At 34.8% G+C, this 52,500-nt stretch overlaps 1 long non-coding RNA gene across 1 annotated transcript; it reads right to left on the reverse strand.

The window, feature by feature from the left end:
• Positions 1–3,279: 3,279 nt before the first annotated feature.
• LOC149129034 (uncharacterized) lies at positions 3,280–29,022 on the reverse strand. The gene is made up of 2 exons (XR_016240542.1): positions 28,410–29,022; positions 3,280–7,614 (listed from the first exon to the last, which is right to left on the reverse strand). It is a non-coding gene; the product is annotated as an uncharacterized LOC149129034 (long non-coding RNA).
• Positions 29,023–52,500: the final 23,478 nt, after the last annotated feature.

Genomic DNA, 52,500 nt, shown 5'->3' on the forward strand with positions numbered 1-52,500 from the left:
CTGGGATCGATCTAATCGACTGGTCCCCTCCTCCAAAATTTCGGGCCTTGTGCCTAGTGTAGAAAGGAATATGCATTTCACTGATGTCTGAGGGATGGGAATATTCTATCTCTGAGCAAAAGGCTGCTATTATGTTTTGCACTGCCTATTATTCTAAGATCAAATTTTACTTGTGGATTGTCTTATAGGATTAAAAAAAACAAAAAAACAATCCATTACTCATAGTGAAATGTTCACTTGAAACTTTCTGTAGTTTGTAATTTGCATGTTTGCGAAATTCCTTACTTTCTGAACAACTATGTACTTCATTACATGTTCAGTGTCCTTACTTTATGTTTTGGGACAACAAACTAATCGCTATTCTCTGGATTTTGTTTTTCCAGTTTATTACTTATCGCTTGCTTATCCATTAATAAGATAAACGTCATTGCTGTTGTTTAACTCCAGTGTAGGTCTGATAGCGTATAGTTGTCATCATCAAAGGCGTTACAATTGTAAACCTCTTATCTTGTTTCTAGTCTCAGAGTCATCTTTTTTAAAGAACAGGATGTCGTTTGTGGATATGATCAAAATACTACAATTAATATGTTCAATAGTGCGCTCTATGATTTGTATCGAACACAAGCTACGAAACTAGATGATTTTGGAGACGTAATGGTTATGATTACAATAAATTCGAATGAAGACCTAGATGAAAATTGGGACCCGTTGGTTACTCATTTCTGATTTCCAATCCTGGACTGCAACTATAAGAAGTTATATAGTCGATCATATCATATAAACCAATCGTTTACTTTTCACTACAAGGTTACTTGTATTCCATACACTTTACATTATCCAAAATAATGTTGTACATTGTATTGTTAATTGAGTAACAAAGGAGTACATGGCATTATTACAGATAATGTTAGAACTGAGCTTAAATCAATTAAAAAAAAATTTATGACTGAAAATCGTTCAGATAATAATCTATGTTACCCACGAATATCTGAATGAGCCTGGGATTTTCTGACTGAAAAAATAAAACATTCACATCAGGACCTCATTAGTTTGTAAACAGTGAAATACTAAATTTCATGCAATTTCCATAGACACGATGATTCTTATGAACTCATTCTCGTAAACGCTTTCAAATGTCAATCCTGGCACAATGATGGTTACTTATATTATTAACAATGAGTTGGAGAAAGATAAATTTCAATACAATCTTAAAATTTGACCTTGTACTACAGCTGGTTGTTGGTGCAATTTGATAATTCTTGCATGCATAAAATCAAATGACCGAATTTGATTATTAATAAATTCAGTATTCCAGTTGTATCATGTATTAGTCAGAATGGAGACCACACAACACGATCTGTGTGCAGAAAATGGAATCCATCTGATTCCATTTTCTAGCCTTCTTAAACTTTCCTTTGAGAAAAATAAATTAATTAGCTAAGTAATTATTTAACATTGTGATGCAAGTTCGACAGAATAATTTAGCCATGTTCGAGATTTTATACATTATAAATAGTTTTAAGCTCATACTCTCTCTCTCCCTCTTTCTTTCTCTCTCTCTCTCTCTCTCTCTCTCTCTCTCTCTCTCTCTCTCTCTCTCTCTTTCTGAAGAAAAGGAAAGAGTACATCTTCTTAAAGACTAGAAACTAATCAAATGGGCTCCGTTTCCTGCACATGAATAGTGTAGTCCTTAGTCGGAATAATATATGATATAACTGGAATACAGGATTTATTAATTGCACTCAGTCATTTGATTAGATACACGCAAGAGTGATAGAATAGCAACAATTAGGCTAATCGTTTAACAAACCAGATACAGTACATATTCAAATTTTACGATTATTTTGGGTTCAAATTTTGTTACAACGCTAGCAATTTCGGGTTAGGGGTTATGTCGATTACATCAACTCCAGTGTTCAACTGGTACTTATTTTATCGACCTTTAAAGGATGAAAAGTATAGTCGACAACCGCAGAATTTGAACTCAGAACGTAAAGACGGACGAAATGCCGCTAAGTAATTTTCCCGGCGTGTCAACGATTCTACCAGCTTGCTGCCTTAAATTTTACATTTATATTAGAATCTATCTCTCTTCTACTTGCTGTTAATAGTATAAGTAACCATCATCATATCAAGGTCGACGTTTAAAATTTTTTTCTAGAATTTTTCATGTTAAAAATGACTGGAAGAAAAATGGTTAATTTTATGAATCTTAGTACTTCATTATTTAGAGTTCAGATAAATGAAACGATATATATGTATCTTATCTCGATAAGATGTTTTCCTTTCTGTCACGTCTCAAAATCCTGGTCTTATAAACCACAAGAAGCTCCAGAATATATTTTCATTTTAACAAGAAATATTATATTATAAAACAGAAGCGGATCTCCGTCTGTCTGTCCGCTACAACATTTATAAGAAGGGAGGCAAAGAAGAGGAGAAATCAAAATATACGTCACAACATATTTTTGGACGAAGAGAAGTAATATATATACACGTCACAACGTATTTTTAGAAGGAGAGAAGAAAAAGGTGATGTTGAAAGAAAAAATACAGTGAGAGAGAGAGAGAGAAAAAAATAAAGAGAGAAAGAGATAGTGAAAGTGTGAAAGCTAGATAGATAGGTATTGTTGTCACCATAATAACTAACAAGTTTTAATTTAAAACATGGGAATTTTGAGTGCAAGTCTGTCAATATGCAGCAACATATTTCAAAATGGCTATATGTATATATAATATATATAGTTTTTTTTGTTTGTATGTGTATTTGTGTGTATTTCAGTATATAGACAATGTAACACAAACTTAAAGATACTTTCACTTTGAATAGAAGAAAGGAAAGAAAACAAGTTGTTGTTCACAGAGAAATACAGTGAGAGAGAGAGAGAGAGAAAAAAAGAGAGCGAGAGAAAAAAAAGAGAGAAAGTGTGTGTGTGTGTATGTGTGTGAAGGATAGATAGTTAAGTAGTGTTGTCACCATAGTAACAAGCAAGTTTTGATTAAAAATGTGGGCATTTTAAGTGCAACTCTATCAACACAACACAAACTTCAAAAATAGCTATGTGTGAATACAACCACCACACACAAACACCTTCTACACGTTTCTTTAGTTGTTTATGTGTATTTGTGTGTGTGTGTGTGTGTGTGTGTGTGTGTGTGTGTGTGTGTGTGTGTGTGTGTATGTGTGTGTGTGTGTGTGTGTTTCAAGACACAGACAACGCAACACAGATTTAAAAAAATACTTTCACTTTCAACAATTTGTGAAGCTACGTGCATGATTAACAAATATTTATACCAGCAGCGTTGCTACAGAAACGACCTAGTAAATTATTGCACGCAGAAATTCCTTTTTGTGATTTAATTTAAACTGTCTTATGTTCAGTTATTGTTCAGGTGGTCGAATGTTTTTTTTCTTTCTGTGGTCAATAAAATAAATACTAATAAAATGTCAACGCAGATAAATCTATAATTCATCATCTTACAAATTCATCTTTGCCTTGAGTATATATGCCACACGAATTAATGACTGGAACATGTTTGTTACACACTCGTTTATCATTCTACAAAGAAACAGTTAATTATATATTGCAAATGTAAACCAAAGAACTTTAGTTTTTCTGTATATAGACGATGGCAACGCTGTGTGTTCAAGATATGCTTTTCGCTCAGTTCAATCATATTGCGAGGCACTTAGGAAAGTGTTATCTATCATAGCTTCGCGTTGATCAGTGCGTTCTGAGTGAATCCGAGATAGAAAACGTGTGGGGAGAGTGTATGTATGTATACTTGCAAAAGGTTTTCGAGTTCAAAATATGTGCTTGTTTTGTCATCTAGATTCCAAGAATCTTCCTTACAGGAAGATATCAAATAATTACAAGTAGAAGAGAACTTACATACATACATACACACATACCCTGTTGTTGATGTTGATGTTTCAATGAAAGAGACTTGGATCTAGGTTAGAAACAGGCTCTTTCTCTATTGGCAAGAAATCTTGAAATAAAACTGAACAATGACATACGTACGTACATACATACATACATACATACATACATACATATATATATATATATATATGTTGATAGACAGGACAACAAAAGAAAGAGAGAGACCTCGATATTATGTAAATAGAGGAATTTATCTGTAAAAATATGTGACACTTATTCGGTAGCCATGATAAAACTCCGAGTTTCGGATGCCGGTGTCAGTTACAACATCCATTGGAAGATCTTAGCCAAGTGTAAACCTTACACCAGCGGCAGCGGAAGGTGCGGTCTATGTGATATAGGAAGATGGCTCATCTGGAAAGGTAGCTTAGACCCCACCACATGTCTAAATTCAAGAACTGAACTTTTCGGATCATGTCCACATGTGGCTAAATATTTGCTACGCTTTTAGTCCTCCTGTGTTTACTGATAGGACTTACTTTTTATATTGTGTCTATGTATAAGCATTTTATCTCTCTTTTATTTTTTTACATATTTATAGAGATAACGATTTGTATATTTTCCACACATATTTTTTCTGTATTCTCCCCTCCACCCTGCTTTTTACCTGTGCGTCTATAGACGTGTACATGGAACCTTATGTGCGCGTTTGTGAATGTGTGCGTGTGTGAGGGTACGTGCGTATATAGATGTATGTGCGTGCATGCGGAAATATGCGCATATAGACGCGTTTTAGCCCTATAGCTTTTTCACACTTTCTTCTGTATTTGGCTTTTAACCCTGTGAATTTTTTTTTGCGTGCATGTGTATGGGTGCGAGGGTGTTGAGCACGTGTGTGTGTGGATGTGTATGCAGGTATATATATGTAAATGTATATATATATATATATATATATATATAGTTTTTGGCGAGTATGTGGGTGAGAATGTGTGTGTTTCAAGCGAGGGGGATTTGAGTATATACATATAGGCGAATGTATGGATTGGTGCGCTTACGCGAATACTATAGACTTTTCTACTCCCTTACCTTTACTCCCTCCCCTTACTCAGCGGTCTATAGCTATTTTATCTTAATAACGGTCAACCACACAGTAATTTCCCTTTGTTTTGGTATGCTGAGTGTTTCACTTCGAGGTCTTCTTTGAGGTATGCTTGTGCGGCTGATTTGGGGTTGTATGAGAGGTCATCAGGCAGAGAGTACTTCCTGAGTGGCTCACTTCCAACATGTAAGATATTGCTTTCTTCACTTTTCAGCACTAAGTTAATGTATTTACTTTTGCTGCTGCTGCTGCTGTTGTTTACAAGTGTTGTCTAAGACAGACTATGCGACATTAGAAAGGCTGTCCGTACTGATCTCAAGCCTTTTCCTCCTTTATTACTTCTTACGTAAAGCTATTGATATCACTATTTTTGTGGATATTTCTAGTTGATGTTAGAATCTTGCGGGTTTTAATGTCTACGGTGTGGATTTCTTCAACAGACCAGTCAAGTATCCCAAATGCTGGAATCAGATCTGGTACTGTAAAGGCATTGCAGGGTATTGTCTTGTTGTAAGAGGAGAGTTCGGACTACCATATGTTTCTTAGTCAGGTTTGATATTCATGGGTCAGTCTATCTTTATTCACAGTACCTTGGTATGATGTATTTCCATCAATGCCAGCATTCTTTGCGTATGTACACACACACACACACAGATATACACACATACTCGCACGCACATACGCACAAATATCTGGGATGTTATAGCCCTCCCTTTATCATTGAAATGATATATACTCTAGACCGTCACACACAAAACCAACGTGGAAAATATATGACGGCATCAACAATAAAAGAGTCCCAATACATGCCATTCTAGCAACCATAGACTCCATTCTTCGCTGTATGCTTAAATAAAAAATGCTCAGCATCTTTTGAAGGAACAACACTAAATGCTGGTCGCCAAATTTATGTTGTAGAAAAGAACAACACTTCCCGAATAGTGTATGATACACATCCGTTCTCTTACCATTTTTTCAAGAAACCTCTCCACTCCTCTGTTTAACATAGACAGCCTTATTGGCAGATAACATTACGATCATATATTTAACTATTATTAGAAACTGCGACGCAAGTACTCCACAATATTCGAATCACATAGAAACTTGGTTCCTCAAAACAGACTTAATGTAGTACCTATCAAATCTATTATTTTCTTTCTTACCAGCAACGCCAGCTTACATCGAATATAATACAACCATCCAGGTATTCGAACATCACACTCACATTTACTCAGAAAACAAAACTATTAAGAGTTACATAGAAGCCATCACGTCTTCAACAACATAGAACACTTATAGAAATCAACACTTATAGAAATCATAATTGCTTCAGATTTTGATACAAGATTCAATAATGTTTTAGGGGGAAGGGGTTAGTCAATTACATCGACTCCATATCCAACTGGTATTTATTTTGTCGACCATGAAAGGATTAAAGGCAAAGTCGACCACAGCGAATTTTGAACTCGAACGTAAAGAGGAATGGAATGTCGTTATGCATTTTTTTCGGCGAGCTAACGATTCTAGCAGCTCACCGCCTTATATAGAAAACAAAATAATGAAAGCAAAATGACTCACAAATTCACGTAACACAATCGACAATGAGGCACAAGCAATATTGTGTCTTCACAATAATCCACAGTAAATATAAAGAACATAAGACAATGCGCTATGCACCGTAAGTTGTTCTCTGACAACATCTACAAACCAATTACAAAACGAAAAGAAACTACAAAAAACGAAGAACTACCTGGACCACAAAAGGCACAATATAGCAGCCCCCCATTACATGAAACTCTAGCTTCAAAAATCCAGGTCGTACATAAATACAATTTTTGAAAAATTAGAACAAACTATATGCCAAAACACCATCTCTTCCATTTAGTTTAGGCACAAAAAAACATTAGACCACATATACACAGGAATAACTACGATGTCACTTGCCTCACTGGCTGCTCATGCAATGCTGAGATACACCTCACCAATAATAGCTGAATAAGATTATTCTGACCGGGTTTACATGGCCCGCCCTCCTTCGTTGTTCCTGTCATCAAAATCTATGGGTATACACATATTGACTTGTCAGCAGAGAGAGTGCAATATAGGAAGATGGTCAGGTCACACACTCTATACAATTATTATTACATATCGAAGTATAGATGGAAACAAGACATAACTGGGAACAGGGATCTGTGAGACGCGCCTCGTCCTTCGGTTGACTATCTGAGTGGAGCTCGATCAGGGCTGATCTCGTATTACACAAATTCACTACCACTGAAACCAACAAATATTTCGAGATAATGACGGAACCTCAGTGTAGTTGCACGATTTATAAGAAATTGTTGCCAAATATCCCTTAAACTACACTCTTCCGTCTTAAAATGTATGGTTTGGTCGTCGGTCGTAGATATGCACTGTCAAAACAAATCTAGGATTTAAAAAACACGACGATATTATTATTGTTGGATATTTTGAAGCTTCATGGCCCCTGTAGTTTTTGAAATACAAGAGTAAGGAAAAATGTAAGTGCATTTGAAATGCAGTTAAAGCTGAAAAATAAAAAAAAAATTACCTTCGGTGACCATCTGCTGGGCAATTGTAAAACAGTGAGCGGGTTGCCTAAAAACCCTGAAAATAAATAAGAATTGTTGGAATTTAGATCGATAGTTCAAATTTGCTGAACACAATAGAATAATCAAGAAAGTGGGTATCACGTCAGACGAGATGATATTTCATATTGTTAGGTAAGGATTTTACTTCAAATTAATCCAATCTCGCTAAACTAAATCTTAGATAACATTGCAGTCTTATAGCTTCTATATGTAAAAAGATATTGAGGGAAATATTCTGTGTCAGTAATATATAAAATATATGAGTATACATTGTACAAAACGAAAGGTTACACAAAAGTAGAATTACATATATTACTTTACTCCCACTTTCTTTCCACTCATCGCAGATCATCATTCAACACCTTCGATGTATTATAGAAATATTTCGAAGCCTGCGCTTTCATATATAGGAAGTATTCTAAAAGCATTTGAAGACTTAATTAGAATTAAACTAGCTAAATACTCTATGAATTAATTGAACATTTAATTTAAGCATGCAGAGATTGGAACATCACGTCCAGTGAATATATCTGTGGTATCCCAGACAAATACTCAAGGCTGTACTGATGAAGATACCAGACTCTCATTTCCTAATCCCTTAACCTCATTGACTGCATTATTAACCTCACTGACTGGTGCAATATTTTGCTATTATTTAATGTAATGTATGATATGTTTGTCTTTATATGATTTCCGTTATGATTGGCTCATAACAGAGTAGACCTAGATGAGAAGCAGTTCGGTTTCGTGTCCGGAAAAAGTATCACGGATGCAATCTTCATTGTGAAACAGTTGCAAGAGATATACTTGGCTTAGGTTAAACCGCTGTTGCTGGCATTCGTTGATTTGGGAAACACATTTGACAAGGTACCACGATTAGATATTTGGTGGTCACTAAAGAAACTAGGTGTAGACAAATGGATAGTGAGAGCTATATAAACCAAGTAGAATGATGCGGTAAGTAATGTGAGAGTCAACAACGATTGAAGTGACGAATTTGACGTGAGGGAAGGAGTCCATAATATTTCAGTCCTCAGTCCTCTCGCGTTCACCAAAGCCCTACAAGCCATCATAGAAGAGTTCAAGACTGGAAGTTCATGGTAACTTCTATATGCTGATGATCTAGTTTTCATGGTTGCTAAGCTAATGTATACATTTTAAGATCTTTCTGTATTCCTTATTGTTACAAAAAATAATTTCTTTATTTTGGTAACTATAAACAAAGGCATACATCTAAAACACACTCACTGCTCCCAGAGCCACATCGTAGCCAGCTGATTTATAACCATATATTTGTTTTGAAAAAGTAGAAAAACCTCTCAACACGCACATGGGAATGTGGTGTGACATACTCCAACCCCAAAAACAGACCACACAAAATTTTCAAGCATTCAACAACGCCGTTCCTACGCTGTACTGGGTTATGGAAGACCTATGTAGACCTTGTTATGGGGTCCCCTACCAGACCAGTTTGCGGGGTGAATATATCCAGCAACTATAATCTATCATGCTTCCTCTCAATGAAACGTCCCTATATGTCTGTGTCAGCACGGAGGACTACCTCAGTAGAATCAATAGTGCAACCACTCCAACGACCTTGCAGGTTGTGTAGTAGGTCGCATGGATATGGTTTCACACTGCCCATCTATAGACACAGATTTTGCTGTGGAAAATCTATTGAGATTATCTGTGAGAGCGAAGTAGATTTCCGCGAAGTCAACACAAAGGAACTGGGCCTCTTAAAACTAACCTATGACCATAACTACCTAGACAACCGTGACCGAAGTAGATTCTATCTTACCAGATTAGAAAAGGAAAGACCAACTACCATCATCTCGGCAGTGGAGAAAAGCATCACAGAGCGCTGAAGTGGCTGGGCCATGCCAACCTAGAACCTTGAAAATGACAATCAGGTGAAAAGAATTATTGTGCACGCTATAGGAGCCAGCGTGAAAAATCACCTTAAAGAACCACATAGTGAAGTTTAACAAGAAAATTTATATGCGGGTCCAAGCTGCAACCATTTGATGTTGGAATGGCTGGGGATGTGGCCGGCCTCTTCATGATCAGGTAGGACAAAAAAGCTTCAAGAATCTCTAACAATATTGCTTTACTGAAGGTATGTAGACGATATTAATACTCTAGTTAAGACAACACCATGTAACTGTACCAAAGAAATCGAGAGGGGCATAAAGGAGAGCATCTAAAATGTAGCTAACTCCATCCACCAAAGCATCAAGGTAACTATAGATTAGCACATTAGGCATCTTAATAATAAATTCCCTGTCTTTGATACTGAACATTGGTTAGAGACTTAACAACAGAGTGCAGCTCCTCCACTCCTACTACATAAAATCCATAGCTTCTAAATATGTTGCTCACAAGAACTCAGCCTTGTCACACAAAATGAAAATTAACATACTAATAACAGACCTAGTTAGGATAATGAACAACGTGTCCCCCACCCCTATGAGAACCCTATGAAACAAGGAAGCATAAACAGAACTTCATTGCATCGCATGCAATTCTCTGGATATGACCAGAAAAATAGGATTCGGGTTCACAGGGGAGCTACAAAAAAATTAGATAAAATCATATGTAATGATGCCAGTGTTACCCGTCCTAGATAGACGAGTAAAAACTGGAATAGTATACACATTTGTGACAAAACAGACAAAGTGAACACACCGTACAGGGCTGACAAATATGAAGGAGTGATGTTTGTAGAGGCCACACCCTATAGGAAATTAGCCTATAGATTTAGGAAGTCTCTGAGAGAGGCCAAACTCAACATTAAGATCATTGAGAAACCAGGGAGCTCCGTCAGATCACAATTATGCAGGACGTACCCCTTCGAGAACACAACATCTATTAATGAGAACTGCGTAGTATGTAAGATTAACCCTGGCATTAACTGTAAGATTAGAAACGTAGTCTACAACATAAGGTGAAGTGCTTGTAAGGACAGAAACATGACATACATTGGTGAGACATCTAGGAGCATAGAGGAGAGGATAAATTGACTTTGATGGTGGTGGTGGGGAATGATCACAATAAACAGTCCTCTATACTCTGTCAAGATACCAAAGACTAACATGGAGGCACACTGGGCCAAACTGACATTCGCATTTTATCCAAGAACCCGATGGACCCGTCACTTCGACAAATACAAGAGTACGTCCTCTTAAATAAAACGTCCCACGTACTAAATAAGAAATACACGTAGAAGGCAGATATACCTAATACCCACAGAGTATACATACATAGATACATTTATAAATAGGTAGGTAATAAGTAGGTGGGTGGGCGAGTGGATAAATAGGTAAGAAGACAGATAGATATATAGGTAGTACGGACAAACACGCACACAACTAGACAGAAACACACGAACATATATATACACACACACTACACGCACGCATACACACAAAGACACATATGGAGATACACATGCATACATAACAGGTGCACGTACATACACAAGCTCATACACATAAACACGCTCAAACATGCACATATAAGGAGGCAGAAGTACACATACACATGCATACACAAACACTCAGGTAGGCACACACAAATTCGCGAATACGCTCAATATACACACACATACATACACAAACATATGCATGCATACATACGTACATATACATATATACATACACAAACACACACGCACGTTGGCGCGCACACACACGCACACAACAAAATCTTGTATCAAAATAAATAAATGAGTGGAAATTGAACCGGTGAGTGTTTTATATTAAGGCACTATGACTCTCTCCAGACACAACAAAAATTATTTCAACACACGAACAAAAACGAAATTGGCTACATTGTATAGTGTGAATGAAAGTTAATACTCTTCATTTTGCATCACTATACAATACACCTCACATTCTGTGATCGTTTTGAATAATCCTAGTTAATGTGTTGCCTGAACATTTTGATTTTAATTTGACGTAATTAGATATTATATAATGATATGAATGCCCTCTTTCACTTCTATGTTTTACGTTTTTTTCCTGTAACCTCCATTTTCTGTCTTTTTCTCCCTATCACTCTCTTTTTCCTTCTCTATTCCTCGCTCGCTCTCCACATACATACACACATTCATACGAAAGAGCTTATGCACAGGCGCACACACCGAGCAGTAATTACAGCTTGAATTCTACGAGGTATGGACGCGTACAAAGTTTGAATTGTGTCCAAAGGAATTTTTGTCCATTCTTCAGCTAAAACAGTCTCCAGTTCTTGTAGTGATGGTGGCGGAGGATATCGACTCCTTACTTGTTTTTCTAAAATGCACCATAAATGTTCAATGATATTGAGATTTGGGAACTGTGGTGGCCAGATAAGATGTTCAACTTCACTAGAATGTTCATCGTGCCATTCAGTAACTACTTTAGCTGTGTGAATTGATGCATTATTATCCTGAAAGATTGCGTTTCCGTCCGGAAACAGTTCCGCAACCATAGGATGAATTTGACCAGATGAAATGCGTAAATAGTCTTGACTATTAATTCTGCCATAAAAGGAAACCCTTGGGGCGGCGGATTTCCAAGATATAGCCCACCCACCCCGATCATCAGAAATCGTCCTCCATATTTAACAGTTGGAAGAAGACAGTCTGGGTCAAATGCTTCTTTTGGCTGTCTCCACACGTATACTCGGCCGGTGGTCAGAAATAAGGTAAAGGATGACTCGTCCGAGAAAATAACATTGTTCCACTGCTCTAGGGACCAATTCTGTAGGTGTTTACTCCACTCTAAACGCTTTGCAACATTTGTTTTTGAAAATAGTGGTTTTCTGATTGCAGCCTTGCAGTGAAATCCGGCTTTGTGCAGCTCCCGGTGAACAGTTTTTATGGAAACTGGATTCTCAAGGTGATCATTATGCTCTGCAGGAATATTGGGAGCTGTACTTTTGTGATCTTTTCTAACAATTCGCGTAAAAGCCCGACAGTCCCTATCTGAAAATTTGGGTTTTCTTCCGGAGTTTTGTTTCGACGAGAAGGTTTTTCCCGCTCTCTCAAGGGCTATCATTATTTTCGAGACAGTACTTGTTGATACACCTAGCATTTCGGGTGTTTTCGTTACGCTAGCGCCTGCCATACGAGGACCAACAATTTGACCTCTTTGAAAGTCCGATAGATCTGTCATTTTAATGAATATTAATTACCTGTCTCTGATGATATCTGAAAAGAACCAGAAATTTTAGGAAAACATATTAAGCAACACTAATAATAAATCCCAAAACGTAAAAATAAACAAGCTTTTAACGGTTTGATGGATATTTCAAAATTATGATGCTAGGTGTTTCTATTATTTTGTCCAAACCCTGTATATATATATATATATATATATATATATATATATATATATATATATATATATATATATATATATATATATATATATATATATATATATATATATATATATATATATACATATACATATATATATACATATACATATATATATATATATATATATATATATATATATATATATATATATATATATATATATATATATATATATATATATATATGTATGTATGTATGTATGTATGTATGTATGTATATAATCAAAATAATACTGCACTGACTTGGTGCTTCAACTTAAATACCTAGTTTAACTGAATTTTAATTACTTCTTAACTCGTCAACCATACTTATATGACACTTCTGGTACTTTAACAGGACGGCAAGAGTAAATATGAAATTTCTTTGAAGGATATCCCCATAAACACTTTAAACCGAATTTAATAGTATTATTCTTCAGATTTTCGTAGATATGTACGTGTTATTGACATTATGTCTAAGTCTAAAAGTTGAGAGGTGGTTATGAAATCATTTTTTTTTTCGTATCTACAGAGCACCCGATATAACTATAATTACTAGTATCCGTCATAACTGTAAATTTGTATTTACATTCCTAGTTAAACATCGGCCTAATAGGGGACAATGAGACCTTTTCCTACAATTGAAATTACCTTTATTATTACTTTCATATTATTTATAATCATAGAACCATTATCGGGGATGCTATTAAAGTTCGTTGGGTTATTATCAAGGATTACGTCGCCACTTCTTTTGTTACTATGATTGGTATTATTAGTTATATTAACTCTCCAGTCATGGTTTTTATCTCTAGCGGTTATACAATCAACGTATATGGGTTGCGTATGGGATAAAGAGGGTACCTCTGGTGGTCTACTGGTGCCATTCACACCAAATATCTGGTCTACACCACTACTGGTTTCGCAGCATATTCATAAGCGTAAGATTCCAGTCTAGTCAAAGATAGGTAATAATCTAGGTTAGCTGATGGGTGCAAGTTCTCGGTTCTCACTACATTATTCACAGTCACGTCTTGTTTACTACTAATATTCAGAATACCCTCATTTCTACGCGTAGACAAATTATTGTTGTTATAATTACAATTTACAAGCAAATCTACAAGCAAATCTACAAGCAAATCATTATCTAAAGGGTTAGAAGGATCTTTAGTACTGTTGATATTTACATCATTAAGATTATTAAAGTTGTTATTAGGGATAAAGTAATATTACTACTATTATTATTAATCTTAGCTGGGTCTAATTGTCTACATGCACTGCAGGTATATTATCTGGCTGGTCTTTATATACCAAGTTTGATATTTGCATAATATTATTGTTGTGTATGTATATTATCCCGAGGTGTATATTATGCCTCAATTTAAGTACCTAATTCAACTGAATCTTACTTATACATACATACATATATACATACATACATACTCTCTCCATACACATATATAAAAATAAACAACAGGACATCCAGAGGTGATGCAGTACGACCGTTTCAAGCGGCTCCATTTAATTGAACAGTGCAATCATTACATCAATTTAAATGCAGGGCTATCCTCAGCTGCATAAATAAATAGAATTTTTTTAATCAGTCGGACACATTAATATAATTTTACTTAAATACTCTAATAGAGTAAGAAGACAGACAAACACCATGCTGCCACCACTCCAGCTTAGAATTTAGTAGACATCAGGAAAAAATTGTTTGGGTCATAGCTTGTAACAGATGTTGGTTCAGTTTTAATTTATTAGTCTTGTTTATCAATTACTAAATCTAAGATTAGAGGATTGTGTTTGTTAGGAAAGGGCAGGGCAGAGTTGACAGAACATAGTGGGTTTGGTCATAAAACTTGTCAAGATTATTTTGAAGTAGAATAAAGTAACTGACTATAAGGAGGTTGGGTAGTGGAAGACCTCAAATCAAGATGTTAATTACCAGTTAAAGGAGCAAGACGCTAATAAAACCAATGATGATAATACAGAGGAAATTTGATCATGGGGTACTATAGGTGATTGATTTTAAACAATATTGTTATGTTGTGTAAAGATAAAATTTAGGATTATCAAGAAAGATATAACCAAAAAAAAAAAATTTTGTTTACATACCAAAATTTTCAACAATACAGAAAATCACATAGAATTAGTTTAATATGCATTCATATACTTAATTATTTACTTATTAGGTGGTATATATAAAGACTGATCCCGGTATCTACAAATGGAATACTGGAGCGATAAAACATGCTAACTATATATCAATTATAAGCTAAGAGGTATAAGTTGTGAAGTTACCGGTGCTATTATATACAAGCTAATATAAATTCTTTGGGGGACATAATTAGGAGTCTACTTATATAAAGGCCATTATAAAAATAATAATATGATTGGTAGGGTAGAACACCATAGAAAGGAATAAATAGTTTAATCACTAAAACCATGATGAAGTATATATACCATATTATCAACAATGGAAAGAGAAGATTACATAGAATTAGTTTAATATTTTATCATATACTTAATTATTTACTTATTGGGTGATATCTATAAAGACTGATGTAAGTATTTACTAATCAAATACTTACTAATGCAATATATATATGCTAAAACCATAATGAAGTTAGACTAACTAGGCAGGAATATTCATAGGATAGTAACTCCATGCAGCACACTAACTTACTATACCATATAGCTTAAATTATATGCAATGTACTTTAATACACCATATAACTCAATATCACATGATTTATTTATATATATATAATACTAGAGGGTAAGTATAATCAGATACAACACTAAAATTTTTAAAAATTAGTTTCCATCAATCCAGTCCAAGCACAGCACCTATAAAACGCTAATTTCGAAAATATTTAAATGTACGGGTGACACTATGTACGCATGATACCCTTAGGTCTAATCTATTGTTAATCTGGTTGCTCTTGTCCTTATGCTTAAAGATCTCATATGTTTCCATAGAGCACAGCTCGCGTCCGTATCTACTATTTCTATAAGGCTGCACTTTCCTTATTATTTCCCATTTAAGGCTAAACTCGATCACACTTTCCTTCAGTTCCCAAATATTACTAGATGATGATGTACAATTAGCCTTATGCTTGAGTCTAAAATAGGAAAAATGGTTATAAATACGTTTTTTCATATTAACAGAACATCCTATATATAAAGTTACCAGTTATAGTTATGATTGTACATTCATAAATTATGTTTTGGGTAAGACATCAGCCTAATAACGGACAATGGAACCTAACTTTACAATTGTAACTAGGAGAATTACTACAATTAATATTATTGATATTCATATATATATATATATATATATATATATATATATATCATAAGGTTTTTAAACTTTTAAATTTTCATATTCAAAAGAGACAGAGACTTCAATTCGATATATCGATTTATTCACCACTCTATGTTAACATAAATATATATATATATATATATCACACAAATGTCACTATAAACAAGTAATTATCTCAATCTTTGGTCGTGGGCTGTATATTCAGCTAAACCGATTAATACCTATTCATCAAAATTCTAAATTACCGTTTAACGCGTCCAAGGTAAAAAAAAAATGATGAAATGATGTGGTTAATTTTATACGTTCGGCATTTGTAAAGTAATTTGCAGATAGAGTTACATGTTTTAGTATTTTCTTTCATTTTATGCATTTGCATCGAACAGCGTCAACAGCTTAACATTTCAGAATTAGTTATAAACTTCAAAGAAAGATTGAAATTTATAATTTCAAGGAAAAAGATATCTATTTTATAGGATATGCTGAAGTGGACTTCTATTGTCCTTAAATGGGAATATTTACTGTCAACGCAGTAAGCTTACAAAGCAAATCGATTTTATCCAATAAGTATTGATTAGATGTGACTACGTAAAGAACAAGACCTATTTTATGCAGGATTTTTGGAGGAAATGTAGTCACAACACCTGTGACAGATTTGAATCTATGACACATAAGTTAAACATATAACGCCCCTCATTAGCTTTTGCAGTGAACTGGTGATATTGATATTGATATGATCAGAAGGAAATTATGTTAGCAACAGCAAGTTGTGATATTTAGGGGTACTCGAGATAAAGATATTGCACAGCCAGTGCAGTGAAATTATATACATAAGATTTCATCCGATTACGGCTGTACAATAAAAACAGCAAAAAGCCTTTTCTGCTATATATATATATATATATATATATATATATATATATATATATATATATATATATTATATATACATATATGGAAAAAAGTCAAGGTAGAAAATGCTAAAATAATTTTATAAAACGCATTTCTGTACCAGTTTCAGTCATTGAGATTTTTTCAACTGTAATTATAGAAAACAATTAAATTTTGGAAAAATTGAAAGAAAAGTTTTTTTAAAGAATATTTGTATAGTGTTCAAATATAAGTGATATTTTCCTTGTTACTGCTTGTTTCTGCCTCTCTTGTTTACTCTTTTGTGTTCGAAGTCGTTGTGAATTCTTGGTAGAGAATAATAATAATAACAATAATAATAATAATAATAATAATAATAATAATAATAATAAGAAGAAGAAGAAGAAGAAGAAGAAGTAGAAGAAGAAGAAGAAGAAGAAGAAGAAGAAGAAGAAGAAGAAGAAGAAGAAGAAGAAGAAGAAGAAGAAGAAGAAGAGAAGGGAGAATAAGAAGGAATGTAGGTGGTATGTTAGTAATAAGGTGTTAAATGGTCTAGTGACCTAAAAGTGGCTCATTATGGATTATAACAGTGATTGGGAATGTGTTTTAATGAATTCTTGGGAATCTTCAAGAGATTCCCAAGAATCCATTAAAAAACAGTCATTTTTAGTATTTGCTTGTGTGCTTGTGTTATTATAAGGCCGCGGTGGATATGTCGTTTGTTGTAGACGCGTTCAAAAGGGGTCTGTTATTTGTAATAAAGAGAATCTCTTTACTAATTCGTTGACTACAGGTTGTATCGTCCCTGAAATGGTAGAAGGGGAAAGTTCTGAAGCTTGGATTTTTGTTATTGGCGCAGATGTCTATGTGTTGGCTGAATGCTATTTTTCTGTTTTGGGGAATTTTGATCTGGGATCTGTGGAGAGCCATTCTTTTATGTAGACTGTTTTTTGTTAAGCCTATGTATTGCTCTTGACACTCAGAGCAGGTTAGTGCCTATATCAGGTTCTCCGAAGCACATGTGAAGTTGCTTTTCACTGCGGAACGTTGTCCCTGTTTGAAGGAGAACTCTGATCTCTCAATTAAATTGACGCATATTCCACTGTTGGGTCTTCCGCATTTTTTTACTGATGGCTTCTGTGTTGTTGTTGAGCGTATTCGGGCTTGTGTTAGGAGACTTTTCATAGATTTGGGTAGTCTCTTGCTTTTTATGATGGTGTGCGTTTGGAGGATTAAGTTCATATTGTGGTCCTTTTTAGTAGGGGAATGTTTTGTAGGATGGTGTCGAAGGATTCATTGTTGAGAGGGTTGTGTGTGATGTATGGTAGGGCTTTTGGTTGTAAATCCTTCTTTAATTTGGGATGTCTGAATTCCTGGATGTTGAGTTGAATGGCACGTTGAAAGCATATGTCAAGTAGTGAAGGTGGGTAGTTCCTGGTGATGAGTCTATCTTTTTGTTCATGTAGTCGTTTGTCTCTGGTATTTGCATTAGAAAATAAAGTACATGTCCTTTTTGCATATTCATTCTAGTGTGTCTGGGGTGGCATGAGTTGAACGGTATATATTGCTTGGAGTCCGTAGGCTTATAGTATATATCTGTTTCTATTATGTTGTTAGATTTCTTAATGAGAATGTCGAGGAAGGGAAGTTGTTGCTGGCTATATTCCATCGTGAATTGAATGTTTACATCAAGTCCATTTATAAGTGCTTGGAATTCTTTAAGTTTCTCTATATTTTCATGCTAAAGAATGAAACAGTCATCCAGGTATCTCTTCCAATTATTTTCTATCTAGAGGGAGAATGGGCTGCCGCATTTTTCTAGAACCTTACGATAAAGACTAATTTCTTGATATCCCATGACTAGGTTAGCAAATGAGGGGGCCATTCTCGTACCCATCGCAGTCCCCGATTTTTGTCGGTAGAAGTTGTCTTTGAAGAAGAAGTAGTTATTTTCCAGGGTGAATTTTAGCCTTTCTATCACGAATTCCTTTTTGATGCGATGTGGGAGTTCGTTGGCGCAATTCTCTAGTCAGAATTGAATTGCCTCTATTCCTAGGTTGTGGGAGATATTGGAATAGAGGTTGACTACATCGAAGAATACTAGTAGGGTGTTTTTGTTAATTGATTTAAGAAGGTGATTGAGCATATCCAGGTCGTCCCTTATATAGCTTTTGACATGCTTGAGTAATCGTTTTAAGAGGGTATCTAAAACGTTACTAAGGCGGTGGGTTTCGCATGCGGGATCTGCAATTACAGGTCTCAATTTGAGGTCATAAGGAGTAGGGACTGTGATTATTAAGTCTGTGGCTATCTTGCATGCGTTACTTATTTTCTCACTTTTGTGTATCTTGGGAATACCGTAGAATTGACTGGTTTTACTTTTGAAATTGGTCATATAGTCATATTCTTTGTCGGTGAGCCCTTCTCTGTATAGGTTTAACATGGATTTTAGGCCTCTCATTATGCAGACGACTGCATACATACACACATATATGTATGTACATATATATATATATGTATATATATATATATATATATATATATATATATATATATATATATATATATATATATATATATATATATATATATATATATATATATATATATATATATATATATATATATATATATATATATATATATATATATATATATATATATATATATGTATGTGTGTGTGTGCATGTGGGTGCATATATAGTATGTAGCTTTGTATATATATATATATATACACGCACACACAGAAAAAGAGAGAGAGAGTTTACAATTTAAAGGAAAAATTCAAGGGAATAATTAATTACAAGGTAGCTAAATGTTTCTTAAGTGTCCCAGGATGTAAATCCAGGACAGTAAGGATGTTGTTAAACCATTTATATCTTGAAATCTTCTACATATGTTTCGACGGATTCACTCCAAATGTCCGGCAGCATAAATTTTGGTCAGCAATGTATCAATCTCATCAGGAAGGATATAAATAGCAAACTCATCAAACAGACATGTTAACAGAAATAGAAACTCCTATAAAATGTAACGTATTTATATTCATATGCTCACATGCGTACACACACTCAAATATGTGACGTGTAAATATACATATTATATACCTACAAAAAACACAAACGTATACAAACACATATGCATACACACGCATTAATATATATGCCCATACACATAACCGTATATATACACACACAAATAAACACACATACACGCACACACATGCACACACACACACCCACAAACATACACCCACCCACAAACATACACACACATATATGTATATAGAAGCACAACTTAAGTTTACAAAACTCATTCAGGGATTGCAAAATCCTATGAAACTACTGGTTAATTATCTATACAAAGAGTATTGAACATTATATTTAATACTCAACTGCAAGGTAACTATATAAACCGTGGTTTATATATATTTTATGTATTATAATAATCAGATGAGAGAATAGAGAGGTAATTAATAAATTATTTATTAATAAAATACTTGACAAACATCCCTTACAGCTGTTTCAAACCTTCAATTTAAACCTTCAGAAAATTAATTAATTAAATTAAAAATTATTTGAAAGTCGAATCTTTTCAGAGGTAGCTAAAGATGTACAAAATAGGTGTTCATTTTCCTCTTGTTGAGTAACGGTTTGCAGCCGGTTACTCAACATGAGGAAATTGAACACCTATTTTGTATATCTTTATCTACCTTTGAAGAGATTGACTTCCAAATAATTTTAAATTTAATTAATTAATTTTCTGTGGGTTTCAATTGAAACAGCTGTAAAGGAAGTTTGTCAATTTTTTAATCAATAAATAATAATTTATTAATTACCACTCTATTCTCTCCTCTTATATATATATATATATATATATATATATATATATATATATATATATATATATATATGTATATATTATTTTAATAACTATTACTTTGTATTTTATTATAGTTCTTTTTGGTGTATTTGCTTATTAAATTTTTCAATATGTGACTGTGGATTTTCATGGATGAGTTCAGGAATTGTGGTTCTTTTCTCTAAATTATATATTCATATATGTATATATGTATATATATTATATAGATATATACATAAATATATACATATACATACACACAAACACGCATACATATATATTCAAATACATACATAGGCAGAAAGATACTCACAGGCATATGCATATATATCTATACATATACTCGTACATATTCTTGCGGCAATAACATAGAAACACAGTTTTGCTAAAGTATATGTTTACGATCACATACTTATACACATGAACAAACGATCATATACATAAACATGATCTTACACATCCCAAACATCGATACACCCAAACACATAATTAGATACACATACACACACTTACTTAAGCGCATATACATTATTTTTTATTCACAAAATACATACGAAGAGAAGACGCTAGGAATTTAAAATGACGTTATCGAGACGAACTAGATATTGTGAGAGGAGAAGATGTATAGAAAGATTGGGAGGAGGAAAGAAAGGAAAGATAAAAGAGAGTAAAGAGAGAGAGAGAGAGAGAGAGAGAGAGAGAGAGAGAGAGAGAGAGAGAGAGAGAGAGAGGAATGGGGAAACTGTAAATATAAAAAAATGCATGAAAAGAGATGAAAGAAGGAAAATAGGAAAATTATGGGAAGTAAATAAAAGAAAATTTTCAGAAGTTATTAGGATATGGGAGTTCACACACATACACAATTCAATAATTTCGCAAATTTATATAAAATTTAATGTGTTTTCAAGCCATTTTTTGCACTTTTTTCTATTTAGGTCTCTATTATTTAATTTTATTTATCAAATAAACACGTATAAATATATATCTATGTATTTATGTATGTGTACAGGTAACAAACACATACACACACACACACATGGAGACAGGCAAGCGGAATGACAGACAAGCAAATAAACAGGTACATAGATGTGTACAATAAAGTAGGAAATGTTTACCACGTATTATTGAAAAACCACGTATTACTAAAAAACTCATGAAGCCTGCAATAATTCAGTAGTGTTATCAATAGAACAAATAATTTTTTGTCTCTTGATTACATCACTATTTTTCTCACACAATTGAAATTCCTAGTTCTGGTGTCAATTTATCAGATCAACTACCGTGCATAAATTTAAATATATTTCAAAGAGATATGCTAACACATGTGTGATGAATATGACGTTTTGATATCTGTGCCGATGGTTCCTGTCTGCATCTTCTCAAGGAAGCCGTGTAGGTCCCCTACACGGTCACTCAACATGCTAAAAATAGGAAAGAAATCTCTCACAAATCAATCTTTAAAATGTCTGAAAAAAACAAAACAAAAAAAAAAACGGGGAACGCAATCGGAAAAATGTATTCTGAGTTAAATTATGCTGAAAGTAAGGGACGAGTTGCTCGCACTCAAAATGACTTTCATCATAGGTTCGTTCGACGAAGAAAGACCTATAAATCCCGCCACCACTATCACAAATAAGATGATCAACGATATCGGGCATTAATATATCAACTGCAGAGAAATGAACGGCAAAATCAACAGTAGTCGGATCTGCAAAGCAAAACTAAATGCACAAGGTATTTCGGCCCGACGCTGAGTCGTTACTCCAGTCCACAACTCTATTCTATAGATAGATAAACTTTTCTTCTTACTATAGGCACAAGGTGCTGTAATATTGTGTGAGACAGGAGCTGGTCGATTACATCGCCCCAGCGATCGACTGGAATTTATTTCATCGATCCTCAAAAGGATGAAAATCAAGAACTGACTCGGGGGAATTAGGACAGAGAACATAAAGCCGGAAGTAATGCTGCTAAGCCTTTTGTCCGGTGTGTTATCGATTCTTCCCGTTCGCCTTTTTAAAAGTAAATGAATAATAAGAACGAAAATGCAGTAGTAGTTATGAAGAGGTAAAGTCTAATGGAGAAACAAAATAAATAAGAAAGTCTTGAAGAAAAACATTACGACAAGTGTATTTTTTATTTCGAGTCATTTGTAAATCACTAATCGTTGTACAATTCATTTCAAATTAATCCAATGTATGCCATTTAGTGGGGAATGAGTTTGACATTTTATCATAATTACGTGCCTCACATTGAGAAACCCCGTAATCTAGCATTCCTAAACATTCACCGAACTATATTACATGTAATTATCTTAATCTCCCACCATCACTACACACACACACACACACACACACACACACACACACAAAAACACCTCCAGAGATTTGTGGTGTTTTACCAGGAAAGGGAAGTATTAACCTACGGTTGAAACTGACCCAGATGATGAGTTCGACTTGCATTTTAGTAGGTCAACCTAGAGCCGGAGACGTATGTAGGCTATGGAATATATTAGCGTTTGTTGTAGAATATATTACTTCAAGTGGTTCATACTGCAAAGTGACCTCTAGAATCATCCTTATTATACTTTTATTGCTTTCTGATTTACAAGAAATTGGATAAGTGTTTAATTCTAGTTCCTGTCGCTTTAAGCTGATTACAGACACATTTATCTGCATAAAACATTGTTCTTTCACAAGTAATTTTATTCCTGTGGCAGGAATGATACTGGCATTGCAAGTCAGCGAATCACTTGTCATTCTTTACCACCACCGTTGCTTGCACCAATAAATTATATAAATTTCGGTACATATAAGAGATACGTGCAGCATACGGCACCATTAAAAAACGTAATCATCGACTACTTGCTCAATAATCCATCGGATCGGCCACACACACATACACACTCACACGCACACAGCAACACACACATACACATAAACACACTCTCTCTCTTTCTCTCTCTGTCTCTTTCACTCTCTGTCTCTTTCTCTCTATGTCTCTTTCTCTCTCTGTCTCTTTCTCTCTCTCCCTCTCCTTCTGTTGGCTAAAGCTTTTTTCAGTTTGTCATGGGCATTGTATCTTTAAAAATGCGTAGAAATTAACGTAACAGAATTTACTAATTATTTTAAAAGGTTTCTATGAGAATTAGAATTATCTATTCTTTCTGAGGGCAAAGACTCAGTACACCGAGTTATTGCATAACTTTGCAGAGGTCAGTAAACTCCACTGGTAAACCCCGCTAATTTATGTAAAATATATATTGCATCAACAATAACAAATTGTTTTCATGATTTCTTAATATAGAGTCTTTGCCTAAAGTCAACATTTACTGTGAGACTCATGAAGTAGCAATCTACCTGTACAACTGGTTTTTATGCGTTTGAGCTTTTTCTGGAGTTTTCGGCCTTAGTTGCTTTTGGGCTGCCCTTTTTCTGTTTTCTTTCTGAATGTACACAGTTCATTACAGTTTTTTCATGACGAGAGACTAGTAAGCACAAAATATAATCCACTAGACGAAATAGCTACAACATCTCGTTGGTTTGCAGCAGATGGGTTTTAGTTCGCAGGAGAATCTTTTGATTTGTGATTCTGTTTCCCCAGATAATTTTGCGGATCTTTTGTAGGTATAGTTCATGAAATGTGTCGAGGCTCTTGACCAATTTTCCGCTTTTACCCCATCATACAGAACTACTGGCAGAATTGTTGCACTAAAAATTCGGATCTCCTACTGCAGTGCTAATGCGTGTTGTTGTTCATATTTGCTGTATTTACTGGAATATTGCCAGTGCTACAGACCATATCACTTTTATTCACGTTTTACCCACGTTTCCATCCGTGTTGACCAAGTCGTTCGCAACATTATCTGCTACAAACTTTTCCAACTGCCAAATTTCTTTGAATTTATTGGAATAATTACCAAAGAGTGACCGCGCGTATATTTTTCAGATTTCGAGGCAACGTATGAAATTAATTGCTTAGACACTTCCTGAACTTTTGCTACTAATTGCTAATTTGGTAAAAACGTTGAACTCTAGACATTTATATTGATAAGACTAGAATGACGGAGAGAAAAAGAATACTGAAGTGAAGTCCAAAGTTAAAAATATGCGTTTGCAGAAAACAAATTCAAGGTGATGAGCTGGCAGAATCGTTAGCACGCCGGGGAAAATGCATTTCGTCCATCTTTACACTCTGAGTTCAAATGCCACCGAGGTCGACTTTGCCTTTCAGCCTATCGGGGTCAATGAAATAAGTACCATATCTGTCTTTAATATGCGTTATGAATTTCCTTTTGTTATAGGCAAAATAAAAAATGCTTCGGACAAACTCTCTTACGGTGTTTTACGTTCTGAATTCAAATTCTGCCAAGGGTTAACTTTGCCTTTCACATCTCGGGGTGAATGAAATAAAGTAATAGTCATGAGCTAGGGAACGATGTCTTATACCTCTGTTGCGAACTATTATCTTACCTCAAACTCTATAGCCAGACAAACGTTGTAATTTGAAAAGGTGTAGTATTTTATAGTAGCAAAGGAGGCGATAGCTTGCACCGAATTTGGGCAACAGGAAGCACCAGCACTGATCTGAATGTCCGATATCATAGTGTAATACTTCTGGAAATAGTTTTGTATAACAGAAAAACGTGGAAAATGCTAGCAAAGATTACAAAGAAGCTTGGCCTGTTCCACGGACGATGCCAACGGAAAATTCCTAAGGTAATATGGGGAGACAGATTCATAAATGAAGAAATTGTTCTGCGTAGCAAACATCATAATGCTATCTCTGTCTCGTTTGGAGGACCATACTTTTTGCTTGTCGACCACTTGGAACGCTAAGACTGCAATGACCTGGACACCAGATGGTGGCAAATGGAAATAGGTTTGGGAATAATTTTTTAAAGTGTCCCCTAGGAATAAGCAGTTTGAATACATAACGAGTTCAAAGAAATATAGCAGTTTTGTCAAACACACACGAAACTCTCTTTTCACTAAAGGGTTGAAAAAGTCGATAATTAATTTATCTGGTACCTTCTTTATCAACTTTAGAAGGATTAAATATAAAACCCACCTCCACCTCATCGATGGCGAGATTTGTTGAACTTAGAACAGTATTAGCAAAGTATGTGAAAATGTGTTTACATACATTTTTGATAATAAATTACTTGTATGCATTAAATGTGTTTTTTTTTTTTTCAGAGCGAAACTTTGAACTTTGATTTTGATAAATTTACTATTGTGAATGTTTCATGAATGCCAAAGAAAATGAGTAACTAAAGACGTGACAGTAACTAAGAGAACGTGATATCAAGCATTTATAGTTCGATTTCAAACTTACTGGCTTCGGAAATTGATCTTCGTTATTTGAGTATAAGGTATCTTAAATATTTTATCGAAAATTCTGGTCAGTTTCTTCAAGATACGAAAATTAACTACAAAATTTATTCTTAATTTTCTGAAATTCTCTCTTCTCTTTGAGAATCGCAAAAAATTATCATTAGGTTTCTGGTTTTGGTCTTAAACTTGGGAGAAAATTTGAATAAATTAAAAATGTTGTGCGTTCGTGGGACGTGGGAATGGTTACATATCTAAAAGGGAAGGGTTAACATTGAAGAGAGGTTGGATAAAAACTAATACAAATATAAGTAAAGACTGAAACAAACAACTAAGTACAACAAAACAAGGAACACTTCAAGAAGTCTAGGAGTGGAAACTAGACAGGAACAAAAAAAGAAATTGGAAAGATAACATTTGCTCCCAACCCCACCACACACACACACACACACACACACACACACACACACACACACACACACACACATATGTGGTCAAGGTGGGCCTCCGTCATTCGACGATGAGGAATTAGATGTTCAATCACCCGAATTACCTAATCCTGAATTAATGTGTAAATGGGAGACCATTTAAAAGAAAGGTACACCATTAACATAATTCTAAGGCAGAATCACCATGACAGAATGTTTGACAAGGTTGTACGTTTTGAGTTACAGATACAGTCTATATGGCGAGGATCTAAACAGTTTCCGTCTAACCACAATTTAGAAGTCGACACGAAGCTATAGAAATATTACATTTACCCAAGAATCCACATAGTAGGATCGACTGCAGGACCTCGTGGCTGCGAAACGAATTTAACTACTCAACCAAAATGCGCCTACACACACACAAATAAACACTCTCTCTATCTCTCTCTCACACACACATACACATGAACGCATTTGTGCGTGTATGCATAAAAGCCTATTTATATTAGTCTGGTGCAAGGGCGTGTGTCTATATTGCTAATGTATCATTTAAAAAATTGTATCATTAACTCCGCTGTAAAGCAATTGCTTCAATTTATAGTTCTTTCTACATATATCAGTTCTTTAGTCCTTAATTATCCTCTATTATCAGATACAGAGCAAATCTACCAATTTTTATTGTTCAAAAATTTTCTTACAAGCGATAAATTCCAAGTAGATAATAGGGGGCAATTCAGTCAAAACCAGAGGATATATTATCAATAATCGATACGTGTAGTTTTCAAATGCATTGCATTGGTCAGATATTATAAAACAGATGCAAAGCAAGGCGTGCATTTAACATAACGTTAAGTTACTGTGAAGCAGGATAAATGAAATAAGAAAAAGAATAGACAACAAAAAAGCTATAGAAGACAGTCGCATAAGGTTAGTGTGTTGTATTGCTTATGTTAACTAATGTTAACTACTGTTACATACTGCTAAGGTTCATTTAAAGCATAGAAACATTGTCAAATTTGATAACGTTTGTAAACATGTATTATAAAGAAATTTTCAAAACAAGAATATTTGTAGCTCATCAATTCAATGTTTTTGCATTATGTATTCTGACAAAATAAATTTATTTGCAAACATAATCTACTTTAAAGATGATATGATATTCGGAATATACAATTCTATAATCTCAGATAATATTGAATGCAACAATATTAAATACTTAGCTTGAACAGTAGTAACTTTGAAGTGGAGTTTTACAAAGGATATGAAAAATTCTCTACCCACACAACATTTTAAACTAACCTTTCTTTACCTGCTACGAAGAAAATTTGATGATAAGTTGTTCCTGTTTTGTGTTGCTCATCTAATACGTTAAAGTTAAATCATTACTCGTGAAAAAATATTTAAAATTGTTATATTTTATTTCATAAAATATCAGAATTGAATCGTGTGATTAGTCAAGCAACATAAAACGACAAAACTTGAAGAAAGTAAAAAGTAGGCAGGGCATATTTAATCTCACAGGCTGAATCAATGTCACTGTTTAAAATAAACATAGAGAAAAGAATTTTATAAACAAGATCAAAGAACAAAATAGCTGTAACTATGATCCATATAAAGTTGTATTTATAAAGTGGAAATCAAATCTTACCGGCAATACTTAGGCCATATAGAGATATAATCAGCAATAGTGTGATAATCAATCGTTTCAATCCGATGAAGCGTAGAATGTGTCCAAACCGAAGAGCCATAGTGTAATTCCTACTGGATAATATGATGTCCTTTGATGCTACACAGGACAGGAACGATTAACTTTTCCTCTCAGTGTTTTTGGTGCAAACAGACATTTGGCACGACATATATATATGTATATGTAAACTTTTTCTGGTTTGTATTGTTTTGTGTCTTCCTTTATGTATCTCCTGTCAGACGTGCAGCAGCAAGCCACTGATATCAGATAAGGTGTAACCTTTACGGATAATTGTGCTCAACTTGTGAGCTAACACTCTGCTGCTGGTTTTATGTGAACTCTACCTTTTATTACTGAGGGCCTATCGTAATTTCCGAGAGCAATTTGTTTTTGCTTCTCTTTAACGATCAGACATATAGGATCATTTATATAGTATAGTGCATATGACACCCTATTAACTATTAGCAATTTTATGTCGACGTTAAATACAAAACAAGCTGCAGTTAACAGTTTCTTTACTATTTTTTTCTTTTAAAATAATTTTCCAACATCTTATTCTTCCTTTTCTGCTACAGCAATTGATTATTACGATGATATCATAAAGCATGCATAAACGTAAACTGCAGAAATGCATACTTTTAATCAGATTTACTATTACTTTTAAAGTTCTAAAGGTGTATATTGCGTCTTTTTATGCAAACATATAATTAATCCATATGAAAACTAATACTATGTGAGAATATCATCTGAATCGAACACTTTTCTTAAATAATGATCCTATATAGTTAACGCCTTATCGTTCCCTCGCTGAGTGCATGTCTTTTATAGATCTACACAGAAAGTCTGTAATTATTTCGGGAACCAAAGTACGCTTGCTTTTTTACGAACGGTTGTATTTGTCTTGATTTTGACTTTCGATGCTATGGCAAGGTTTATTGCAAGAGCTACTCTCGATATTTTGACAGTGGAAATAATGACCTTCGACTAATTCGTTCAAGTTAATTGTCTCAGCAATTGAATTAAGATTCTGTTTCCTTTTTAGTTTTCAGACAACATGGCTCTGACGAAACATGACTTTTACAATGACAAAAAGACAGCTAATTAACCCAACTTAACCCAGAACAGAGTGAGCTCAAATGTTATCTATATGGTGCTAGTGCTATGAGGAAGCACCGCCAATTTCAAAGACGTTTAGTGGGTAATAGACTTAACTCATGATCAGGTTGAATATCTTCTCCCTAGTCCTTAGATACTTTTATCGTGGAACTTGAATGAAGATAAGGCAGAATGTGGTGGGTGTAATCATTTAAGATCATTGAATGTTACCACCACTAGAATTAATCAAAGAAATTCTACAGTAGAGTGGTCTCGTAAAACATTTCTCACCGTGAGAAGTGAATCAAATGAGTGCACAAAATGGGAAACATAGAATAGTAGTCCTTGCTTTGCTTTCAAGTTAAATAAAATTAATTTGACTAAAGTAAAAAGGGAGAAGAGACCTTAGTGAAAGGAAGTCGATGACAAATCTGGCTCTGTCGTAATTATAAAGGGGCACAATGAGAAAGGAAAAAGAAATTCTATGACATGAAAAAAGTGGTTATCTGCAAGGTTCCCTCACGCTGAGGATGTTAGAAGCGTTTTCAGTGTTAAAACAAATGATACGGTAGAGTGTATTCTTAGTACTGGACAAATTCCTGTAGGAGAAAAATGTGGAAGAGTTTATCAAAGAGAGAAATTAGGTAATTTGAAATAGGTTATTTGATGGGATAATGTCAAAAGACAATGAGAAAGGTAAGGAAGAAAAGTTTTTGGAGTTGTCATATGTTTGTGTGTGTGTGTGTGTGTGTGTGTGTGTGCGTGCGTGCGTGCCTGTATGTTCGTGTGTGTGTATGTTTGTGTGTTTGTGTGTGTGTGTGTCTGTGTGTGTGTGTGTGTGTGTGTGTGTGTGTGTGTGTGTGTGTGTGTGTGTGTGTGTGGTGTATGTGGGATATCTGTGCCTGCATGTGCGCGAGAGGTAAGGAAATGGAGTCAAAATGAGCAAGAAATCTGCGATTTTGTCAGCAAAGTGTGTTATTCGGAAATAGTTGTTTAGTTGTAGTATGTTGGGTTATTCTTTGTGATTTAGTTACAAATCTCTTCGCATGAGGTGAGAAGGCGCGGACTAAGTCTTTCAGAGACTTGAAAATATTCTTTGATTTATTGTTGGCCGGCTTGTAGATGTTGCAATAGTAGAAAAAATCTTACAATTCATGATAGTGGGTAGATTCATTCAGGTATTGTGTGTTTTATTGTTTACCTTGCGGTTGTAATTGAATCGTTTTGGTGTCGTGGTTTTTGATTATGTGGAGACATTGTATCTTCCTTCGTGAGTCCTTTTTACCACATGAACTTTTTCGAAACCCACTTTCGTTATCATAAATAAGAAACTATAGAACACAACATATAAGCAGTTCTTCTAAACAAAAATATAAATGATAAACTAAACTAAAGTTCAGAATATATAAAACAAAGTAGATAAAACTTTACTAAGAATAAGTAAGATTCTTTCAGTACAACTCACGAACATAAGAGATGACAAATTGTCAGCAATGTTTAATTGGGAATTCTATGTTCTTAATAGTTTACAGGATTTTGTTTTTGCTTTCTACTGTGAAAGCTTAAAATACAGATTCACATAGATACGGAGAAGAGAAAAGAAGTGCTGCCATTGAAAATTCATATACTATTTGAAATTATGATTCATTCCACATTCATAGAAAAAAAAAATAAGTTCGTTTGTTGTAAAAATTTAGATTCCACTCACATAATTAGCTTAGCAAATTCTTGAAACTTCAAAGTAATTTTTTTTTATCTGTTCCATTCCTACAAAGAATTAATTTTGGTCGCGATCCAATTTGCAAATGTCCATGTGTGGCAGAAATTATTTGCGGAAATACTTTTCTATACCACCGAATACTCAATTATCTCGTCATTTTGTACTGTGTTTCCATAAAAGTGTTTTATTAACAAATGATTCGATCTACCTTCAGAGTGAAATTATTTATATTCTTCCATTGCAGAAACTTTATGTTCATTTTAAGCTTCTGAAATATGTCTGATAAAGCATGATTTGCAAAGCTAATTTTCAAAATGGAAGAATCCCCTAGATTTGAGTCCTTTTCTAAGAAAAATAACATTACACGTTTTTAAGTCTACTATTCTCTTTTAACAATCAAAACACCTTTGTGTGTTTTAAAATCTTGCTCAACTCGGGTTCCTTACCATGGATGCGCGAATAGACAACTGTTCGGTGAGTGATTTTTAAGGATAATTTTAACTGCATTTTGTATGAACGCACATAATTCTGAAGAAAAAACACCAACTCTTAATCATTTTGCTTCCTGTTGAATTATGCAATAAGCGAATATGGTAGGCGCATTGCCTGCAGATTTAATTTCAACTGAGCATCCTATGTTTGTGTCGTTATTTCTCCCGTGCCATGGATATACATACATACATACATACATACACACACACACACACACACACACACACACACACACATATATATATATATATATATATATATATATATATATATATATATATATCCCGAGCGTCTCGTAACACTATCTGTATCACGTCCTCACGTTGTTGTTTTTTGTTATTGTTTTTTGTCTTTTTCCTTTTTTTGAACTTATATATATATATATATATATATATATATATATATATATATATATATATATATACATAAAAGATAATAAGAGTGAAAAAAATACAGAAGGCTTGTGTTACATGGTTAAAGTATATATTTAAATTATGTCAGAAAAATGTTTGAAAAATGTTATAAAAATGTTATAAAATCTTTTTGGTATATAAACATTGTATTTTGAGAAATAACCGGTTTCGTGTTGTCTTTTCAAATTTCTCTACTTCATTGTGTCGTGTTCGTTCCAGTCTAAGAAAGAAGAGTTCTAGATAGGGGGAGGTAATTAGGGATTTCTTCCGGTATAGGGGAGATAATCAAAATCTAGGAGGTGGTAGAATTTGATTAATTTACCATGGTTTTGTTCTATACATATATATATATATATATATATATATATATATGTATGTATATATATATATATATATATATATATATATATATATATATGTGTGTGTGTGTGCGTGTGTGTGTGTCACTTTACTCCAGAAATACTTGCCCTAAACTATAGTCCACCTCCAGTAATGCATCATCACCTGTTGCATGTCCATCTAACAATGAACAAAACAATAAGCCTCCGTGCACATTGTTTTCTTACACAATTTCTTAAATTCCAACGGTTGAGCAGCATTTACAACGTCGGTCGATTCGACCAATTGATTTGCAAATTTAGTGTCCCTTCAATGCTGTATCTTTTGACATTGGAATGTTTTGTTTTTTCGCTTGAAGAAATGTTTCTGCGAATTATTTCTCTGATTCTACCTGTCCCCAGTAAGTTCTTTGCTCATTGTGTATGTTTTCTTAACTTTTGTAAATAATTGTTAGGATTTGTCTGAGAAGCATTTTTCTTTTTGTAATAATACGAAGTTTTCAAACTACGTTCTTGTAGTTTCGAAGATTTCAATATTCTATCAAAAGAGCGTAAGGATTTACCTGCTTGTCTAGCATCAAGATAGTTTTCTACTTTAGTTGGTGATACTAAAGATTCCAAAATCTGCAGCCTCTTCTTCAAACAAGTCAGACTTGTCTGGGGTGTTTGGAAAAAAAACTCAACGGTACAGTGCGTGTAATGCGCAGAGAGGATATCCTGTAAAGTAAAATTCTGCCGGAAATTAGAAACTCCTAAATTGAAATTTATGTATATAAACGATTTCAACAAAAGAACTTCGACTCAATTAATAATATAAATTTTGCATACGTATATATATATATATATATATATATATATATATATATATATATATATATATATATATATATATATATATATATAAATTAATAGTTATCGCCAAGCCAACATGGCAGTCCCAAAATTAGGACGAAAGCTGGGACTGCCATGTTGGCTTGGCGATAACTATTAATTTCCAGTACCGCTGCCGTAGTCTCCTTTAGAGAGACTTAGAAATATTAATAACTCTATATATATATATATATATATATATATATATAAGACCTTATTGTGGACAAGGCTGCGTGGCGTTCATATCTAAATGAATAAAAAATATACATTAAGTACAGGACAAAATACCAAAAGAAGATAACTCACTCATCGGTTGTTGACTGTTTATTACGACCCATTTCCTGCTCACCATAAAAAAAAGACGCTTTGGCAAATTTTCGTCTTTTATTCTAAGAACATGCCCACTCCATCTCATTGGAGCCAAGATAATATGTTCAATTGAACTGCACCGTGCCATGCACAAAACCTCTGTATCTGGTATGAAATATTCCCACTTGATTCCTAAGATACGTCTGAGGCACTTTTGATGAAATCTCTCCAGCATTTACATGTGACGATTGTGAGTGGTCCATGTCTCACTTGAATAAAGAAGTGTGAGTCCGAAATGTACATATAAGGTGGAAAATCTGTCCATTAAATGTTGCTTAACCCCCCTCTGAGTGTGCCAACAAATCAGCATCATCAGCATAAATTAATTCTCTAAGAACTATTTTGAAAGTCCTTGCGTTGCAGTTAAACCGGCTCAAATTAAAAATACGACCAGATGTCCGAAATCTGATTCCGATTCCCCTGTTGCAATCCTTGAAAGCATACCAAACTAATGCAGCAAACTAAATAGAGAAAAGTGTAGGAGCAGGAATATCTCCCTGTTTGACACCGTTGTCCACCGAAAATTCACGAGATAGCTCACCATTCAAGACTACTTGCACTTTGATGTTTCTGTATAGTCCTTTTAAAATGCTCACAAAATGTGTTAGACAATGAAGTTTACACAAAACAATCCACAGTGCCTCTATGTTCATCGTGTCAAATGCCTTACTTAGATCTATGAAGATCTGAATAGTGGCATTTGTTCCTCTAAGCATTTCTCTTGAACCTGCCTCACAGAAAATATCTCCTCGCTCGGGTCTGAAACCACACTGTTCTTCAGGAATCACATGTGGACACACATTCTCAACAAAACGATCTAACATGACCCTTGAAAGTATCTTCCTACTATGTGCTAGAAGGGTTATCCCTCTAGAATTATCACACACTGATTTCGGGCCCTTACTCTTGTATACAGAAATTAGAATGCCATTTATCCGTTCTTAAGGCACAGAAAATTAATTCCAAACTCGAGTTATCAGGTTATGAATTTCAGATGAAATATGATCCTGCTTTCAGAATTTCAACTTGAATACCATCTAATCTAGGAGCCTTACCTGATCTCACTTTACATTATGCCAGATTTACTTCTTCAGTGGAAGGTGTATCATCCATGTGTTGCGCTATCTCTCTTTGCAGAATGTTGTTTATGATATCCATGTTCACTACAGACAGATTGTGGAAAAGATCTGCAAAGTGATCTCTCCATCTATTCATTATTCCAGGAGGATCTTTAATAACTTCATTTCTATCTTTCGACTTCAAGGGAACATATAATGATGAAGATTGCGGTCTAAAAGCTTGCCGCAATAAGCTATAGAAAATTTTAATGTCTTTCCTGTCATAGGCTGCCTGTACTTCCTCAGAAAAATCTCTCCACTAAGTGTCTTTAATCCTCCTGAGTTCTTTTTACAAGCCTGCTCTCTGAGATTCGTACAACTTTTCTAGTTGCACTTTGTTCTTAACGTTTGAGTCAAGAAGTTTTTCATGAGTGGACCTCTTTGTTGCTGAAAGGTCATTTATCACTGTATCATTGGATTCAAATCAGTCTCAGTCTTGTCTTCCCTTAAAACCTAACACCTCTGATCCCATTTTATATATTCCATCACGGAAAGATTGCCACGAACCTTCAAGATGAATATTGCTGCATCTCTTCTGAAACAACCGCAAAGCTTGTGGTTGTTCTAGCTTCTCTACATCAATTTTCTTTGGTACTCGTACATCTGCACTACGAATCTTCTTACAGACCCTGAACTTGAACTTTGCCCTAACCATTTTGTGATCAGTGCCACAATCAACACATCGCAATACTCTGATTGCCCCTGGAAACAGCTCCGCAACCATAGGATGAATTTGATCAGATAAATGCTTAAATAGTCTTGACTGTTAATTCTACCATGAAGGAAAACCATTAGTCCGGCGGATTTCCAAGATATAGCCCCCACCAGATCATGACAGATCCTCCTCCATGCTTAACAGTTGGAAGAAAGCAGTCTGGGTCTAATGCTTCTTTTGACTATTTCCACAGGTATACTCGGCCGGTGGTCGGAAATAAGGTAAAGGATGACTCGTCCGAAAAAATAAAATTCTTCCACTGCTCTAGGGACCAATTGTGTAGGTTTGTACTCCACTCTAAACGCTTTGGAACGTTTGTTTTTGAAAGAGGTGGTTTTCTGATTGCAACCCTGCCGTGAAATCCGGCTTTGTGCAGTTCCCGGCGAACAGTTTTTATGGAAACTGGGTTCTCGAGGTGGTCAGTAATTTTGGGAGCTGTACGTTTGTGATCCTTTCTAACAATTCGCGTAAGAGCCCTATGGTCCCTATTTGAATATTTAGTTTTCTTCCGGAGTTTTGTTTCGATGAGGAGATTTTTCCCTCTTTCTCAGAGGCTCTCAGTATTTCCGAGACAGTACTTGTTGATACACCAAACATTTCAGCTGTTTTCGTTACGCTAGCGCCTGCCATACGAGCACCAACAATTTGACCTCTTTGAAAGTCCGATAGATCTGTTATTTTAATGAATATTAATTACTTTTCTCTGATGATATCTCAAATGAAAGAGCAATTTTAGCAAAACATATTAATCAACACTAATAATAAATCAAAAAACATAAAAATAAACAAGCTTTTGACGGTTTTATAGATATTTCAAAATTATGATGCTATGATGCTAGGGTTTTCCATTATTTTGTCCAAACCCTGTATATATCGCTAGATAGATAAATAGATAGACAGACAGAAAGATAGATATATAGATGGATAGAGTTGGTTAGAGCCAAATAAATTCTGTATAGATAACACTAAGTAGTACTCAAGCGAACATGCATTTAACTTTTGATTTCCTCGTTCAGGCCAAGGCCCACGACATTCGGAGTGCCTATTAGATAACTTGAAATCGAGGTGTAATATAGGTAGTAAGGTAGAAAAACACACATAGTTAGGCTTGAGATATATATTTACATGAAGCACAAAATACAGATCATGAAATATATAAAAAAGGATATTTTTAGAGAAAATGATGTACTCTTCTTTCGATAGCTGTTTCAAGAGGCCCAGAAATATGCAATAACTATATTTCATAGGTGAGGTGTGCATAATGTCAGAGATGTGCGGCCAGCATTTGCTAATCTTTCGAAAAAGAGGCCTGACTTACTGTAATAGTGTCATCCGTATTTGTCACTGGTCGCACAATTATGACATTATGCACATATCACCTGTGAATTATGCTAATAACGTAACTCTTGACTTCGTGAAACAGCTGTCGATATATTATATTACGTATTTTTTCTCTGTATATGGTGCGAGTGAGAATGCTCTGACAAGCGCCATATGACATCAGTAGATCAATAAATATTGTGTTCTGGCTTGACTTTGTACGACAGTTCTTGTTGATCTCTAAAGTCGTTAGGTGCTCGACTATATATTTTCATATCATGCACGCACATGCACACGCACACGCACATGTACACGTACACACACACACACATACACATTCCTGTACATACGTAAAGGATATTTTGTTTTTTGGAGAAAGGGAGAAAGACAAAAGACAGAAAGGAGAAAGTGCTAGAAAGAAAGAGGAAAGAAGCAAAAAGGAGAGGAAGAGCGACAGAGAAAAAGAGGCTTCTTTTCAATTACATTGTATCGATGTAGTCAACCTACTGAAATGTAATTGCGATTCAAGATGTCATTCTGTTATGTCTTCAGTGGTTTTGAATATCACATCGCCAAAAATATTATGACGACGTTGGGGTGTGTACAAGGGTGTAGGAATAGTATTATCCAAATAAATATTTGGATACGGTTATCTGGAATAGCCTTTCGCAGAATTAATATGTTCACACAGAACGTGATTAGTACCGCGCCAAACGTAGATACGATATTAAACTAACACAGTAACCCGATACGAACGATGAACGTCAATTGCTGACAGTGCACAGTTTCTTCATTTTATTGAAATGCACCAGTCCACTTTTAGTCACGTGGGGGTAGTCTGGATCCTTCCATAACACATTCTCGATTCAGTCATTGTTTACAAAAGCACCTCTTTCCTTCTCCTTTCTCTTCTCTCATTATATACATATTAACAAGGCGGCGAACTGGTAGAAACATTAGCGTGCCGGGCGAAATGCTTAGTGGTATTTCGTCTGCCGTTACGTTCTGATTCAAATTTTGCCGAGGTCGACTTTGCCTTTCATCCTTTCGAGGTCGATAAATAAAGTACCAGTTACGCACTGGAGTCGATGTAATCAACTTAATCCGGCTGTCTGTCCTTGTTTGTCCCCTCTATGTTTAACTCCTTGTGGGCTAAACATAGAGGAGGCGTTTACTGTTGTAAAAAAGCGAAAGAGAAAAGAGCGGGTGGGCTCTCCGACAGAGAACCAAAAACGAAAGAAGGAAGTAGAAGAAAAAATAGAGGAGGTACAGAGGAACTGGTCAGATATACCAGCAGAAATATTGCAATATAGAGTATAAAAAGCTGAAAGAACTACGAACTCGTATTTGTAGATGAAGTGAACCTTTGGGGGAAGAAATTGAATTTAAAGAACTACCAAAAGTAGTTACATACGAGAAGTTAATACCTCTAATGAATGGTAATAAAGGAGTACTTTGAAAAAGGAACGAAAAAAAGAAATAGACTAATTAACAAAGGAGAAAAAGAAAAGGTAAAAAAGAAGAAATAGACTTTAAAAAAAACGGGGAAAAGATGCGGAAAGAAAAAAACTTTCATAACTTGTATAAATTAACAGTTAAATGGTACAGATTGAGAAGTGAGGCTCAATGCATCCATTTCATTACCATCGATTTCCTTATACATTTTTTCATTTTCATTCGTTTTATGTTTTTGTCCCCACCGTAGTGTTCTGTCTGTCCTTGTGCTGTCCCCTCTGTGTAAAAGCCTGAGTGCTTAAATAAAGAAAAACCTGTTATTGTAAACCTGTTATTTCTTGAACTATTGTTATTACTTGAATTTGTTGGAATTTTTATTTGTCTTCCCCATTTATGGGCGAAGTTGTGAAGAACATTATTATGGAGAATAGACAAGTGCAAACAGGCAGTTATGCTGCGGTGACTGGCAAAAGCCTGTCAGCGGAGCTACTGCAGGTCGGTGAAATAGAAGTCAAAGACAAGGAGTTCAAGAAATACAACATCTTGTTGAGAAAGGAGGGAGACAGTCTCAGACTGACGCCTCCCAAAGAAGTTATTGAGAATACGGAAAAGAGAACTATCATCTACAGAACGCTAAACGTAGCGTCGAAGAAAGTAGAGATAGCAGCTGTAGAAGCACTAGAGGAATGTTTGAAAGAGGTGAAAGACTCGACTACATTCTACACCAGAGGACGGAAGTTCGGCAAGGTGGAGGTGCGCTCCATAAACGAAAATGAAGCAAAGAAGTACTCCACTGTAGCCTTGAAATCAGTGGTGTGGGCGCTACTACCTACTTACTCTGGCAAATGTGCGGCCAGAGTAAGGATAGGTAGAGTGCCACCTGAAATTGACGAGGCATGGCTGGTGGCAGCTATCCTCTATCATACAAGATGTCACTTGTAGGAAGAAAAAGAAAAGAGCAAAGAGAAAGAAGAAAAATAAAAGGGAAAGATAGAGAGAAAGAAGCTTCTTTTCAATTTATAATTTTATCGATGTGATCAACTCTTTGAAATTTAATTTCAATTCAAAATGTCATACTTGATTCAATCACTGATTTTGAAAGTCTCCCCCCTCTCTCCCTCCCCTTCTCTTATCATATACATATTAAAATGTAAGTGATTCTTAAGTAAGTATAGTCACAATTATAAAGTATGAAATAAATCTAGAGTTCAAAGTTCAATGAAAATATACATTCACTGCAATGTTGATTGATTTAAAACGATATGTTTGGAGAGGGCCAAACTGGAGTATTCAAGTACTCGCATTATTTCTCCCCAGTCGTATTTTCCAGGAAAGTTAACTGGATATAGTGGGTGTGTGAGCAAACTATGTGCTGTTCATAAATTGTTCCATTTGAAAGAGTGTTCATGCATATTGTCTTTGCTTTTCTTTCAAGCGTTTAGTTTTGGTGAGAATTGTTTTTTTATTTTTTTTTTTTTTATAAAATGCAGTTCCATTGCCTTTCGGAACTTTGGGTCATCCCTTGAACATTTCTAGAAGGGGAAGATTTTGAATTTTCCTTATCCACATATTTCTAGATGTATACTCAGTGGAATCTAGTGTAGTTCTTCTTGTGTGATGTTCAGCTCCATTGCCTTTATATTTCCATCATTTATAAATTTCAAGGAGTAATTCGGTTTTTTTAAGAATCCTTTGAGCTCATTAATTCGAATTTGATGTATTTTGGGGGTCAATTAGTATAGTACAGATACGTCTTGCCATACTGTATGGGATGTTCTTTTAATGTGTGAGTGATAGCAAGAGTAGAAATTCAAATACTGGTGTGTATCTGTTTTTTTTTTTGTAAAATATCTCGGTTGTGACTGTGGAGACGTGTATTTTTATGTGAATATCTAAGAATAGTAATTCATTATAACTAGTTTCTATCGTGAATTTGATAGATAAGTGAAGTATGTTGAGGATGTTAATAAATATTTGGAGATCTTCATTTGACCTGTCCAAAAAAATGAAGCAGTCATCGAGGTAGCGCTTCCATCCTCCAATGACGTATGTCTTGCAATTATCATTAAAAGCTTTCTCTACTTCATCGTAAAGCTTATTTTCTAGGAACCTCATCACTAGGTTAGCATATTAGGGTGCAAACCTCATCTCCTGAACCGTGTCCTTTATCTGTCGATATAATTTATCATCGAATCTACATGTATTCTCTCCTAGTACCAGGCATGTAGCTTGGCAATGAAGTCCATTTTGGAGATGAACACCAGTCGTCAATGTGATCTGCTTGAAAAATTGTTAAGATATTAAGATTTTTTTTCTAATTTGAAATCAATGGTGGCCTTATGCACAAAGAAATGTTATCTACCAATGCGGTGTTGAGCACTCATTCTCGTCGGTCGACATTCACGTTAATATATATATATATATATATATATATATATATATATATATATATATATATATGTGTGTGTATGTATGTATAGGTATTGTAAAACTTAGAGGTAATACTTGATAAGTGTAAGCACCTGTATATGCCAGATAGTGGCCGAGGTGAAAAAATATATAAAACGTAAAATGAAAACAGAACACAAAGGATTCCGCGGTACACGTGTTTCAAGCTTTATACACAAACAGTCGTTGCATCATTATATGAGTATATAATTGATAGAGAGGATGGTTTAAAGCTATCTTCAGCCGCAAAATTTTCAGTCCCAAGATTACATCACAAAGAAAAAAGAAAAAGAGAGAGAAAAAGGAAAAAGTCCACTTAGTATTATCCATTGTAATGTGCTTATCCATTAAATTATTATATCTGCATAAATGTTCCTTGGAATTCAAAAATCTGTACCACAATTCAATCTATTTATCATTCACTCTACCCTGAATTGTGGTACAATATGGACAGACTTTTGAATACCAAGGATATAACAATTTAAAGGATAAGCACATTACAATGGATAATACTAAGTGGACTTTTTCCTTTTTCTCTCTCTTTTTCTTTTTTCTTTGTGATGTAATCTTGGGACTGAAAATGTTTCCTCTCTATCAATTATATACTCATATAATGATGCAACGACTGTTTGTGTATAAAGCTTGAAACACGTGTACCGCGGAATCCTTTGTGTTCTGTTTTCATTTTACGTTTATATATATATATATATATATATATATATATATATATATATATATAGATAGATAGATATGTGTGTGTGTTTGTATGTTTGTGTGCGTGTGTGTGTGTGTATACATACATACACGCCTGTGAGTTTATGTGTTTATGTACTAAGTATTAAACATTTCTCTTTCTTTATAGACAATAACCCATGAGATTAGCATACGAGTATATGTGTGTCTGTATGTGTGGTCACGCAAGCGCGTGTGATCTGTGTACTCGCTTACATTTACACAAAATTTTGTTCTCTCAAAAATTCTATTTCTTATTGCTGAACTTTTACGCTTTCGAAAGAAAATTCTATTTTCTTATTGCTTGATCGGTGGATTGAATTATTTTTCGACGTCTTGCTTCTGGTCAATAATTCCTCTTTAAGCCGAACGAAAAAGATATGGTAATCTTCCTCGTAAAAATCGTTGTAGGTATATTTGGAAACAATGCCAAGTGACAAAATAAAGAAAAAAAATCATCTTCCTTCATTTATAGTTCCTGTTTTAATAGAAATGAAAACAAAATAATTTCTGTAGCATGTTGTGATCTATTTACAATCTCTGTCTTTCAATGATTCCAAAATTTCTCGTTTTCTTGCTCGACAACTGCCAAACATATTTTTCCGTGTAAAATGGAATTATAAATATCATTATATTTCTAAAGATATCCTTCTGCTCTGGTTGCATTTATAAAGTTCAATACTGGTATAGAAATCCTCCTCCATTATGTGTACTTTAAAAAAAACATGTTATTTAATGAAACACTTTTTGCAACTGTGTATGATTGGCTAACAGAATTCTTGGATACGGCTTTAATTTCTAGTTGCTTTCACTTTTCTATTACTAATTCAACTCCAGAATTTGCTGAAAGAATGCTGTTTCTGAAAGGTGAAATGCATGTAGTACTTCAATGTTGCACCATCAACAAATTTCGATATATTGTCCTGAAAAATAAAATTTTCTACTCTTTAGGGGAAATTCATGTATTTACAGTAGTAATATTGTTTTCTACTCTAGGCACAAGGCCAGAAGTTTTGGGAGAGAGGGCTAGTCGATTACATCGACCCCAGTACGCAACTTGTACATAATTTATCGACCCCGAAAGGATGAAAGGCAAAATCGACCTCGGCGGAATTTGAACTCAGAACGTAGCGGCAGACAAGATATCGCTAAGCATTTCGCCCGGAGTGATAACGTTTCTGGCCGTCTTTCCACAGTAACAATATTAGTTTAACATCTGTAAGGCGGCGAGCCGGTAGAATCGTTAGCATGCTCAACAAAATACTTCGTGGCATTTCGTCCGTCCTTACGTTCTGAGTTTAAATTCTGCGGTGATCAATTTTGCTTTTCATCATTTCGAGGTCGGTGAAATGAGTACCAGTTGTGTCGTGGGATCGATCTAATTGACTTACCACCTCTCTCGAAATTGCTGGCCCTGTGCTAAAATTCGAAACCAATATTAGTTTAATATTGATTTCAAATTTTGGCACAAGACAAGCAATTTCGAGGAGAGGCAAATCGTTTACAACGACCCCAGTGCTTTACTGATACTTAGCTAGTACTTTCGACCCCGAAAGAATGGAATCAAAGCCGCCCTCGGCGGAATTTGAGCTCAGACTGTAAAGACGAACGAAATGTCGCTAAGCATTTCATCCGGCGTGCTAACGATTTAGCCAGATCATCGCCATAAATATTAGTTTGATATCAGCACCACATTTGTAGGATATTTAGGTGTGCTAACTGCTATTGTCAGCTTTGCACTGAGATTTCAGTTGCTGCAAATATTTCTATGGATAAGCAAGGAAGCGAAATTTTCCTGCAACAGATTTATTTGACATTCCATTGGCATTAACGACATGTTCCCTACCAGATTCTGGGCAAATATGTTCGTCTTTTAGTATCGATTTACCGGATTGTTTCTTCGAAAGGGCTAACTAAAGAGTGTGAACATTAAAGATACCACAACGGTTTTTAGCAATATCACGTCATGTTAATATTGTTGGTGATAGTTATTAATATTACATTAAATATTCAAATGCCACCGAGATCGACTTTGCCTTCCATCCTGCCGGTGTCAATAAGATGAGTACCAGTTGAGCACTGGAGTCGATGTAATCGACTTATCACCTTCCCCGAAATTGCTAGCCTTCTCTAAAAATTTAAAACCAATATTACATTATCATTAGCTTCTATTGGTGTTTGATTGATGTTACTATCATAGAGATATTTAGATCGTATATGATGCCGGGCAATTTTAACTGGAACAAACTCGTATGCCGAATTATAGCTTGCATGCACTTGCCTCTCAAAGTGCTCAGTTACAAGAATTATGATTTTTTCTGGTTATTTTGTGCTCATGTTGTTATGACATATTCCTTTATTTTGATGCGGATTACCTCAGTTTCCGATATATTCGACAATATGAAGGTAAAGTGATCCATTTACGCGGAAGTGGAGAAGCCCCTTTGTGTTCTATGTCAGGCTCGATGCCCCTGAGTACATTCAACCAGCTCTTCAGTAAGGGATTCAGAACCAGAATTTACGTAAATATTGACTTCTGGAGTATTTAATTTTAGCGAAGTACTCTTGTATCTCAGATTTTGTTTCATGCTTTCACACTACTTGATTAAATTCCACAGTTTCCAGTGAACTATTCCCCTGAAATAGCTTGGCAAAGTAATACTAAAATCAGACACTTAGACTCGAATACCATACATGGCATGTCTGGTTATCCTTAGTCTAAGGACACTGCTTAGAACGAACAACGCAGCCCTTGTGTTCAGAACAGAAGAAATTGTTAAGTGTAGTAAACGGTATAACACGTTCTTTTCTACACATTTCACCTCTACTTTAATATTTTAAAAACAATTTATTTACAAGATCAAAGCTATTCTCTTTTAATTGTTTAACTCTACACATTGTTTATTATTTATAATAGTCAATCCATTTGTTCTCTGCTGACCGAAAAAAGTGTAAATTCCGTGTTAAGCAGGTAGATCCAAATATGTGCCGACTGAAAAAGACCTATGTTTACTAATAGTTACAATATCATAATCGAATATGTACTCGGCAAGTCACTTTGATTTCAGAAGCCTTCAGTAAATTATTGTAATCTTCAGGAAGGCCATCACTTGTGAGCAACTCCTCCATACCTTCAGAGAAAGAACGTCTAGAACTATGTATTTATAAATGACAACATGATTTTCCTCACTTCAACAAAATGCTTTAAGCGAACATTTTTATATATCAGCCATCAGCTTTACGTTGCTTTTTTGAATGTGATTTCGTTTCTATCTTTAAGGTCGGGTCTTTCGCCGAAATTGTGTTACAAAGAAAGTATCGAATAAAGTTAATAGCACCCCTACAAACTTTATGTCAATGCCAACAAAGGTTCTCTTTATTCACTGCCACTGCCGATCGTGAATTTATCGCGAGTAACTGATGACTGTGAGGTAACAACAATAGTCTACAATTTCATGTTGTTCTTATTACTTTTGTAGATGTTCTTATTTCGGCTGTTTGCCTCAAAATATTTCAGATTATGTTAGTTATGGTTGTTGTTTTTTCAGGACAGGGAGCTTTTAAATATATTTCATCTCTATATATGTCTCAGATTGTTCGCTCGTGTGCTTCTGGTGTTAATATTGCTTACGCCTTCAGAAAAAAATTACTTTTGTAAAGAAGCTACGTTGTGAACTCTGTTACACATTTTACAGTGGATTTCCCGTCTACTGTTACTAATGATGAAACAAAGTAACTAATTCAAAGGAGAGTTCCATATCACATGGTTTAAGTGTTTTCAGACAGTTTCAGTGATATCTTAGACGTCTTTTCTATGCGTATTTCCAGGACAATTTGTTTTGTGGAAATGCATATGAATAGGGGTAGGTATAGCTGTGTGGTTAAGACGCTTACTTTGTAGCTATGAAATTTCAGGTTCAATCCCATTGCGCAGTATCTTGGACAAGTGTCTTCTACTTAAGCTTCGGACCGATCAAAAGTGTGTAATTTAATTTAGTACATGTCCACAATATAGAATCCCATTAGAGGGACAATTCCTGACTTTGGTGGTAGATTTAAGTTCCTCATATAGTTTTATACCAATACTTGGTACTTCAATAATTTAAGTGATATCCGCTTTGTTGCAAGGATTTAGCTCCCCGGCCTACCTCTCCTTTTTTTCTTTCTTCCACCAGTCGTAGAATCCTTGAAAATGGGTCATAGCTGTTGTTCTACTTTAACTTAATTATAAAATATTATTTAGTTCTCCACTCCACCTCCTAACATATTTCCTTTTGGAGTTGGATTTCCGCCGTCCACATGACAGATGATTGTGTTTCTTCGCTATTATTTCCGCCATCATGTTAAGTTTGTATGCGTAAAGTTACTGGCTGGTACAATGAAGATTTTTCATCACATTTAATTTTTATTGCTGTTAATGCCTCTACTTTCGTTGACAGTGTTATTATTGTCTGTTACTGTTGTTGTTTTCTCATGCGTCTACACTTATGTTTTTATTTAAAAAAAAAAAAAAATCCCGTGTTGCTGTTCACGTTATTAATGTTACTTTGGAAAACGTTGCTAATACATAAGATGTTTGCATTTCTTCACTAAATTGGCTACAACTATTTTTAGAATCATTTTCCACCGTCACGACATATTGAAAATAATTTATTTTGTATTTGTTTATTTGGTATTTGATATTATTTCTCCCTGCCTCAAGGCAAAAAAGCAGACATAAAGTTTCTTTCTCTGAATGCTAAGGTACATAATAGCTAAGTTCTTCCTCCTCTTCTTTGATATAGCAGCAACAAAATAAAATCTACAGTTCTAACATTTGTAAGAAAAATCAGCATTATAAATAAAATCAATGAGAGTTATTTCAATACACGATTTTCTGAGCTAAAGTATAAAAATAACAGCAAAGTCGAAGGTGATGACGATGACGACGACAAAAATTCTTTCTACTATAGGCACAGGGTCTGAAATTTTGTGGGAGGGGCTAGTCGATTACAAGGACCTAAATGCTCCACTGGTACTTATTTTATCAAATCCCGAAGGATGAAAAGCAAAGACGTCCTGTGCGAAGTTTGAACTCAGAACGTAAGCGATCGGAAAAATTACTAGCAAACATCTTGACCCTCATACTGACGATTCTGCCAGATTGCTACCTTAACAACAACAAGAACCATTTTTTCTAATTTAGATACAAGGCTAGTAAAGTTGTAGTAGAAGAGAGGTCGACCAATCATTATAATGTGGAGAACTCTGTATTACGAGAGGATATGATTGAAGAATAGAGAGACCTCATGATAAGACTCGAGAATATAATGGTTACAAAGCAGAGACCTAGCAGGTGAATTTGAGAAGTTTCGGCCGTAACAATGTGAAACGCGCGACCCAGAAGGTTGATGGGATCCTGAAATAGATTCTATTGGAAACAAGGGACTTGATTAGATCAGTTTCAATTTTAGTAGGTGAACTGGTTAGAAAGAAAGAGAGGAAAGGAGGCAGACAGAAAGAGCCATGGTGGGAGCAGAGAACTGAGGGCGACATTAAAACCTTGCATAAAGATCTGAGTCGCATAGAAGAATGGTTCAAAGGACAATGAAAACAGGCTAAAGAAGGTGCAAGGGTATATCTTAAAACAAAATTCCAAATAGAAAAGAATGGGTTCAAAACTGTTATCGAAATCCTAAAATAAGGCGTTTGGGCAAAAACATTAAAGATGCAACGCTACACAGTTCCAGCAAAACAGGTTATTCACATATAACCAGAGGCAGATTTTGATATACCTCTTGAAGCAGTAGAAACCTGCCAATTTTAGAATAACATCTGGGGATAAGAGGTTGCTCACAACGATGGTGTTGAGTGGATTCATTCCGTGAGATCCGAACTCCATCGCCCTGAAACTCCACGACAGGATCATGTAGCATAACAACGGAAGATGTAATTACACAGGTATCAAAACTTCCAGAAAATAGAATGCAAGTGTTTCACTGATACGAAGGTTGTGGTGAATGAAGAGAGTAGACGTAATACAAGTAGTAATTAGTGCACTTGGAATTTTCAGCACTTTTGAGCGGGATGGGCTACTCGACCTGAAGAAAATTCTAGCTGAGCTCCACCTGCAAGGTCATGCACTGTTTATCTTTATATGAGATCACCATGTTGCTCACGTGATTGTGATGCATGTGCCTGGTGTACCCTTATCAGTCGGGTAGTCATGATGTGTATAGTGGGCTTCGTATATTTAACCCATGTCACTTTGACGGCATGCACTCCTCTCTCACTCAATAATAATAATAATAATAATAATAATAATAATAATAATAATAATAATAATAATAATAATAATAATAATAATAATAATAATAATAATGATGATGATTTCTGTTTTAGGCACAAAGTCAATAATTTTGAGTGGATTATCTTTATCTCAGTACTCCATTTCATCGATCCTAGAAAGATGAAAGGCGAAGAGGGTATTGGCGATAATAATGAAGACTTCTAGCTTTGATGGCATAAAACCACGATCGAATCTGGAGAGGGGCATAATCAATGTAATAGAATGCAAGTGTTTCTCTGATACTTAATTTAATCGACCCCAGAAGAACGAAATCAAGGCAACATCAGTGGGATTTGAATACATAGGCAAAGGGATAGAACTAAATACTGAAGGCATTTTTTATTCGTCGTTCTACTGATGATGATGATGATTATTATTATTATTATTATTATTATTATTATTATTATTATTATTATTATTATTATTATTATTATTATTATTATTATTATTATTATTATTATTATTATTATTATTATTATTATTATTATTATTATTATTATTATTATTATTATTATTATTATTATTATTATTATTATTATTATTATTATTATTATTATTATTATTATTATTATTTTTTTATGTTTGACTTTTGTTTTGCATTTGTACAAGTTGGATCCAAGTCTCACCCAGAGACCTCAAGAGACAACAAGTTAGAAGTTCATGTAGGTGTTATGCCTAGGGTACCATATATTTGGATTTGTACAGTTTTGTTCAAGTGAATGTTTAAGAAACCATAAGAAAATTATGTTTGCTTTAAAATTTGAGATCACATAGACAGTATTTTACGTAGGATATGGGCAGTTCCCATGAGCACTATCTTTTGGACTTCAGCCATTTTGGGGTTTCCTGGTATCTGAGCTAGGTAGTAATCAGCCCGTTTCGCTGTCATTCCCAGGGCACCTATGACAATAGGTATTGTTTTCGTCTTCAGATTCCACATTTTGCTAATTTCTATTTCAAGATCTTTATATTTGCTCAGTTTTTGGTAGGTCTTGACAGATACGTTTATATCAATTGGGACAGTCATATCAATGAGGAGGCATGATTTTTGTCTGAAGTCTTTCAGTATGATGTCTGGCCTATTTGCGTCTATCTTTCTGTCAGTTTGAATGGTGAAGTTCCAGAGGAGTGCAATGTGATCATTTTCAAGTACTGGGGGTGGTTTGTGTTCCCACCAGTTTTTATCATGGGGCAAGTCCAGGTTTTTGCATATTACCCAGTGAATATATTGTGCAGCTCTATCATGCCTGTTGAGATACTCTGTAGGCGCAAGCAGACTGCACATGGAGACAACATGATCGATGGTCTCATTTTGTTGTTGGCATATACGACATAATGGGGAGCTGCCGTTCTTTAATATGTTGGCCTGGTAGTTCTTTGTAGGTAGGCATTGATCTTGGGCTGCTATGATAAACCCCTCTGTTTCTGATTTCAATCCAGAGGCCATTAACCATTGGTGGGTAAGGGCTTTGTCAATATCTGCATTATTCGCTCTCTTTGGGTATTTGCCATTGAGAGGTTTTCCATGCCATTTTTTACCATTGAGAGGTTTTCCATGCCATTTTTAAAAAAAAAAAATCATATGGCTATGTTATTTTTTTTTAACCCCACCAAGGAGGTTATGTTTTTGCCGGTATTGGTTTGGGAAATTGGGTGATTTTCAGCATGCGGGTATATGGGTGGAAATGAGCTGCTTGGTGGAGGTATACACTCTCCGAGTGCTTTTCTAGTTGTTGTTGTTGTTTTGTCGAGGTTGCTGTTATTATTATTATTATTATTATTATTATTATTATTATTATTATTATTACCTCTGCCAAGGGAGGAGATTATGTTTTCATCAGTGTTGGCTTGTCCGTCTGTGTGCAAAATAACTCAAAAAGTTGTGAACGGTATTTGATGAAACTTGCAGGAAAAGTTGGTAATGACACAAGGAACAGATGATGAAATTTTGGTAGTGATCTGGAAATTTTTATGGATTCTTGAAGGATTTTTCATTTGTTATATTTACTTTACATGAAGTATTACAATATTACGTTCTTTGATTATCTCCCTTGAAAACACGTTCATCGTTTGCATGTAACCTACGGTGGTGTTGCTGTTTCCAAAGTTTATTTTCATTTCTCTATTAGTGACTTTACTTGCGTGTGTATAACTCAAGTTTTAGTTAATTGTTGTTTCTTTTAGTTGTATGGTGAAACTAGCTTGCTGTTGTCATTGATGTATTATAACTGCTTCAGATGATTTCTGTTTTTAAAGGGTTTTAAAAAAAAAAATCATATGGCTATGTTATTTTTTTTTAACCCCACCAAGGAGGTTATGTTTTTGCCGGTATTGGTTTGGGAAATTGGGTGATTTTCAGCATGCGGGTATATGGGTGGAAATGAGCTGCTTGGTGGAGGTATACACTCTCCGAGTGCTTTTCTAGTTGTTGTTGTTGTCTTGTCGAGGTTGCTGTTATTATTATTATTATTATTATTATTATCATTATTATTATTATGAAGGCTGCGGGCTGACAGAATTGTTAGCATGCTGGGCAAAATGCTTGCTGACATGTTGTCCGTCAGCATGTTCTGAGATCAAATTCCATTGAGGTTGACTTTGCCTTTCATCCTTTTGGGGTTGATAAATTAAGTACCAGTGAAACACTGGGGTCAATGTAATCAACTAGTCCCCTCCCCCAAAATTTCAGGCCTTGTGCCTTTAGTAGAAAGGACTGTTGTTATTATTAGAGTGGCAAACAGGCAGAACTGTTAGAACACTGGGAAAATGCCTGGTGGTATTTTGTCTGTCTCTATGTTCTGAGTTCAAATTCCACTGAAGTTGATTTTACCTTTCATTCTTTTGGAGATGAAGAAAAACCAGTTGATGTAATCAATTCCCCACCTCCCCCGAAATTGCTGGCCTATTGATTTCTTTATTGCCCACAGGGGGATAAACATAGAGGGGACAAACAAGGACAGACAAAGGGATTAAGTGAATTACATCAACTCCAGTGTGTAACTGGTACTTATTTTATCAACCCCGAAAAGAATGAAAGACAAAGTCGACCTTGGCAGAATTTGAACTCAGAACGTAGCAGTAGATGTGATACTGCTAAGCATTTCGCCCGGTGTGCTAATGATTCTGCCAGCTTGGCACCACAACAATAATAATAATCCTCCTGCAAATTTTTAGACTTTGTGCCTACAGTAGAAAGGATTATTATTATTATTATACTCCTTCTCCACCTTCTCCTCATTGCCGTTGTCATCATCCCATCATCCTCATTATCCTCCTCTTCCACCTCATCATCATCATCAACATCAAGTACAGTTGTTTGTTATTCTCCAACAGCACAGTGTCTTTAATTACATTTCCAACCTCTAAGAGTCAGCAGACGATAGGTTTGCTGACCTTTCAACTGTGCTCTTTAGCTGTCTCACAAATATTAACAGAAAGGTTAAGATTGGATAGATGGAGCTGGTGTGTCAGTGAGAGAACCAAATGATTGTAACGATGGTAGCAGACGGTTATAGGGATGTATGTATATATATATATATGTATATATATATATATATATATATATATATATATATATATATATATATATATATATATATATATATATATATATCAAAAAGATTTTCTAACATTTTTCTAACATTTTTCTGACATAATTTAAATATATACTTTAACCATGTAACACAAGCCTTCTGTAGTTTTTTCACTCTTATTATCTTTTATATATATATATATATATATATATATATATATATATATATGAGCCAGAAAAGGTCAGACGTGCATTAATTATACAAAGGAAAGATTTGTTAAGATACGATAAGAAAAGTAGTTAGTTATAGTCAGTTAAAACCTGTGTTTCCCAGCCAGGGTTCATATGACCTCTAGGGGTCAGTATAAGAATTTTTAGGATCCACACAAGCAAAATAGTAAAATAGTAAATGCACAGTAGTCAATTAAAGGTCCATGAAAAATTTTTGTTTTAGATGTACTAATAGTAAGAAACAATTTTCTTTAATGTTTTACATAGTTTAACTTTCACAAGTTAATGTGTGAAAAAACAAAATAGGAATTTTGAAAGAAGTTTCTATAAAACTAGTTTTTAGATAGTGAGAGGCTATGGGGATCCACCAAAACAATATAGTAATAAAAGGAGGTCCTTGCAAGCAAAATATCAATTGGGGATCAATGGTATCTTTTAAGGGTCCATGAAAATGTTTTGTTTTTGATGTATTTAATGTATTTATAGCAAGAAACAGCCCAGCTTCTTTCTCAAGCATTTTACATAGTTCAACACATTCAAGTTAATGTGTGAGAAATAAAGTTGAGAGCTTTGAAAGAAATATTCATAAAACTAGTTTATAAGCATCAAGAAGCTATGGTGTTCCACCAAAGTAAAATAGTAATTAAAGGTATCCATAGGTAAAAAATGGTTGAGAACCAATGAGTTACACTGTTGTTTAGGAGATTAAGTGGTATTAAATTTGTGGGTGTCATCATTGACATCATAGATTTAATGTCAACATTTCCATGTTTGCGTGGGTTGGATGGAGTTTATTGAAGCGGATTTGTATGGCTGGATACCTTTCCTGCCACTAACCCTTGTCTGTTTTCAAGTAAGCTAGTATTTTCCCCGTGG

This window comes from Octopus bimaculoides, unplaced genomic scaffold, assembly GCF_046866305.1.
Source record: "Octopus bimaculoides isolate indiv1 unplaced genomic scaffold, ASM4686630v1 Z5, whole genome shotgun sequence".
Classification (NCBI taxonomy): domain Eukaryota; kingdom Metazoa; phylum Mollusca; class Cephalopoda; order Octopoda; family Octopodidae; genus Octopus; species Octopus bimaculoides.